Raw genomic sequence first — 54,176 nt, 5'->3', positions numbered from 1 at the left:
AAGGCCATTTGTCATGAAATGGGCTGTCATGAGAGGGAGTTCACTATCACAGAGGGTATGTAAGGGACTGCTGAAAGCCCCCAGTTAAAGCTGTGGAAAAGATGCCGATCCTGGGGGAAGTGGGTGAGGTTGGTGCCCTTTAGGTGCTCTCTAATTCCAAGTGCGTGCTAAATCAGACCTAGATGCTAGGCTTAAATGTTGGGAACAGGTATAGGAATTCATTTCTTTATATATTCATTCTTTTGACAAATACTGTATATATTAATACACCTCCTTTGTGCTGACCCTGCATTAATTAGGTACTGGGTGAAGCCCTGCCCTCGGGGTGCTTACAGTGGGGGGATGGGAGGTGGGCAGGTATGAATCAATCACAAATAAAGGTAAAATTACAGTTTGGTAAGAGCCAGGAATAGGGAGATTTGACCCAGAGGGAGGAGTCAGGGAAGACTTGCAGGAGGAAGTGACCTGTGGGTCAAAGCCCTGGGAGTGGGGAAAGGCATTGTGGGAAAATGTCAGTATGAGCAGAGGCCCTGGGGCCTGAGGTGCATTCTCCTAGAACTGAAAGTCCAGTCTGGAGTGGTGGGGGGCAAAGATGAGGCTGGTGAGGAGCAGACGAAGGCCTGGTGGCACAGGCCTGTTAAAGAAGTTATTATCTAGGGTTTAGAGTGGCAGAGGAGGGTGGCGGAAAGACAGCTGTGCTGGTGTGTGGAGGATGAGCCAGAGCAGAGGTGTGGAGCCCCAGAGCACCAAGGAAGCTGGACAGGAGTCCAGGAAGGACGGGATGTGGCAGCCAGGACTCGGGATGTGGCTGAGAGATGGGAGACAAGGTGGCAGGGGAATTCCCAAGCAAAGCAAGGACTGTTTTACCGATCAGGGAGAGGGCAGAGCCAATGAGCCCTGAGGCCTGGGATCCACTCCGCTGCTCCATGGTTCTCTCAGTACTGTGACCTCCCAGGGAGCATGTAGCTCCCACTCTGGAGACACATCATGGGGAGGGCGTCCACCATTCCTGCGGGTTTCTCCGCTTGGGCCTGACTCCTAGCTCAGTGCCCTATCACCGCATCTCTCTGTGATTTGGCCCTGCACTTTGTGTTAGAGTAACAAGAATAATAGCATTGCTATTTATTGAGCATTTACTAAGTGCCACACATCATGCCAAGCCTTCTGCATTTATTATCGTAGTTCATCCTCACAAAAGCCCAGTGAGGTGGGGTTGATTGTTATCCCCATTTTGCAGATGAGGAAACTGGAGCTCAGAGAGGTGGTCACCTGCCTAAGGCCACACAGCAAGTCAATGACCTATACAGAAGTTTTTCTTTCCTCTACAGCTGGGCCTGCCTGCAAGGATAATGAAGATAGTGAGCCTGTGTGTGCCTCCCAGCCCCCCAACTTGTTAGCTGAGATTTTGCCTAAACAAATAGGTAGTTCCTCTTTCTCCTCTGGCTTCTTCATGCAAAAGAGCCTCTGCTCTCCCCTCGCTCTCACGCTTAGGTGGACCTCCCAGAGTCCTGAGTCATCCCTCATGTGGAACCCCCAGCTTTCCCAACCCGAGGACACTGTAATCTTGTTTAAAAGACCCAGGCCAGGGGCCAGCCCGTGGCTCAATTGGGAGAGTACAGTGCTGATAACACCAAGGCCACGGGTTCAGATCCTATATAGGGATGGCTGGTTAGCTCATTGGCTGAGCGTGGTGCTAACAACACCAGGTCAAGGGTTAAGATCCCCTTACCGGTCATCTTTTAAAAAAAAAAAATAAATAAGTAAATAAAAGCCCCAGGCCAGGAGTCTGAAATTGCAGGTCCTCCTCCACCTTGACCTCTGACTTGACATGTGTGGCCTTGAGCCCCTGGGCCTCAGTCTCCCCATGTGCCCACTGGGGACTTGTTGCTGCAGGTGGCAGTCCAGCCATGGCGCTATGCTTGGAGAAGCCCCCTGTCTTCTCTGTCCTGTTGCAGCCTCTTCCTCTCTGACAGCCCCTTATCTCTGGGAGTGGTTGTTTATTGGACCCCTCCTTCCTCTGGCTCCCCAGGTGGGCCCCTCTTTCCCTGGAAGCCCTCTCTTCAGGCTGCTCTCACACCCGACCAGGGCCTCCAGGGGTGGGGCACAGAGATGATGGTCTCATAAAGATCTTAGTGATAACTTGGTTTTTAAATCAGGTTTATGGCCCTGGAAGAGAAAAGGTTCTGGGCTCAGCTTTCTGTTGGAAATGGTTTGCTTTAAGGAAGCTGGTGGGCACCAGGGCCAGCATTATGCCCACTGTGCCTCCACCTCTAGCCTCTTGAAGCTCTCTCTAGACTGTAGTTCATGGGCTTTTGACTGGGGGCCAGTCCCAGACAAGCCAAAACCTCACTGTGTGACCTTGGGCAAGTTAACCCCCCTCTCTGAATTCCTGCTTCCATCTCAGAAGCAGGGATGGTAATTCCTGCTCTGCTCACCTCCAGGAGGCAGATGCAAGGCCCACCAATAGGTGGTGGGGCTTCTGTGAGGCATCTTTGCCTTCAAGACCCCTCCCCAGTCCCAACACCTTTCCTCTTCTTCTCCTGCCCCCTCCAGCGGCTGGGGTCGCCACCTGCTGGCACTGTAGGGTACTACTGAAGGACTCACTGGCCTTTCCTGGTTGCCTAGTCTCAGCAATGTTAGGATGCCACTGATTCTCCTCCTGGGGAAACACAAGCGTGGGAAAGGGAGGCAGTCTCCCAGTGCACGGACACGTAGGGAGCAGAGGGGATGGTAGAACCAGAGGCCCGGGGCACAGAACCTCTTCATCAGAAGGGGTATTGTGTCTGACGCGTTGTGCAGAGAAAATACAGCGGCTAGGGAAGGAAAAAAGGTCACACCGTGAGTCAGTGGTTAAGCATGGACTGGGACCCAGAAGTCCCAACTCCCTGTCAGGATGCATTCCTTCAGCCTCTCAGATGGATAAAGAGTTGGGGGGCGGGGTGTCATTCAGTTCACGTTCCACCACAACAACTTCCACACTAGCCTCCTGGCTCGCTTCCCGCCGCCCTTTAGCCCACCTTCCACAATATACCACAGTGACCTGGTGCCCTGCTTAAAATCCTGCAGTGGTCTCTACTGACCCTCAGGATAAAAGCCAGACTCTCTTGAGCCCACAAGGCCTTGACATCTACTTCTCCTACCGTATACCCCACCCTGTCCCTCTCTGTGCCTCAAACATTCTTTTCTCTCTGTTCAAACACCAAGGTCTTTCTGGCCCCTAAGCTTTTGCATATTCTGTTCCCTTTGCCTCGAACACTGTTCCCACTCCTGCACTGTGTGTGGCTTCTCAACCTCAGGTCTCAGTTGAAATGTTTCTTCCCCAGAGAAGCCCCACTTTACCTGAACAGGAACCCCCATCTACTCCGCCCATTATTCTGCAGGTTTCTTTCATCACACTCATCACAAATTGATATTGTTCATTTGTGGTTTCCTTGGCGTTTGTTTATGAGCTCTATAAGGACAAGAGGACAGGGCACGTAGTAGGAGCTCAAGTTAACTTCTGTTGCACAGACAGATGGTTGGAGGAACAGGATGGCCTGAGAGTTAGAGTGAAAGGCCCTTGCAGACCTACTAAGTGCCCTCCAGCAGGTTCTGGCCCTCTCTGTTCAGTGAGGGTGAGATATGTGGCCTCTCAGGACCCTGCTGTTCTGGTGATCTTTGAGCCATCTGTGTGTACCAGAAGGACACACATCAGTTCCCTGTGGTTCCTGGGGCACTGAGACAGAAGCCAACAAGGAGGCCAGGGAGAGGCTGAGTGGGTAGGCCTCAGTGGCTACAGTCTGGTCCAGTAAGAGGAGTCCTAGGAATCGAGGGTGGAAATGTGGCCTGAGGTCCCCACTGGTTCCTCTGCTCACTCGGATGACCACTATGCTGAGAGTCTAGGAGGTGGGGGGCAGATCCCACTCTGTGCCTCTTGGCTCCCCAGCCACAGGCACAAGGATCTACTTGCTCTGTTCAGGGTGTGCATGGGTGGAAGGACATTGATCTGGAGGTCAAGAGTCCTGCATTCCAGTCGTACCCCCAACCCCTGTGGAACTCAGTTAAGTTCCCTCTGCTCTCTGGGCCTTAGTTTCGATGCTTGTACAAGGGACATACTCTTAGGGTCCTTTTGGCCCTGACATCCAAGATGACAGTGCTGATGCCTGGGACGTGTGTGCTGCTTCCTCACACACATACACACACACACACACACACACACATCCCACCCCCCCACCCCACCCCCCCGCCATGGCTCGGGGAGCCTGGGAGGAGGGCAGCGCCGGGAGCGTGGGAGAGCCAGATGTGGTGGCTGCACCGCCGGCCCTGCCTGAGTGCTGAGCAGGCCTACTGGGAATTCTCCCACTCAGACTCCCTTTCCGGCCCCCTCCCCCCACCCCCCTGAGAGCTGCTGCTTCCGGCTCTGACAAGTGTGGGTGAGGGTCTTAGGAGGGGTGTTCTGTTCAGCCTGGTTCCCTCCTTCAGGGAAGACCATGGGCCTAAGAGTCTAGACCGAAGCCTCGGTTCCAGTCCCAGTCTGTGGTTGACACACCACAAGGCCTTGCACAAGTTGCTTCCATCTCTGGCCTCAGTCATCCCATCTATAAAATGAGCAGGTTGGATGAGCTTCCCTCCAGTCCTGATGGTGGACTTCTACTGAGAGTCTTTTGAGGAGCTTTCTTGTTCTGCTCTAGGGCTTGTGCAGAATGCCGGTGTGCAGCAGTTATTCAGGCCTAACCACAGCTCTATGGGAATGCACATGTCCCCATTTTACGGTTGAAGGTACTGAGGCTCAGAGAGTTCAGATAATGTAATTGTTCAGGGTCACACAGCTAGCAAGTGGCAGAGATGGGTTGGAACCGCTGACCTCAGAGCTCAGGCTCTTAACCCTTGAGCATGCCACCGTGCTGTGGGGAGGAGAAGTGCTGAACCCCAAGGCCCAGAGCCCCACTCTCTCACTGCACCCATCCCAGGCCTCAGGCAGGGCTCCCCTCACTCCACGCTCTGCCCACCCACTCTCAGGCCAATCTTCCCGAAGACAGGATTGTCCGAGGCCAGACTGGGCTCCCAGTATTGGGGTAGGTAGGAGGTGCTCATGGCTTGTTCTGCCCATCGCAGGGCTGGTGGTCACCCCAGCATGATGGTGCTGCACTGTCCATGTGCCCTGTCCACTCTTTAAGAATCCACAAGGGGAAACTGAGGGCCAGAGAAAGGAGAGCTCAGCCCAGGGCTACACAGTGATGGAATGCTGCTGGGATGAGGGAAACTTTGTATCTCAATAACAACATTCCAGGCACTGTTCTAAGCCCTTGGAGTACATTGCACATCTCAACAGTCTTATGAATCAGTCCTTCAATTACCTCCTCTTTCCAGGAGGAGATGGAGGTTCAGGACTATGACTTGCCCAAGATCACACAGCTTGAACCTGGAGAAGCTGGGATGTGAACCCAGCTCTGTCTCTGCTCTGGATCCTGCCCTCTCAATCATGATACTTCCGCCTTCATTGTCCAGCCCAGGGTGAATGCCCTGTAGTGCTCTGTGTAGCTCTACATTGCCCACCCACATCTCACTTGAGAGGAAGAGTAGCAGCCTTGGTGCCCACCAAGGGTTAACGGTGGTAGGGTCTAAGTGATTCCAGATGGGCCAGCGGATGGCTGAGCTGGCCGGAAACTGGCGGCCGCCAGCTTCCCAGGGGAGCCACCACCAACTGCCCCCTCCCCTCTATGCTGCCTCTCTGGCCCCCAGCTATACCCCTGCCCTGGGGCCCGCCTCGTCTCCCTAGTCACAGTCCAGCTCAAGGGAAATTGTAGACAGAGCATCCCAAGGACCTTTCAGCATAATAAGTCCACCCCTGTTAGGCACAGATGGGGAAACTGAGACTCAGGCAGGACAAGGGACCAAACGAAGGTCTCCCATCATGTCTGTGGCTAGGTCTCCTGAATCCCAGACTTGCTTCTTTGGAGACTAGAGGATTGAAATGCCTTCTTGCTTCCCCTGAGCTGTCCTGATAGCAGCAGTTGAGCCAAGCAACAGGCTTCAGAGCTGGATGGCCAAGGCAAATATTAGGAGGAGAGTTGTAAATTTCTTTTTTTGTGTGTGTGTGACTGTTAAGGGGATCGCAACCCTCGCCTTGGGGTTGCCTGCACTGCGCCTAGCCAGTGAGCACACCGGCCATCCCTATATACGATCCGAACCCGCGGCCAAGCACCACTGCGCTCCGAGCGCCGCACTCTCCCGAGTGAGCGACGGGGTCAGCCCAAGAGTTGTAAATTTCTGATGGAGCCTTTGGGCACAAGAAATTCTTGTGTGGGCCTGATCTTGAGGTCTACAGGATCTTACCACATTCCCCTATGACCTGGCTGCCACCAAGCCCTGGGCCAGGCCCCCTCTCTTGGGAGATTCTCATGGCCCCTACCCTGTGGCCTGGAGCCAATCTGAGAGCCCTTCTCCATTCATGAAGATGCTCTGCTGGGCAATCCCTTTTGGGACAAGACCAGGAAATGATTGCAAGATACATTACTGGGGTTGGCATGCAGTCTCAACTGAAGCAAAAACCCCTGCTCTAAGAACAGGGGCCAGGGTGGGACTGGGGAGGAAAAGGGTTAGATAGAGGTACAGAGGGCAGAGCTCTACCTATGTGACCTGGGACACCTTTCTTCCTCTGGGACTCAGTTTCCCCATGTGTATAGTAGTGAAAGCAGGGGGTGGCCCAGCTCAACTCTCTAAGCCCTTTTAAAACAATGCCCTTTGGCATCTGAGGGCTAGGAGTCTACCACTAAAGACGTCTTCTGATCTGAGGAGGTAAGCGTGGAAGAAAAGATCCAGCAGGGGTCCAGGAGGAGCCTTGGCAGACCCTGGTGGGGAAGGAGGGCAGGAGGATGAAATTGAATATACAGACACTCAAAATATCTTGTTAAATGACTGGACGAAAGAGCAACAGGGGTAACCTAGGAAGAAGGCAGGGCAGGAGGGCCGGTCTACTCTGAAATGTGGGGTTTGGGTTGGGTCAGATGACCCATGTCCCTTCCATCACAAGACTCACGAGACCTTGTTCTGCCCCAGCTCTGCCATTGCTGTGTGAGCTCAAAGAGCTCATTTTGCTCCTCTGGACCTTAGTTTCCTCATGTAAAAATGGGAAAAACAATCCTTTCCTGATACCCCAGGGTCTTTGAGATGTTAAAAAAAAAAGAAAGTCTGGAAATCTGTAAAAGTGTGCTGAGTGACTTCGGGCAAATTGCTTTCCCTCTCTGCGCCCATTCACCCCTGGGCCTTGTTTTCTCCTCCTGAAAAGTGACTGATCATCTTGGAGGGCCTTTCCATCTCTTCCAAGTCACCTTCTCTGAGAAGTGCTCTCTGATTCCCTCAAGCCTCAGTTAGGTGTCCCTCTAAACGCACCTCCTGCCCAGTACCTGCTTGCCCATTGAATGTCTCTCCCACTAGTCTGGGTGCCTCTGAGGTCACAGACTGTCTTACTACTCTGTCCCCAGCACCCAGTAAAGTGTCTAGCACATACTAAGTACTCAATATGCTTTTCAATGGATCAACCATATTGATGATCAGAGCTCCCTTTACAGATGGGGAAACTGAGGCATAGAGAAAGGACACCCCCCCACCCAGGTGCCATGGCAAAGGGAGGCTGCCACCCGAGACAGGCATCAGGCAAGTGGGGCCAGGCCACTCTTTAATAAAAGTGACTCAGCGGCTGGCGTGGGCTGCGGAATTTCTAAACATCCCCTCACATCCTGAGAGAGCAGGCGATGGGAGGGAGCAAGCAGAGGGAAAAGAGGAAGAAAAACAAGAAACTTGAGGGAAAAGAAAGAGAGAAAGGAAAAAAATCTGAAATTGAAAACAGACGCACGCGTCCACCCTCCCGGCCCCACCGCCCTCCTTCTCCCAGCTGGGCCAATCAGAGGCCGCCCTGCAGCCTTTCCCCCAAAGGGGTGGGGGGGCAGACCACAGTGCTCCTGGGGCTGCCAGCAGCCGGCAGTCCCTGCCCGCCTTATCTGGGACCTGAGGTCGCTCTGTGAGCAACTTGCATCCAGAGAAGAGGAGATCAAGACCAAGGGAGAGCCGGGCTCTTCAAACCAGCTGAGGCGGCAGCAACCGTGCCCTGCCCGAACAGACAGCCAGACCCAGGGCGGCCCCTCCTGGCAGCTCTGCTCCTCCCGAAGGATGCTTTGGGAGTGAGGCGAAGCTGGGCCACTCCTCACGCCTGCAGCCGCCCCCTTCACTCTTCTGAGTCTCCGCAACAGTCCTGCCTGCCCTTCTACCCAGCTGTTGCTCATTTCAGGTCCAGCAAAGTCTTTCTGATTAACGGAGAGAGGGCAGTAAGGAGGACTTCCTGGAGGGGGTGACAGTCCAGAGCTTGAAACTGTGCCACACCAGAAGCCATTGGCAGCAAGGTAAGTGCTGGGAAAGGTGGGAGCCCCTGCCCTGTGCCCTGTCCCCTTGTTCCAGCCTGTGCCTCTTTGGGTAGGTAAAAAAATGGAAAATATTTTTAACAAAACCAGATGGGAGGAGGCTGGGAAGCTGTGGTGATGTCAGGGCTGTAGGAGCCAGTTCTCTCCTTTACCCTGCTTTGGGGTGAGTGGACTCTGTCTCCTCAACCTTGCTGCACCCTGCCCTCATCACACAACCCCCAGAGGTTTCTAGGTGCCGAATGGGGGCCTCCAAAGCACAGCACAGTCTATGGGGGGTGGGGAGAGCTAGGAAAGGGAGGGAAGGGGAACTGGAAGATGGCAAATGGGATACACAGAAAGGGGACCTAGCAGTGGCCTGGGAACCTCAGAACCATACCCCAAGCCTTGTTTCTAAGAATCTGGCTCTAGGCCAGTCGGCCGCCAGGCAACCTTTGGGGATTTAAATGGATCTGCAAATTTTCTAGATTCCTAAGATGTCCTTTCAAACCTCCAGGGGCTGGGAAAGTTCGAGAGTGAGGGAGCTGTGGCAATCCAGCCTAGTGGCTATGTGACTGGGGCTGGGGGGCTGGGACCCGGCTGTCAGATGTGGGGGCTCTTCTGTAAAGAGAGGGTCTGCCACTGGACCATTTCTTTCAGTCCCAGGCGGCTGCTCAGGTCTCCTTGCTGTCTCCCTTCTTCTGGACTCTGCCCCTTCTCCCCCCTAAAACATTTATCTGATCATACCATCTCCTGTTTAGAATCCTTCTGTGGCTCCCTAGTGCCTGCAGAAAGCCCCAACTCCTAACAGTGGCTACCACTGACCAACACTTACTGCATGCCAGGACTGTGCTGAATGCTTGATGGGAATGATCTTGCGTAATGCTCACCAGCAACCCCAGGGACAGGGACTGTTTTTACCTCCACTTTACACATGAAGAAACTGAGGCTCACAACAGCCTAATAATTGTAGCCACATAGCTATTAAGTGGCAGTTTGGAGAGGTTGTATGCTCCCCCTACCCCATTGCTCCAAACTTGGGCCTTTTGTTCTTGCCTGTCAGATTCCAGAATTCCCAAAAGGAATTTGCACCATCCTGCCTGTAGGCATTTGCCCTCCCCATCCCCTCCCCCTGGAATGCCCTTCCTCATCACTTTTTATCCAAGGACCCTCTCTACTCCACCTCTTCCAGGCAGCCTTCTGGTTCTTCCAGTCTTCCAAATGCTTGCCATACACTTCGTGCTGGAGCGTGTTGTTTGGTGCTCTTCTGTTTGTGTTCTGTTTGCACACTTGAGGTTATTCAGGCCCCAGGCTGACCCCTCTTGTGTTCAGCTCCCAGTGCCCAGCCCTGGGCAGGCAGTGAGGCTGAGAAAATGTGCTGGTGAAAGGGAGGAGGGACTCACTGAAGACCTTCTGTTCCCAAGCGTGAGACCTGACCCAGGCCTCCTGCCTTCCTTCAGGTGTCCTTCTAGGACATCATGTAGCTCCTCTAGGCTGCATTTTTCTGTTACAAGCAGAGAGGAGCATCTCTGCTTGCCTCTGTGCACCTGAGTGCACAGAGGCCTCTAACAAGATGTACTGAACTCATGCAGTTCTCCCCTGTCTCCAAGTGGTAGGCCCTAAATCCATACCCTTGAGGGGCATAGAGTCATGGTAGTCTGCATCGCTGAGCACCTACCCCATGCAGGCACAGAGCCTGGTACCTGACACACCTTGTAATCCTCATAAGCAAGTCTTTGAGACCAGTGTTGTTATTACCCCAATTCTGCAGACGAAGAAACTGAGGCTCAGAGAGGCTAAGTGACTTTCCCAGAGTCACACCATTAGTAGAGTTGGTACTGAGGCCTCCGTCTGCCTAAATCCAAAGGCTAAACCCCCACGCTACCCAGGGAGCTCCTGGTCAGAGGGGGGAGTCTCCATCCTCCTACAGAGCCTGCTTCTGGCTTCACCCCTTCCCCAGCAGGAAGTACAGCCTCAGGTCTGACGGCTCCAAGGTCCGCCCGGGCCCTGGCTTGGTCCTGAGAGAGGAAGGACACCATCTGGTCAGCACCCTCCTTCCCTGCTTTCAGATAGTAGTTATCAGGCAGCCCTCCCTCCTCCGTGGGAAGAAGAGCTGGGACTTGTGATTGCCCGCAGATGTGGGGCGGGGGGCAGAAAGCACCATGGATTCAGAGTCACAAGACCTGTTACTTGCCCTCGTTCAACTCAAATCCACTGTGTGGCTAACCTAAGACCCCCGTGTCCCTTCTCTGGGCTGCTTCCACATCTGGGAGGCAGTGGGCACCATGGACAAAGAACATGAGGCTTGGGCATCAGATGACCATGCATTAATCCGACTCAGCTTCTGGTAGACTGTGTGACCATGGGCAACCGCTTTGCCTCTTTGGGCCTCAGTCTCCTCTGTGGGCAGCAGGGCAGTATGTGGGTTCCATGAGATAACAGCATAGGTAAGGCACTCAGCATGGTTCCTACACTGCACCCAGCAGGCCTAAGGCCACTGACTAGGAGAGGGCCACTCTACCTGCCTCCTGCACAGGACCACTTAGCTATGAAATTGGCCTGTAACCCACAAAGGGCCATGCCCATGGACACCACGTGTATTCTAAAGGCCCACGCCCATCCTTCTAGGTCAGACTCTGAGACCAGCTGCCTTCTGGGCTGCAGGAGGTGACTCTGGGTGTTTTGCACAGGACAGGCTGCTGGGTGTGGTGGAGAGGGAGGAGGGAATGAGAGTGTCCCCAGACATCTCTGAAACAGCCACCCATTTCTTGCACATGGTTCAGAACCCAGTGGGCAGTGGGTCCTAGGAATGGGATTTTTTTCACAGTTGTCCCAACGTGGGGAGAGGGGAGGAAAGGGAAGTGGTGTTGGGGGCCTCCCCAAGGTCAGAGCTTGTAGCGTCTCAGCTAGGAAGCAGAGTGAGCAGGATGATACAACAGGAGCCAGCCCTTTCTGAGCGCTTTCCATGTGCACTTTTAACTGTGCTCTGCATCCATACCTTGCAGTTCACTGCTGTATTCCTCAGTGCTTAAACATGCCTGGCATTCCTGAAGTTCTTAATAAGTATTTGCTGGACTAATTTAATCATCGCAACAACCTTGAGGAGTAGCTATAAACTCTCCCCATTTTACAGATGAGGAAATGCCCAGAGAGATTAAGTCAGTTGCCCAAAGTCCCACAATCAGGATGTGGTGGAGCTGGGATTTGCACCCGAGTATTTCTGACTTCAGAGCCCCATGATGAGAGCCTGTGTGGGTCCCCTGACACCCTTGGGGATCCAGCCTAAGCTCTGATAGTCAGACCCTAGAACCCTATGTGACTGTGGGCAAGTCAGTCCCTCTCTGGGCATCCGTTTTCCCATCAGTCAAACAAGGAGGTTGACCTAGATGATCTCTAAGCTCCCTTCCAGCCCTAAAGCAATTCCAGGATTCCATACTGCACCAGCCCCCATTGGCAGCTGCACAAGCCCTGCTGTGTACTCAGGGATCATGCATATTTAACTTCACAATGAAAAGGTTTTTTCTTACCCTTTCTCTACACATTACAGAAAGAAGTCAGGATCGATGACCACTAATGGAAAACTTTAACCTCTAATAATAGGCAGGAACTTTCTAACAATTAGAGTGGCCTTTTAATGTGCTCAGTTTCTCGGCGAGCTCTGAGGGCATGTTCCCAAAGAGCCCACATGCCCATTTTTCTGGGATACTGAGCAAGGAGGGTTGAGCAAGTGGGCCTGTTAGGGGCTGTGTGTGGATGATGGGACACTTTAGGTCCCTTCCAATGCTCTGATTTCAAGAGGAAGCAAGGCTTTGGCCCAGATGAATGATGGGGTCCAGAGGCGAGGGGAGGAATGGACCTATGGTAGGAGTGAATGTGGAATGTACACACTTGTTGCTTCCAGTATAGAAGTCCACCTCATGTCCCTCCCAAGCCCTCAGGTCCAGAGCCTCAGGAAACAGAGCTTCCTGAAGCCCCTGGCCCTGGCCCTAGGGCCCCTCAGATGCTTTCTGGGGAACCCCGCCCCCAAAATCAAAGTGTATTGCTTTAACTGCATTAATACTTTCTCTTCTCACTTCAGATCAGGGCTATTTGATGTCTCAGGTGCTCGAAACCTTTCATCTGCCAGAGATACCGACTTCTCCACCCTCTGATGGAGAGGGCTGTCCCCTTGGGAGGGCCAGGGGATCAGAAAGTTTCTGAATGTCAGAGATGCAAAAACCTTTTGGGGCCACCTAGTTTGACTTACTTATTTTTGGAGGGACAACTGAGGGCCAGAGAGGGGAGGGATGCACCTATAGCCATCTTGATCACCAGTGATGTGCCGAGCCCTTGGCCCGGGCTTCCCTTTGTGGCAGCACAGGTACTGTATCTCCACCTCTCTCTAAAGGCCTGGAGGGGCTCAGCTCCACCTCTGCCCTCCAGGGCTCAGCCTCCAGGTCTCTCTGGGATGAGGCCAAGGGCAGAGTGTGGGCTGAAGAGGAGCACAGCCATCCCGACCAGAGATGGAACTCCCCTGGGTAGTTTTCTGGACCACGGAGCCTTTGGTCACAGCCGTTCTCCATTGTGGCCATAGTTTCCTCTTATGTAAAGTGGGGGGAGGCCAAGGGGGACACTCAGTGACCCCAGATGTCCATCCAGCTGTGCCCTTAGCCCATGAGAACCTTGTGGCTACTTTAGCACATCCTGTTGTTGCCTTGTTTACCTTCTCTTCCTGGGAAGTGGAACCCCAAGGGCTGTGACCTTGCCAGCTTCTCCACTCCTGAGGCTAAGCCAGGGCCTGGGGCACAGGCACAGTTGGGGTGGAGGGGACAGGACTCAGCTTTATAAATATGTCACAGAAGTCCTTGCCCCTCTTGACCACAGCACTGGGCTTGAAGGTAAGGGCTCAGGTTTGACCCAGTGGACTGTGGGCTTCTCTCATCTCACCTGTATTTGTGTCCTTATCAGCTCACAGCCTGGGCCCTGTCTGCTGAATGGATAGTGAAATGGTGAATAGAGAAATAAATGCATGGAGAGATGGATGAATGGATTAGTGGGTGATGGATGGATGGATGGGTGGATGGACAGATGGCTTCCCATTTAGTCCGGGGAGCAGGGGTGACTTCACAAGCATTCAACTTCATGAGGGCCCCATAATTAGAAGGACCTGTGCTTAGTTTACTGCTCTGCAGCCACCAACTTGAAATTCTCAATAATTTTTAATGAGGAGCCTGCATTTTCATTTTGCATTTGCCCTGCAAATCACGTAGTTGGTCCTGCGAGAGAATTCAGATTGGGTTTGGGATGGCTTCATCCCTGAAAGTGGCCTCACTGTCTTCACTGTCCCTATCTTAATGCACAGCTTCCCACAAAATGCCAGCCTGCTCACGTCGCTCTCCTGTGTGGAGACCCCCACTGAGTGCTTGGACTTACAGCATTATCACTGACCACCCACCATCACTATGAATGCCCTGAAAAGTTGGCTTTCTGGTGCCTCCAGGTCAAAGCTCAAATCCTTACCGAGCACCCCAACCTTTTCCACATCTACCTCTGCCCTCCTTCCTTGCCCATCACCTGCCTCTTGCTGAAGAGCCCTAATTTCTAGTCTATCAGCTTTCTCCCTGTCATCTCTTCAGATGCCTTGCCTCCTCCCACTCCCCAACTTTACTCACACAGAGCTCTGTGGAATACCCTTCCCTGCCATCCGCTGTCAAAGAATTCAACTAAACCCCAGAGACCTAGCTCAAGGCCACCTCCCTCAGGAAGTCCTGCTCCCCCTCCCTACTGGGATAATCATGTAATCATAGTAGTTTCTTTACTGAGCACCTATTATACAGCAAGTGCTTTTCATCATCATCTCTCACCCTCACAGCAATGGTAAAGGAAGTCTCATGCCACTTTCCAGGGAATTGACTCAGAGAAGTTATACTCAGCAAGGTCACACAGTTAACAAAATATTAGAGTTGGGGCTTGGACCAGGGATTAAGTGCCTTCAAGCTGGAATTGCTGCCTTGGTTGGCATCAGGCACAGCCTGCTGGCTTCAGAGTCCCACATGTCTGTTTTGTCCCCACCAGTCTGTCCCCATCATCTCTCTGGAAGGAAATGGTCACCATTGCCTGCCCATCCCAGTTCCCTAGGGGTCAGCTGAGGCCCCAGAGCTGAGAACCAGAAGAGCCAACCCTACCTAGCCATTTGATCTCTCATGCTGTGTAAGCATCTATTGAGCACCTACTGTAGGCCTAATCCCATGTTAGGAACTTGGAGAGATGCCAGATAATTGTTAAGGGGGTTTCCTCATTTATGGGACATCAAATTAGGGGATTAAGACAAAGGTAAGGGAAAGAAATAGTGTGCAAACAGTGGACTGGGAGTCATTAGACTTGCCTTCTGGCCCCAGGGTGAACACTAAATTCCTGAGATGCTGGGATGAGACCCTCCTCGCTGAGCCTCAGTGCCTAGGAAGGGTTGGTGCCACCGACAATACCAATAATAGCAGTAGCTACCCTTGCTGAGAAAATCTGTTGGGAGAGGCTTTCTCACACCATCTCACTTGTCACACGCATGCCTTTGCTGACCAGCCTAGTCCAGCGGGGTCTCAGCTATGCACTCAAGGCTGAGTGGGTGAATGACTTATCTCCCATGAGTAAGTGAATAACAATAATAACATGGCCTCTGACTTTGCAGAGGGCTGCATGCTGGCCCTGTTCTGATCATTTTGCTGTTATTAACTCCTTCAACAGCCTCAACAACTCAGTGACAAGCCTCCATGTACAGGTGAGGAAACTGAGGCACAGATGCTATGTAACAGCACATGGGAAAATCAGAGGGTGAATGACTGAAGGAAGGAGTGGGAGAACAAATGCTGGGAAAGTGAGAGGGTAAATGAAATGTGAGAGTTTTCTCCCCTCCTGATCTGCTGCCCAGGAGGGCTCTGAGGGGAATCTCAATGTCCTGTAATTGGCACCAATTAATGGCAGGTTTTCTTGTTAGCTAGCTACCCCTGCCTGATTTGCGGCTCTGGGCTGGTGAGGGAAGGCTGCGTGCTGATGGGTCAGTACGAACGGGCCCTGAGGACTGCCTGCCCCCTGCCCACTTGGCTCTGAGAACCCATTCTATCTGCGGCCCCCGCCCCAGCTCATGGCTATCCAGGCTGGCAGCAGCCCGGGGAACAGAAGGTTTGCTTGTCTGCGCCTGCCGCACCCCCCTCCCCAGCCTCAGCCTGGGACCCCTCTCAGGGGCTCCTTTGGCTGCCAGGGCCTGGCGCTCTCCGTTGCCATGGCACCGGCCGGAGATGAGGCTCTGGGGGGTGGGGGGTAGGGAGGGCAGCCGAGGGATGTTGGAGGCCTGGAACTCTGCAGCTGCAGAGGCCCCAGCCCTCTGTGAACAGTGGAAGGGTTTCTGGGGCCCCAGCAGGGGCAGGCCTGGACCCTAAGCACAGCAGGCCTGTGGCAGAGCTGGCCACACACCTAGTCTGACTGCCTGGACACTCGATCTCAGAGGCCCTTGGGACAGGCCTCAAGGCAGCCCAGAGACCCTGCTTAGGCACTGCCCCTGCCAGACCCAGGCTTTCCTCAACCTTATGCACTGACCCTCAGCCTCTGCAGTGAAGTGGCAGAAAGATCCTGAGTTCTGTCCCTATCTTGACTTTCAAGTTACTGGGTGACCCAGGGCAGGCCCTCTGCACACACTGCCCCACAGTGAGGGCAGGGGCAGGACTCTGACCTCTGAAGATCCTTCTGTCCCCAAGAGCCTGAGTTCTGTATGGACCCTAGTAGGGTGAGCCCCATGTGGAGGCATTTCTATGTGGACAGAGCTGTTTCTGGGCAGGAGACGGCAGTGTCATGGTGGTTAAGAATACAGGCTTTGGAGTCAGACTGGCCTGAGTCTGCATCTCAGCTCCTTTGCTTATTGCTTATTGTGTGACCTTGGGCAAGTTACCAAACTTCTTACAGACTCAGTTTCCTCCTCTGTGAAATGAGAATAATGAGTGTAACCTCTTCAAAGGTTGTTATTAGGGTGAAATAGAATCCCCAGATCACCTCATTTAGCAGAGTGCCTGGCTCCAAATTAGTAGGAGCTTTTGTTTGTTTTTCAGGTTGGGGGCATCAGAAAAATGAATGGGAAGAAAGATGTCCTGGGGTGGGGGCTTGGGAGGGGGGGCTGGCTGGTGGCTAGAAGCAGGACCAATAGTAGAGGACACAATGAGACAGATTGTGCTCACTGTCCTAAAGAAATTCTCTAATAGTCCAACTTCTGAAGGTCCTGAGCTGCCCAGGAATGGAATGGGCTGCAGATGAGGTGGTGAGACCCCTGTCACGGGAGGCGTGCAGTTGCAGAGAGACAAGGGGATATGTACATAGGAGTATGTGTGGCCCTCCCAGCCCTAAGAATGTAGGTCTCTGTGAAAAGTAGTGTGACTGTCTCCCCTTTAAACTGTCACATGGGTGTTGAGCCTGTGTACTCTGGAGCCAGTCTGCCAAGGATTGAACAATGGACCCACGCTTGGCAAGATCTCTGATCTTGGGCACAAGACGTCACTTCAGTATCCTCATCTGTAAAATGGGGAAGCAGCACTGGTGGCATGGGATTGTTCTGAGGACTGGGCAAGATCATTCACTAGAGAGCTCAGCCCTTAGTGGCTGATAAATACTAAATCAGAAGTAGCTATTATTATTCTTGTTGTTATTTTCAAGGCTATCTAAGTCCCTATTCCTTTTGAAAGGGCTTTTGGGGGCTCAGATGGTGTCTAAGGAACTCTGGGCCAGGGATTCACTGGGCCTGGGCAGAGCCAGGCCATATGGCCTGGAGGCTGTAGGGGCTGAGCAGAGGGCCTGAGAGGAGCCACAGGAGGCAGGATGTGCTTGTTCGGCAGGCAGCAGGCGGCATGCAGCGGGCCTCCTTCCCTCACTGACCTCCTTCTCAGGCTGGTTCCCAGCCTTCATGGGGACCCAGGGCCCCTCCCTTGGGCCCCCAGCGGCCGTGAGGCACACACTGAGTGCTTTCCCACGCACTGTTCCAAGTAGCTGAGCCCTTTCCCCCTCCCCCAAGCACACGCACACTCTGGTGAGTGAAGGGGTGCATGCTGCGGAGGGGGCTCAGGCTGGGGGATCAGTCCGTTCTTTATCAGCCTGGCTCCGTTCCAGACAGATGTTTCATTTTATTTTAGACTTCCAGAAAATAGGTCATTTCTTTCCACTGTGTCCCTGGGGAGGCCTCATGGGGAGAGGAGCCCAGAGTGAGTGACGAGTGTGGGGCCTGACTTGGGCCCTAGGGAGCTGGGAGGGCAGCAGCCTTCCTCCATCGGTCCTGATGGAGCCGTGCAGGGCCAGGGTGTGGGGGTTCTTAAAGGCTGGGCTGGGGAGCGGCCTTTACCTGGGGGTGATGGAGAGCCACAGATGGACCAGGGGAGGGACAGAGTCAGACAGAGTCATTTCAAAAAGGTTCCTCTGGCTGGGTGTGAGAACAGGTGAGAGGGGACAGATGGAAGTGAAGAGCCAGGAGAGGAGGAGCAGAGGGGGGCAGCCAGAGGCAACCAAGCTGTGCTGGCGGTATGGGGGTGAGAGATAGAATGGCAGTCCATGGAACTGGCACTGTTCTTCCATCCACTTGAACTTCCAGAACAGCTAGAGCCTGTGGGAGGCCCCAGCTTATCAGATCTCTGCTGCTTTGTTCAGGGGGACTTTATAGGTACCTGGAAAACATGAAGGCCCCCTGTGTATAGAAGCAGTCTGGCATAGAGAGCTGGGCCTGGTGATCAAGTTTCATCGCTGTGTGATTTGGGCCAGGTTGCTCACCCTCTCTAGCCCTCAGTGTGATCCTGAGGCTTGTGGGAGATTCATTGTTTAGGAGAGGGGTGGTGAGCCTTCTCCAACAGATAGAAGTGGGGCATAGGATTGAGGGGGGCAGGTGGGAGCCCCTTCCCAGATTTCTCCTCCCCCAACTAGTAACTGCCCTCCACCCTCTGGACCCTGCTCTCATCCCTGAGAACCCGGGCGGGTTCCCTGACCCATGCTGCAAGATCACACCTACATCTCAGTCCATGGGGAAGGCCACACAGGCCAGATTCTCTGCCTGGGCCAGGCTCTGCTGCTGTCCTTCTTGCACTCTCTAGCTGCTGGCGAAAGGACTCCATCTCTGGCTCCAGATGCCTCTTGCCCCCACACACTCCCAGGCCTGGAACTGGCTGCCTTCTCTGAGCTGAGTCATGACATCCCGGCAGGGCCCCTCCCCAGTGTCCCCACCCCCACCCCAGCATTCCAACTCAGCTCAGCTGCCTTCCAGAGCAGGGTCCTGAGAGCTGCAACATGTCAACTCTGCCCACCCCGTTGTACAGATGGGGAAACTGAGGCCCAGAGAGGAGCAGGACTGTTCAGTTGTCCCCTGCTTATCTGTGGTTTCGCTTTCCATGGTTTCAATTATCCGTGGCCTACTGTGGTCAAAAAATATCAAATGGAAAATTCCAGAAATAATTCATGAGTTTTAAATTGCAAGCCATTCTGAGTAACGTGATGAAATCTTGCACCGTCCTGCTCTGTGCCCCCTGGATGTAAATCATCCCTTTGTCCAGCATTTCTACGATGAATATGCTACTGGCCTGTTAGTCACTTAGTAGCCATCTCGGTTATCAGATGACTGTCAGACTGCTGCAGTGTCGCAGTGCTTATGTTCAAGTAACCCTTATTTTACTTAATAATGGCCCCAAAGTGCAAGAGTAGTGATGCTGGCATATTGTTATAATTGTTCTATTTTATTATTAGTTATTGTTCTTAATCTCTTACTGTGCCTAATTTATAAATTAAACTTTATCCTAAGTATGTATGTATAGGAAAAAACAGCGTATATAGGGTTCTGTACTCTCTCTATACACACACACACACACACACACACACACACATTTCTGGCATCCACTGAGGGGCTTGGAACATATCTCCCACGTATAAAGGGAAACTGCTGTACTACAAGTGGGGGACAGAGCTGGGACTAGAACTTGGGTCCCTTTACTCCCATTCTGAAGTCTGTCCCAGGGGTTTGAATTGCCCCTGGTGTGTAGGAGAGGACTAGCCTTGGTTAGGAGACTGGAATCTGTGTTCCACTTTCTCCAGCAACTTAGCGAGTCACCTCCTCTGAGTTTCAGTAGCCAATCCCTGCCTGGCTGGGACGGTGCAGGGAAAGTGACTGATACAAAGGCCATTGTATGGCAGGACAGGGAGTGCTGTGGAGAGTGAGGGGGCAGCAGCTGTAGTCATAACCATGGGTCCTGAGCCACCAGCCTCACATCCAAGCGAGGGCTGGAGGCAGGGAGCTGCCCAGTCAGGTGAGCTTTAGTGCCCTATTGACCACCGAGGCCCATCTTGCCTAGGCCAAAACAGTGGGACTGCTCACCTTCCTTCTCTAAGACTCAGTTTCCTCACCTGTACAATGGGGCACAGGAAGGTGGTTGGATCAGATAGTTGATCCCTGAGGTCTGTGGAGCTCTGACATTCCAAAATTCTGCCGCTGTGACCCCATGGCTGGGCCTCCTTCTCCCTCGGGCCATCCTGTTTATTTAGAGCATCCCTGCCTGAGATGGCCTACCCCAAGCACCCCCTCGTCCCTGCAGCAGGGCTTCTCCCATCCCATCTCGCTGCTGTTTCTGCCCATCCTGTTCCTCACCTCCAGACTGAGTGTCTCATTGCCCACTCAGTGCTGACAGGCACCTCCACTTCCTAAACCTGCTGAGAGGCAGCTCTCAATCCTGCTCTTTGGCCTCATCCTCGCCTAAGAAAATGGCATAATTCCCCAGCACACACACACGCATGCACCACCCCCACCCCCACCCCAGTATTCCAAGCTGGAAACGGGGGTGCAGGCTCATCTACAATACCTCCCTGTCCAGCTCCCCTAATATGCAATCACCAAGTCCTGTCGATTTGCAGCTAAATAAATCTCAATTTCAACTGTTTCTAGCAGTGCCACTGCCATCTCGCCAGGCCCAACCAAACACATACATGGATCAGAGAAGTGGGGGAGCCAGGTGGCATACGGCATGGGGTCACACTGCCGTGCTTCAATCTCTGCTGTACCTTGCCTGTCTCTGCGTTCCTAGGCAAGTTTCTTAAGTGCTGTCTGCCTCAGTTTCCCCACTTATAAAACGGGAATGATCATTGTATCTACCTCATAGAGATGAGATCAAGTGAGTCAATAGGTGTCCAGTGCTCAGAATGCAGTAAATGGTGCAGTAAATGCACCACACATGTCGCTGTCTGCCTTGTCTGTGCAGCATATGGATGTGTGTTCAGGTGAGTTTGGGATCCTGTGTGCACATGCTCTGTGCATATTGTATGTGCTGGGTACCCATGTGATCTATTGCATGGGAGAGCACCCAGGCAGCAGTCTGTGCTGTGTGCTGGGCATGGTGAGAGCTGCATGCATGTGTGTTCTGTGTGGGCGTGCGCACTTTTAGTGCCGGTGTGAGGGATGGGCACATACACAGCCTGTTGAACATGTATATGTTTCAGAGGAGCATGTGAGCAAGCATGTAGGCAGGCGTCTGTGCTGTGCACATGTGGTCACCGTGTACAGGCCTCCCCGCAACCCCTGCAGTGATGCAGGGCCCCCTCCCCAGCCTGCTTGTGTCGTGGGAGCCTCAGGACCCCGAGGGAGGGAAGCTGCTGCTGCTGGCGGATGTGGCCAAGATGGACTGGATTTATTTAGATTAAGGTGGTGGGAAAAGAGTGGAGAATTGTATGTACGGGGGGAGAGGAGAGAAGGCTGGGGCCCTGAGAATGACTCTCAAGCATGCACCGCTGGACTTGGGGCCCTCACTCCACTACCCCGGAATTGGGATACTAACTTTGCTCCCCTGGACTTGGGGTCCTCACTCCACCCCCCTAAAGCGTTTCTTTGATTCACCTTGAGGAGCTGGGCAATGACCCCATCTTTGGACCTGCCCCTCAAACCTGGCCAAAACAGGAGAAATCATGAGGGCTTCCTGGCATGCAGAACTCTCTTCAAGGGCTTGCCTCCCTCTCTCTGCTTCAGGGGCTTCCCTGGACAGGAGAGTATGGCAGGTGGGGAGGGTGCCTGCTCCCTGACTGTGACTCCCATGTCCTAGGTGGCTCCTCCCTGGAACACAGCCCTCCCCCTGAAGAAGAGAAGTTGTCACAGGCAAGGCCCCCCTGCCCCCTGGGGTTGGCTGGAAACACAGCAGCTTCTGGAAGCACAAGAAGGTCCATAAGGCACTGGGTGGACAACTGGGAGTGTCAGGGAGTCACCCAAGATGGCCCAGGAGGTCATATCTGGGTTCCCTAAACCCTTCCTGGTCCCCTAGACTGTTGTCCATGCCACCCTTCCCCTTGCCATATCCTAGGGGTTCCATAACACAGTTCATTTGGCTGGAAGTCACCTGAAAGACTGTTGCCTAATTCTTAATTGTATAGATTGGGAAACTGAGGCCCAGAGTGGGAAACAATTTGTCAAAGCCCACACAGCAAGTCTGCGATCGAGTGGTCAGGGGAATTCCATCCACGTAATCTCATGTGACTCTGTCCTCAGGAATGTAGCCCCTCCTTCTCATGAGCCCCTACCTCCCCAAACCACCCCAATGAGAATAACGGTGACTAGAACCTTCTCTGTGGCCAGTCACAAAGGATGGCTCTTTGAGATGATCCATCCAAACCTGTCCATGTATGGATGGGGAAACAGAGTCCCGGAGAGGTTTTGTGGTAAGTCTGAGAAACCTTGTGAGGGGAGCCAAAAGGATCATTTCATAAAGAGTGAAACCAGTCCAAGATCCCTGGAGCGTCTATACCCTCCCTAAGCATCTACACTCTCCCTGAAGTCCTTTGTCCAGCCTATCCTCTCCCCACAGCCTGAATCTGCCTTTTTGCTGTGTGACTGGGCATGATTATGTACCTCTCTGGGCCTCTGCTGCCCATTCAAGAAGGGTCCCTCTTTGCTCAGAGTCTCAGAGACTTTAAGCCATCCCAGCCCCAGGCCCAGCAGGAGAAGGCCTGGAAGGCAGAGGACCAAGTGCCACATTGGAGCAGGGTTGGGGGATTGCATGCCATGAGGGACCAGCCCACATGGCCAGTCCGCCTTCCAGAGCCAGGCCAGCCCCGCTGTTGTGACCTCCCCTCTCCTGGCCAGCCGGCCAAATTCCTCCTTTAGAATAATAAACAGTGTGGCCAGCCAGGGAGGCCAGGAGGGGAGGGGAAGGGAGACTGAAATGGCCCCCTCCCCCAGCCTTGCCACTAATGATTTTCTTTGGCTGAGATCTCTGGCAGGAAGGGGAGAGCCAGAGGGGCACCCACAGAGGGGCAGACGGGCCTCCATGGGGGCTGCTGGCTCCGCCTTGGCGCTGCTCCTGCCTGCCCGAGGAGGCCTGGCGTCCAGCTGGAGGGGCTGGGGCAGGAGGGACAGTAGTGGGGGATGCTGCAGAGGGGGCATCAGAGGGCTGGGCTTTGAGTCAGGAGCGATTTGGAGAGGGGAGAGGAAGAAACGGGACCCTCAGGCAGGCTGGCCTGAAGGGAGGGGAAAGACAGGGAGAAGAGGGGATTTGCTCAAATTGCTTCTGGGGGTGCTGGGCAGAGCTGGGACCTGGGGTCTACAGGCCAAGGTCTGTCCCACCCTGACGTGTGAATGCAGCCTGATAGGTGGGTCACTCACCATCATCCCACCTGAAGAGCTGGAGACCACGGCCACAGAGATAGTGATGGCACAAGAGGTAGCGTGCTGGGGCTCAAACCCGGACCCCCAGCCCAGGACTAGAAACTGAAAGGGGTGAGATAGGGAGAGGGGGGCAAGCTGGGCATGGTCTTTGGAGACAGGCCGGGCTGGGCAGCCACTCAGGGAAGCGCACAGCCCACAGCATCAGGAGGCTCCTTGTTGCCTCTTCAGTGGTCACTTCCCACATTTCTTGCTCGCGATCCCCATCCACCTCTGGCCTCCTTCCTGTCGATGCTGCAGGCAGACCCTTGGCATACCAGGCCACTGCTGGTTATTTGGGTCCTAGGGCAGGGACAGAGCAAAGGCCCACCCAGTCCAGTCTGTCTCTTGCAGTGTCCCTGCTTCTGCCTCTTTGTTCCTCTGGTGCTATGTGTTTCTATGCATCTCCTCTATCTCTCTGCATCTTTGCCTCTCTCTGCTTCTGTCAGTCCAGGTCTCTTTGTCTCCCTCTCAGACAAGCTCTGCTATGGAAACTTGGGCAAACTTCTTTCTCTCTCAGAGCCTCAGTTTCCCCATGGGGAAAAAGCTTGGGGGTGAGGAGCTTGGCTTCAGTGGTCTCCAAAAATCTTCAAAGCCTTGCTCTTCTGTGGGACCTCTCCCGGGCCCAGCCCCTGGACCCTCTCCCTTGGGCCCCCCGTGCTACTCCGGGCTGAGGAAAGGGGGTCAGGCCCACCCCCACATTCCACAGTTCTGACTCCCCCGCTTCCCTTCCCACAGTTGCCTCCATTTCCTGTTGTGCTTGTGAAGCTGCGGGAGTTCTCTGGGTTCTGGCTTACTCCCTCCCTCTCCCCCAGGCCTTTCATTGCACTTTCCCAAATATTTGTCCTGGCAGATAAGAGCCTGGTATTGGAACTGTCACCCGGAGGACGGGCTGTCAGAGCTGGCGGGCCCCTGGACATTATCCAGCCCAACACCCCATCCCCACTATACATACAAGGGAAGTAAGGCCCAGAGAGAGGCAGGGGCCTCAGCCAGGCCACATGAAAATTACTGCAGAGCCAAAGCAGGGTCTAGGCACCCTGAGGCTGAGCCCAGTACAGAGGGGAGAGGGTCCTTTGGTCATGAGTACCCTCTCAGCCTCAGGACACAGTGGCCTTTGACTTTAGCCCCATGAACACGGAGGCTGGGTGGCCCAAGCTGAGGCTTACTCTGCAGGAGCCAGGTGCTAAGATGGGCCCTGACACTGCATCGGCCCACCCTGGGCCCTGACCCCTGTTTAATTCTGCAGGATACCATGAAGCTTCCGGGTGTGATGCCAACTCTGGTCCTCAAAGGTAGGTGGACTGGGAGCAGGGGTAGGGGCCCTGGGGAGGCACTAAGCAGGACCGTGGAGCTGGCAGGAGTGGTGCATGCTAGCACAAAGGCATGAGAGTCCAGCAACACTGCTGTGTTCTGGAGCCTCAATGTCTTGTGTTTCCAGTGAGTCTCTGTGGATGCCTCCTTTGACTGCCCACCCATCATCTCAGAAACCTTCAGTGGATACCTGCTTGTCCAGAACCATGAGCTCAAATCCTTTGCTTGGCCCTCCATACCCCGCCCCACCCTCTAGCAGTCATCCCTGGCTTCCCCTCTTTCCTCACTCTGGCCGTCTGGCCTGGTCCCAGCCTGTGGCTCCCCTCTTCTGCCCAGCCCTCTCATTGGCTGAGAGCCCCCAGGTCCTCAGTGGGTTTCTCTTAGCACACTCCTCCCTTCACTCCTGCCATTACCTGCCTTTCGTACATACCTTCGGCTCTCCAGGGCCTGGGTGGCTGACCAAGCAATCAGTGACTAGCCTACAGCCTGCCTAACAGACTATTGTCATACAGACTGGCTGACTGACCACCCACCTGTCTAGATCCCTCCTGATTTTCATCACCAGGGAATATGGAGGGTGTGGTTTACAAAATCCTTTCCCAGGGGATGTCATGGGGGAACCAATCACTTGACACACACACCCCATCCCCAGTCCCCTCCACCCTCCAGAGGCCTCAGTGGCTCTCCTGCCCCAGTCTGCCCCAACTCTGAGCTATCTGAGCCCCTATCTCCCACACCCCTCCCATGCAGAACCACCTCTGAGCTTTGGAAGAATTTGGGCAGCTGAGGGCAGCTGCAGGAAAGAGGCTCAGAAAGTGACCTGGGAAGTAATGCAGGAACTGGAATCCTGGGAATTGCTTCCCGAGGATTTCCTGACTCCTTCTCGTGCCTGCAGCTGTAGCACAGCACTGCTGAAGGACTCAGAGGCTGGGGGTCTAAAGGGATGAGACAGGAGGCCAGAAGGTGTCCCTAGAGGCCTGGCAGTGAGTGAGCAGGTCCCAGAATCACAGGTGGAGGGTTCCAGTCTATGTTGGATAAAGGAGGTGTGTTCTTCAACGATTCGGGGGCTGTGCATCCATGACATCCCCCAGGGGCAGCTCTGGGAGGGGTGCTGAGGCCCCTGTGCCTTGACATCTGCTACTTCCTCTGCCAAAGGCCAGTTGCTGTTGCTGCCCCTGCTGTTGCTGCTGGGACCACAAGCCTCTCAGGGACTGGTCATCATACCCCCGGAGCCAGAGCTTGTCCTCAATATCTCCAGCACCTTGGTTCTGACCTGCTTGGGTTCAGCTCCTGTGGTGTGGGAACGGATATCCCAGGAATCCCTGCAGGAAATGGCTGAAACACAGAACGGCACCTTCTACAGCATACTGACACTGGCCAATGTCACTGGGCTGGACACAGGGGAATACGTTTGCACCTATAATGGCTCCCATGGGCTAGAGCTCAGTGAGCAGAAACGGATCTACATCTTTGTGCCAGGTAAGGGCCCCCAACCTGTGAGCCCACTCCCTTACCCCTCTTCTTGACTGAGGGCACTGGGGGAAGCTCAGGGAGTGCTTTAGAGACGTTGTGAAATGTAGCCATCTTAGAGACACAGACAAGTCATGGAATCCAGCTTGGCTCAGTCCAGGAGTGTTTTCATTCCCATCCCTTGGTCTGGATATCTATCTGCTCCCTGCCAGCCCACCCCATTCCTGCCTCCCAAGAACTCTGTATTCTCAGCCAGTTCCAATCTGCTCCCTCTCGGCCCCCACGTCCCATCTTCCCTATTCTCCAAGCTCCAAGTACCAGCTGTGCGTCAACTTGTGGTTTGTCTTCTTTCTCACCATGGCACTGTCAATGTCAAATGTTAGAGCTGGAAGGACCTCTGAGAGCATCTGTCTTAGTCCGTTTTTGCTGCTATACCAGAATATCTGAGACTGGGTAATATACAATGAACAAAAATTTATTGGCTCACAGTTCTGGAGGCTGGGAAATCTAAGATCAAGGAACTGGTGTCTGGCCTGGGACTTCTTGCTGCATAATTCCATTATGCAGAAAGGCAAGAGAGCAAGGGAGGGCAAGAGGGGGCTGAACTTACCCTTCTGAAGACTATACTTTCAGGGATCATTTCTATAGTTTGAACTTACCCTTCTGCAATGGCACCAATCTCACCCAGGAGGGTGGAATTCTCAGGGCCTAACACCTCTTAAAGGTCCTCCCTTGTCATACTGTTACAATGACAATTAAATTTCAATGTGAGTTTTGGAGGGAACATTCAAACCACAGGAGCATCCTTATTCTGTAATAAGGAGATTGAGGACCAGAGGGAGGAAGAGACTTGCTCAAAGTTACATGGCAATTCAAGGGATAGCCAGAAACCCAGTTCCCCTGATTCTCATTCTTGGTTTCCTGTCCCCCTCTGCCCCCGACAGATCCCACCATGGGCTTCCTCCCTAATGAACCTGAGGATCTATTCATCTTTCTCACGGAAGTAAGTGAGATCACAATTCCATGCCGAGTGACAGACCCACAACTGGTGGTGACACTGCACGAGAAGAAAGACGATGCCCCCCTGCCTATTCCCTATGACCACCAACGTGGCTTCTCTGGTACCTTGGAGGACAAGTCCTACATCTGCAAAACCACCATCGGGGACAGGGAGGTGGATTCCGATGTCTACTATGTCTACAGCCTCCAGGGTGAGCCCCCTTTCTGGCCTGATGCTCAGCAGAGGCAAGTATAACCCTTTACAGAGGCATAGCCCTATACAGTTTACATAATGTACAACTCCATTTATCATTGGATTTTTACTATAGCCTTGGAAAGGACATAGTGTTTTCCCTGTTTAACAGATGAGGAAACAGATTCAGAGAGAGAATGGAGTTTGCCATGGTCATGGAGTATGTTAGTGGCAGAGCTAGGCTGTATAATGCAGTAGGCAAAGGCACAGGCTTTGGAGCTAGTTGGATTTGAATCCCAGCTCTACCACTTCCATTCGGAATGACTTTGCACACGGCACAGAATCTCTCTGATCCTACTTGTTCCTCCATAAGAGAGAATAATAATGACTGTCTTCCTCATGGGATTATTGAGAAGATTAAATAAAACAAAAGATGGAAGGTACCTAGCACATAGTATGTGCTCAAAAAGTTTCTCCTGTACTTAGGCCCCCAAATAGTACTTTGATTTCCAGACTCATCTCTTCTAGAATTTCAGTTCCAGGAGGACAGAGACTTTGTCTGTCATATTCATTGCTATAGTTTTACCTAGAATGGTGCTTGGCATATAGTAGGTATTCAATAAATATTTGTCAAATGAATGCATCTTCCACACCAGTCATCCCTTTCCTCTCTGGACTACTATCCCATCCCCAAGTTAAAGAGCTGGTGGCTAGTGGTGACTTCCCCAGCCCTAAGCCAATCTTTCTTCACCAGTGTCATCCATGAATATCTCAGTGAACGCAGTGCAGACTGTGGTCCGCCAGGGCGAGAACATCACCATCATGTGCATTGTGATCGGGAACGAGGTGGTCAAGTTTGAATGGACGTACCCCCGCATGGAGGTAATGCTGAGCCAGGGGTTGGAGGCGGGACTGAGCAGGGATGGAATATCTTGGCTTACAGATTGATTTCCATGGACCCTTCCTGATTTGGGGGATCTGCCCTACCTCTACCTGCAGAGTGGGCGGCTGGTGCAGCCAGTGACCGACTTCCCCTTAGATGTTCCCTACCACATTCGCTCCAGCCTGCACATCCCCAATGCTGAGCTGGGCGACTCAGGGACCTACATCTGCAATGTGTCAGAGAGTGTGTACGACCGTCAAGATGAAAAGGCCATCAATGTCACTGTGGTCGGTGCGTGTCTTGGGCTCAACCTCAACCCCCAATCCGAGCTGGACCCAGACTCTGTCACAGCCATGGGGTACAGCCAGCTACAGTCCAGTCTACTCCTAGCCTCTGTGCCAACCAAAGCCCCATTCTGGGATAAACCCAAACCAAAGTGCAATGTCAGCCCCAAATCCAACCTTAACCCTAACCTAGACTTTCCACCTAGCCAGAACCCCAAGCCCCTACCTGATTTCTAATCCCAACGGCCACCTCAGGCCTAGGCAGCCCCATCCCCAAATTCAACCTCAGCGTTATCCCCAGTCTCCAATTTACTTCAGCCACCATATTGAGCCAGAATAGAGAATTACAACTCTAGCCCCAACCTCAGAGCCGGCCCCAACATCAACATCAGCCCCTTGCTCCAGTCCTGGTCCCAACTTCAACCCCAGGTCCCAAAACTCCACCGCTGGTTGGGTTCCTAAAGCCTACAGCCCCGCGCCCAGAAGACTGGGCACCTTTAGCATTCAGTTGATGCCCCGCCCCTAGGAGCCCTGGCCCAGGGAGGCACAGCCCCATTGGTGGCTGGGCATAGTCCCGCCCCCAGGGCCCCGCCCCTGACGGCCACCCCTCGCAGAAAGCGGATACGTGCGGCTGCTGGGAGAAGTGGATGCTCTACAATTCGCTGAGTTGCACAGGAGCAGGACACTGCAGGTGATGTTCGAGGCTTACCCACCACCCACCGTCCTGTGGTTCAAGGACAACCGCACCTTGGGCGACAGCAGTGCCGGCGAGATCGCCTTGTCCACACGCAATGTGTCGGAGACCTGGTGAGCAGCCATTCGCCCACTCCATTTTTGAAGCTACTGGTCTTTGCAGCCCCTAGGCAGCCCATGGCTTTCAGCTACTCGGCAAACCTAGGCCCATCTTTCCTGAGAGCCTACTATGTGCCAGGCACCATGCCAGGTGCTGGGGATGCTGCAGCGACCACAACAGAGAGTTCCATTGCTCCTAGAGCTTGTGGTCTAATGGGGAAACATGATCACCCAGATGTTTAGTTATCCTTGTGATGGGTCGAGCCAGCAGGCAGGTGCCAAGAAGAAAAAGGCCAGATGATTGAGGAAGAGGGTGCCAGGCAGTCCGCTCATTGCCACCTGTGATAGTTCTGAGGCTAGAGATTAGCAGACAGAGCTTGTGATATGTTCCGATAAAGCAGTGTCAGGCCTTTGTGCAGGGGATGAGAAGTGGAGGGTGAAGTAAAAAGGGCTCCCCCCTCCCTTGACAATCCCTCCCAAGCCTCCCACTTGGCTCAGTGGAACTGCCTATGGGTGGGGATTCAGGAGACTGAGTTTGAGTCCTGGCTCTGCTACTGACACCTTGTGACCTTGGCAAGCCCCTTATCCTCCCTGGGCCTTGTTTTTCCTGTCCATACAGGGAGGGTGGGGACGGCTGTGAGTTCTTCCAGCTCTGACAGCTGGGTCTCCTGGCCTGTCTTACTCCCCAGGTACGTGTCAGAGCTGACATTGGTGCGGGTGAAGGTGGCAGAGGCTGGCCGTTACACCATGCGGGCCTTCCATGAGGACGCTGAGGCCCAGCTCTCCTTTCAGCTGCAGGTCAATGGTGAGGATCCCAACCCTGTCCCTATTTCCCTTCTCCTTCCCCTTCCACCTGTAGGAGGAGCTGGAGAAAGAGCCTGGAACTCAGGAAGCTGGGTTCTAGGCCACTGATACAATGCCTTGTGAATCTGGCATGTCCCCTCTCTGGGCCTCAGTTTCCCCAGCTGTACAAGAAGGCTATTGGGTTAGATTGATGTTTCCAAAACCTTAGACATTCATGTACCAATGCCATGACTTTTCCTTTTCACATACCACTTATACTGCACTATTAATTCAATAGATATTTACTGAGCAACTACAATATGCCAGTCTGTTCAGGATTCTTAAGGCCCTGCCTTTGTGCACCTTGCATCCTAGTGAGGGAAGACAAACATTAAACAGTAGGAGGAGAAACTCCAGCAAATTACATAGGTTAGAAGGTAACAAGCACTGTGGGAGAAAAAAAAGGCACGGTAGGTAGGATTGAGAGTGCTGGGTGCGTGGGGCAGTGAGGGTTGCACTTTTAAAAATGATGATCAGGGTTGGCCTCCATTGAGGAGTTGACATTTGCATGAAGACTTGAAGTAGGTGAGGGCATTAGCCAAGTAGATGTTTGGGGAAAGGACACCCCATGCAATGCAAGGGCCAGAGTTATGGCAGAAAGGCCTGCATGGCCAGAGGGAGAAGAGTGGTGGGAGATGGGGTCAGAGAAGAGACGAGGTAGAGAGGGGTGGGGAGGTAGTGTAGGTCCCTGTGGGCCTGGTAGAGGCTTTGGCTTTTACCTGGTATTTACCATGACTGAAATGAAGAGCCACTGCAGACTTTTGAGCAGAGTAATGACATGATAATGACTTAATGTTTTGTCAGTTGACTTTCTAAAAATAAATTTATTTTGAAAGACAAAATTTAACCTCTCAGTTGTAGATGGAAAATCAACGTCACATGTCATAAATATAAAGCGACCACTAAAATAAACTCAGATAAAACAAAACAATACTATTAAATTCTAACTTCATGAGCTTGGCTGCCCAGGGTTTTGAGTTTGAGGCATGCTCTCTCTTTGTTAAAAGGGAAGATTAGCACGTCTCAGAGAGGTGTTAAAGACAGAATAGCACCCTACTGAGGCTCTCCCTTTGAAGTACTCAGAAGGGGAATCCATCAGTTTTCACACTTTGAGTGCTGGTATTTAGTGTTCACCTGCAGTCTGTAGTCCTGCACCCCGCAAGGGAGACTGTGGGACAGGTCCTCCCTTGAGGGCCTTTCCTGTTGACTGTCTGTCTGACCTCCCCATCTCCTGATCCTCTCCATGTAGTCCCTGTCCGTGTGCTGGAGCTGAGTGAGAGCCACCCTGCCAGCGGAGAGCAGACAGTGCGCTGTCGTGGCCGGGGCATGCCCCAGCCAAACATCACCTGGTCTACCTGCAAAGACCTCAAAAGGTGAGCAGATCCCAGGCCTCAGTTTTCCAGGGGTCCCACAGCTGCCTAGAAGGACCCAGTGAAGGTTATCTAGTCTAGCCCCTTCCTCTGGGCACGTTGTTCCAGGCTAGAGCTACATCCACCACCTCCTTGGAAATGCTCTGCATGACCTAAATTGTCCCTTTTCCTTATCTTGATCCCTGGGCTGTTCTTGGCTCAGCACAATGCAGGGTCTGTGCTCCAGAGACCCCATCCACCCGGTAGATCTGTTCTGCACCCTTGGTCAGGGTTGATTCTAGTGTAGTGGACAGATGCAGAATTGAGTTCAGGTTCTGCCTCTACCCCTGACACAGTGTGACCCTGGGGGTCAAATGAGAAGAATGGATTTTGCAATACAGGGCTCTCAGTTCTGGGATAGGAGCGCCCTCTGCCGGTCAGTCTATGGACCACAGGAGGAACATGCTCAGACCAGGCAGTAGGAGGCAGCAGGGATTTGACACGTCCTACCTCCTTCTACCACCACTCCACGGCGCTGCCTGCTTTTGGCCTCAGTTTCCCTGTCTGAATAGGAAAGGGGCTGAAAACTGACCCCACTGGCTCTTCCAGCAGGTGTCCACGCCAGCTGCCACCCACACCCCTGGGGAACAGTTCTGAGGAGGAGAGCCAGCTAGAAACTAACGTGACATATTGGGCAGAGGAGCAGGAGTTCGAGGTGGTGAGCACGCTGCGCCTGCGCCATGTGGATCAGCCACTGTCGGTGCGTTGCACTCTGCGCAATCTGCTGGGCCAGGATGCTCAGGAGGTCACCGTGGTGCCACATTGTGAGTCCCCCAGCCTCAGCGGTCCCCTGACAACCCCAACCGTACTTGGGACTGTACCCCTGTGCTCACAGTAGGCCAAGAGAGTCAGCATGCTTGTGGGTACACAGGAGCACTATGAAACCCAACAGCATGAGTTCCTGTGCACATACACAAAACACAATATGAGCACACATGTACAAACACAAGTCTATAAACCATGGCTATGAATAGCACTTATGTGTAGTGTATGTAAACTGTATGTATATCATGAGCCCTGTACATAAGCATGCCTGATCCTTGCACACAGATGCAAACCCTCCATCTGTAGATTTGTAAACTATGTACTGAAAAGTGCCCAATCCCCATATACGCCAGTAAAGCCAGCGTGTGTCTGTAAGCATGTACTCTGTAAGAGTATGTCTGCAAGCATATACTCAAGCATGCACAATGCCTGTCCATGTGTGTAAGCCCACTGAGTGTATGTTGGTAAGCTATGTATGTGAACATACCCAGCCTCAGACGTGTATAAACCTACAGAGTATGTATGTCTGTATGTATGTGCATGTGGGTGCAGAATCCCCATACTTGTACAAACAATCCACGTACAATTCCTGTGTATGTGTGCAAACTGGCATAGTGCATGTCTGTAAACATGTAATTGCACACCTTTCTGGAAAAGCATGCAAGCACAATCCCCATACACATATGCCTGCTGTATAATGTATGTCTTTTAGCAGGTACATATACTTGTGTAATTCTTGTACATGTGAGCAATGCCTACCAGTGCCTGAATACTTTTGCACATCCCTGTGCGTGTATGTACTGTATGCATGTATTTCATTTATTCACCTGTTTCCTCACTCAATAAATAGTCATAGGGACCCAGCTTCTCACTGGAGGTATAGAGGCCAAAGGGCCCAGCCCTGCCTGCCTTCCTATTCCCCGCAGTCCAGTCCAGAGAGGAAGCAGCCAGGAACTAGGCAGTTCCACTGGGGATCATCACTTTGGGGGGAGAGACTGGAGGGAGAAGGGGTCGCAGTCCCAGCTGTGAGATTCAGGAAAATGTCCTGGAAAAAGGATCCTTTAGGTCAGAACCTGAAAGATAACTAGGAGTTAAGCCAGTAAGGAATGGTGTTCTAGTCAGAGGGAATGCCCTGTGCAAAAGCCCAGATGCAAAGTAGACTTCAAGAATTTAAAGGCATTCAACCTGACTGGAGCATAGAGTGTGTGTCTATTTAGGGGTTGGGGGTGGGGGATAAAGCGGAAGGAAGTGGTAAAGGATGGGACTACAGGGGTTGGCAGAAGCCAGAGCAAGCAGGGCTCCAAAGACCAGCAAGGTGTTTGGGACACACCTGTGTGTACACCCAAGCAGATCCGTGGGCTTGGACATGCACATGCAGGTCGGGACACAGACCTGCCTCCTGTCCCTTGGCTTGTGGTAGATGGGCAGTTTTTTAAAATAGCCTTATCGCACCCATACTCCCACACGTGCACACATGTCCCTGAGCAAGTGGGTATCTGGGCAGACAGTGTGGGCAGCCTGACCTGCAGCCCAGCTCTGAGCAAGGCCAAAGTAAGCTTTTCTTGTGACCCCTGAGGGAGAAGCCAGGCACTAGCTGGGATGACTACATGAGACTCCTCTTTTCACTCAGAGATGGCTCCCTAGAAAATGCAGGCTTCTGGGAAATTCCTCCCTGGGACTGGGATGTGTGGCTGGGGGGCAGAGGGAGAAGAGAGTGATGTTGGTCTGGGACCCAAAGGAGGAGGCGGGATAAGGCTCCCTGGAGAGCAGAGAAGGGCAGGTGGGGGACAGGAGGAGGGACCAAGTTCCCAGGGTGGCCGGTGGGGCAGGGCAGGGGAGATGAGGGCCTGGTCAGAGGTGAATAGGGAGGGAGTGGGAAGGAATAGGAAGCTGTGCAGAGAAGAGGCTGGGCCCTTGGGGTAGAGGAGACTCAGGTCTTGGGGGCCCCCGTTTTAGCCCTGCTCACTTAACCCAGTGCCCTGGTGGATGCACTTTATAACTACCGTCACTACCCCAACCCCTGCTGGGCCCTTGGGTGAAACTGTGGAGGAAGCAGGCTCCTTTTTGCAGTCCGGATTCATCAGGCTATGGGAGCTCAGTCTACTGCTCCGTTGGTGGTCACTCACTTAGTCCATTGGCCACTCGGTCGGCCATGGAACTTAGAGCTCTGACCTAGCTGTGACAGCCCCAACAAGGTCATGAGGAGAGGTGAGCCACAGCCCTGCCTGAGAGGTTCATGGTCTGATGGGAGGTCCAGGCAATGGGCAGGAGCCCAGAGAAGGATCTTGCATCCAGTCTAGAGCAATGACAGAAAGGCCAGACTGGCAAGAAGAGCTGAATGGATGTGGAGGCTGGCAGTGATCTGAGCTGGGGGAGTTACTGAGGGGCAGGGGTGTTTATAGGAGAGGCTGAAAGTGTAACTCAGAGGAAGAGGCTTAGGATCTGACATCATAGGCTGTTGGGGAGGTGGAGGGGTTTCCATTCGGGGCAGGACGGGTCCGGAGGATTTGTGATGCCAGAGGTGGGGTGAGGAGAGGGTGGCTGCCAAGCACCCTATTTGCTTATGGCCTGCTCTTGTCTCTGCCTCCAGCCCTGCCCTTCAAGGTGGTGGTCATCTCAGCCATTCTGGCCTTGGTGGTCCTCACCATCATCTCCCTCATCATCCTCATCATGCTTTGGCAGAAGGTAAGCCTCACCCTGGCCTCATGGGTGCACTTTGGCATATATTTTTTTGCATGGACCCCCCTGCCCTCCTTGAATACTGCATGATCTGGCCACATGCAGGGCCCAGCATGGAGCTCAGGTAGGAGATTACGTAGAGTGACACTGGGTGTCTGAACTGCCTCCATCCCCTGCAGCGTGGGCTGACACGGGTCCAAGCTATCTAGGGTTCCCTGACTCCGCTGTGTCCCTCAATCATGGTTCCTGCTCAGGCATCCTCCCTGCTCATCCCAGGCACAGGGCATGGCACCTTTGGGGTAGACTGCATGGGCTCCAGGATACTTGCAACTCTAACCCGTGGAGACTCCTGTGCTTCTTCTGAAATGCATTCTGAGTCTATTAATCTGTAATTTCAAAGTCAAAGTTCAAATTTTCTGAGATTTCACCATTCTGTAATTCCAACATGTTAAGATTCCTGAATTAGGATTACAGCACCCCATGATTCTATCATCCTAAAATTCCAGTCCTGTGATTCCAGCATCCTATGATTCCAACATGCTAAGGTTACATCTTTCTGAGATTCCCTCTGTGACTGACCCGGCATGGGGAGGGGCCGCCCACATCCAGCGGAGTACCCCTACCTTGTGTCAGTTTCCAGGGCTGCCTGATCCTCTACTTCCATCTGAGGAGCAGGTGAGGCTCTGAGAGAAGCTGATGAACCAGGCTCTTGCCATCAACTATTCCTCAGCCTGCCAAATCCTGAAGGCTCTCCTGCCACCCTCCAGCTGGGGCCCCTTGGTTCCTGTTCCCTCTGAGCCCATGAAGGCCTTGGCTCAGTTGATCACTTGCTGTGTGACTTCAGATATGCCCCATCTCTGGGCCTCAGGGTCTCCAGCCCCATCTGTCTTAGAAGGGGCTGGACCTAGTGGACCTCAAGGCCAAAGACCCCCCTGATGATTCATTGCTGGTGTTGGTCCTACAGAAGCCACGCTACGAGATCCGGTGGAAGGTGATCGAGTCCGTGAGCTCTGATGGCCATGAGTACATCTACGTGGACCCCATGCAGCTGCCCTATGACTCCACGTGGGAGCTTCCGCGGGACCAGCTTGTGCTTGGTCAGTCCCGGGAGGCCTCACATGGCAGTGTGGGGACTCAAGGCAGGTGGGAAGACCATCTGAGGTCTGGTCCCAGCCTTGCCATGGCTAGCTATGAGACCTAGGGCTGGTGTCTTGTCTTCTCTGGCCCTCAGTCTCCCACTCTGTATAGTGAGGACAAGATGACCCCTGGGGGACTGCCCAACCTTGAGGTCCTATGATCCTGTGACTATGAGATGGACCCCTTTGTGGCAAAAGAGGAAGTATTAAGGGTAGGCTGAGTGCAAGGCCTGAGCTTAGTCTAGCTTGGGAGGCCCAAGGGGTACAGAGTTGCTGTGCTCCCCTGGGTAGGGAGGAAGGCTTCCAGAGACTAAAGATGTGGCAGAAAGCAGGCAGGACTTAGATGAGATGCCAGGAAGGACCAGGAAGCATTGTGGTTTTAAGAGCCCCCTTGAGGAGAACACCTTAAGTCTGAGGTGGTTTGAGGGATGTCTAAGTTGACCTAAGAGAATGGCTCTTCCCCACCCTTGGGTGGGGGATGCAGCCTCCTGGTGAGCCAAGAGCTGAGGGATCATCTCTACCCCAGGACGCACCCTCGGCTCCGGGGCCTTTGGGCAGGTGGTGGAGGCCACGGCTCATGGCCTGAGCCATTCGCAGGCCACAATGAAAGTGGCTGTCAAGATGCTGAAATGTGAGTCCTCCCTCACATCTGGGCCCCTCCTCTCCCCTGCACTTCCCCCTGCATTCAGCCTCTCCCAGAGCAGCCTGATTCTCACTCGCTGGGCAAAGAAGTGCGGTCACGCTGCAACCAGCACAGCTCCTGATTCTGGTTTGGGAAAGAGGGTTCCTTGGCCCTGCCTGCTCCCTCCCCCTTCCTCCGCCTCCCCCTTCCTCCTTCCTCCTTCTCTTCCCCCGAGTGTGGGTTCTCTCCACCCTAGGCCACCCGGGTCTCACAGCACAGGGTGGGCAGAAGAGCCAGAACAGGCTCCGATGGGGCCTCCCTAGAGGCTCAGTGGCCAGGCCTGGCCTGAGGATCCCCCTTCCTCAGCCACAGCCCGCAGCAGTGAGAAGCAAGCCCTCATGTCAGAGCTGAAGATCATGAGTCACCTCGGGCCCCACCTGAATGTGGTCAACCTGCTGGGGGCCTGCACCAAAGGAGGTACCAAATCTCCTCGCCCCGAGGACTCTGGGACAGATGGCCAAGGCCCAGCCCCTCCCTGCCCCTCTCGGTCCACAGACAACAGGACACTCCAGCTGTAGGGTGCATGCCCCCACTTCACAGTCCTAGATGGGTTTGGAATTTAGAAACTCACAAAATCACAGCACCTTCACAGCCAAAGCATTCTTCAGGTCACCAGTCCCAGCGGTTTCCAAATCAAGGTGTCCTCTGACGGTTTTAAATTTTCTCAATACATTTTGAAAACTAATAACAGCTCACATGACACTGAGATGAGTTATATACCCACCATCGGAGACCACCCACGTGCTAACTGGGAGCTACTCTCATTCAGATCACAGAAAAAGGCTCTTTGGCAAACTGTGTTTATTTGAAGTTCCGATTGCAAGTTAGGCTGCAAAAAACAACAACAGTGACAACAAAACATTATGGCCATTTGCAGCTCCTTGTTGTGAGATTTGGGATTTTCCTCAATATTGCACAACCAAAACAGAATACGGAACTATGTTGCATGCATAGACCAATTTGTGCCTGTAGTGACCACTCATTACTCCTTTCAAAATTTTTGTTTTCATTGATATCTTCAAGTTCCCACTAGCTTGACTTTAAGTAAATGCACTAAGCTGACAATAATAAACAGTTGCTTTTATCTGCTTTATATATTAGGCTCCAAGATAAGCTTTAGTTTGAAAACGTATCAATAACAGCTAACACTGGGCACTTGCTATGTGCCAGGCACTGAGCTGAGCCCACAAAGACATTATGTCATTAATCCTCATGATATCCCTTTGAGATGGGTATTATTAGCCCCACTTCACAGATGGGAAGGCTCAGGGAGACTAAGACCCTGATCACAGTCACAGAGGCAGAAAAAGAACCCAGGTTTAAAAGGCGCCAAAGCCTCTCAGCCATCATGACAAACTGCCTCTCCCACATCCAGTCTGTTATTAGCCTTGTGGCCCTGATGGGAAGCCCAAGGCCTCCCAGGACTGTCCCTGAGCCTGTGCCTCCACAGGACCCATCTACATCATCACCGAGTACTGCCGCTACGGTGACCTGGTGGACTACCTGCACCGCAACAAGCACACCTTCCTGCAGCACCACTGTGACAAACGCCACCTGCCCAGTGCCGAGCTCTACAGCAACGCCCTGCCCGCCGGGCTCCCCCTGCCCAGGTATCCGGGGGAAGGTGGGGACTGAATCCTTGGGGCACCTGAAGAGCACCTGCTCACTGCCTCCTTATCTAGGAGAGGACGCTGAGGCCATGCAGACAGGGGGGCAGTCGTTCCTGGAACTAGGGCTGTTTCACAAGTCAGTCCGCCCCAGACAAGGGAGTAACAATAATGATGATAATAGTGGTGGGGTCGGCTGCCACCTACCATCTGTCCCACTGTACCAGGTTCTGTGCTAAGCTCTCTGCAGACTTGACTCCCTGGAGCCTCACAACACCCCTGTGCCGTGGGTGTCTTGGCCTCCCGTCCCAGGGTACACAGGGGTCAGAGTCGGCGGTGAGACGAGAGCCAGGTCTCTCGACTCGCACTGTGCTGCTCCAAGCCTTGCTTCTCACCACAGCCTCCCCAGTGCCCCTCAGACAACTCAGCTCCTGTCCTTTCTTTTCCAAAAAGAGCATTTCTTAGTTCTTTTGCTGATTACAAAAGCAAAGACAAGAGTAACTTCAGAAAAGCATGCAAAAGACATTCAAACTCTCTCTTGTTCTCCCCAGCAGTTTGGTCAATTTCCTTCCCTGTCTTTCCTCCCTGTAGAGACACATATGTGTATAGTCCCACAGCTCTTTAAGGAGCTGATGCTGCAGGCAGAAGTATTAAGGCTATTTTATTCCCTTCTGCCCTCCCAGGGTTGTGGCCAGGCACTCGCAGGGCATCAGGGCTGGGTGGTTCTGGAGAGGCCACAGAAAGGCACCTTTGTACACACCCATCTTGTGGCCCTTGTCCTGGGGTGCTGTAATTGCCTTGGGTGTGAGCTCTCTGAGGACATACACTGGGCCTTAGGTCATCTTGGCAGCCTCAGTGCCCAGCTCGGGGCCAGGGTGGTTGAAAGGGCTTGAAACATGGTCATTCACATTGTGACAGAGTGAATGAGGATGAGTGAGTGAGTGAGAGAAACAATCCATGGGTGACAGGGGCTGTGGGTCCCCGGGGTGAGCAAGGGGCAGGAGAGGGTAGGGGAAGGAAAGTCTGTGTGGCCCTTCCTATAATGCTCTTCTACCCCCAGCCATGTGTCCCTGACTGGGGAGAGTGATGGTGGCTACATGGACATGAGCAAGGATGAGTCGGTAGACTACGTGCCTATGCTGGACATGAAAGGAGACGTCAAGTATGCAGACATCGAGTCCTCCAACTACATGGGCCCGTATGATAACTACGTCCCCTCTGGTGGGTGGACACAGTCCTCACACCTGCATGGGCTCACACCCGTGCAGTGATGCGTTCCTTTCAAAGCCTTTCATATGCTGGCTGTGCAACAACCTTGGGAGGAAGATGGTCTTTGCCCATTTCATAGAAGTGGAAACTGAGGCTAACCACTTGCCCAAAGCTGCTATGTAGTGAAATCCTGATATGAACCCCTGTTTATGGGTCCAGAGGTGTCCACAGGGAGGGGAAGAGCTGGGGTGGGGAGCACCTGGCCTCCTGGGACCTGAGGGAAAAGGGTCATCTCAGAGGTGGCCCAGGCTGATCTGCCTCTGAGAAGCAGGCAAGCCAGGCTAAGCAAAGGTGACCCAAGGACTAATGCCAAAAGTTTTATGGCCAATGAGGGCACTGATAAAATATGAGAAGTTTAAGTTAGATATTAAGAATCGTTCTCCTTTTGGGGAGACCTAGAGAATCAGTAGCCACTTGTCTTGAATATTCAGTCTCCCACGAGCCAAAGGGCAGGGTTCCTGTGGGCCATGGGGAGACACAGGTGGCAGGTGACCCTCTGCTCTCCCCTAGCTCCTGAGAGGACCTATCGGGCAACTTTGATCAACGAGTCCCCAGTGCTTAGCTACACGGACCTTGTGGGCTTCAGCTACCAGGTGGCCAATGGCATGGAGTTCCTGGCCTCCAAGAACGTATGTGTGGTCGTGGTGGAACAGGGTGGGGGCTGTGGGGAGATGGGTCACCCTGCCAGCCAGAGTCCTGCAAGTACGCGGCCCCTCGGGTGGATGGGGACAGTGAGTTTCCTCACACGTGGGTGGCCCCTCACACCTGGGCAGTCATGCGTTTTCCCCAAAGCCCTTGACAGGGAGGGTCTTTCCCCACAATTGCCCCCAAGGCCTCACCTCCCCTCTCCCCACCAGTGTGTCCACCGAGACCTGGCAGCCAGGAACGTGCTCATCTGCGAGGGCAAGCTGGTCAAGATCTGTGACTTCGGCCTGGCTCGAGACATCATGCGGGACTCGAACTACATCTCCAAAGGCAGTGTGAGCACCTTCCCTGGCCCCTGTAGGGTTGGCACCATGTATGTCTGACCCCAGGAACAGATTCCCTCCTGATCAGCCACACTCATAGCTCATGGCTCATAGCAGATCAGCACAGAGCTTCTCACGGCCTGCCCTGCCATGTGTGCAGGGACAGGAAAGGGGGCCACCCCACTGTGCACGGAGTGGGAGGAGGCAGGCCCTGGCAGGAAGCAGGAGTGAGAGGAGCTGGCGGCAGGAGCTGCCGGGCCTCCTCCTCCTGCCCCAGGTACGGAGTGTGGCCTGGTTCCCGGCCACTTGGCCCCCCTTGTACCCAGCACCCATCCTGACCTCCCTGCAGACCTTCCTGCCTCTGAAGTGGATGGCCCCCGAGAGCATCTTCAACAGCCTCTACACCACGCTGAGTGACGTGTGGTCCTTTGGGATCCTACTCTGGGAAATCTTCACCCTGGGTATGAGCGCTTCTTCTCACAGCCTCAGCAGCACGGCATGGTGTCCACTCTGACCACTCACACCTCCGTGCCTCTCCCAGTCCTGCAGAAGAGGGTACTCTGATGCTTTTCCACCCCCCAGGCATGTGTCTCCCCATCTCTGCTCCCCAACAGGTGGCACCCCTTACCCGGAGCTGCCCATGAACGAGCAGTTCTACAATGCCATCAAGCGGGGTTACCGCATGGCCCAGCCTCCCCACGCCTCTGACGAGATGTGAGTACAGACTCGTGCATTCAGGAGGATTTTGTGGGGGCAAACAATACCTATCCAATTCTACCTGCTTAAACCAAAGATAGATTTTATTAGCTCAGAGATCTAGAAAAATCTAGGTATAACTGGATTTAGGTGTTCAAATGATGTCATCAGGTATCTCTTGTTCTGCCCCAGCCTCTGCCTTCCTCTGTGCTGGCCTCATTTCCAGGCTGGCACTGCCCAGATGGCTGCCAGTAGTGCCAGCCTTACATCCTAGCTGCTTGCACCATAATTCCAGCGAAAGTCCCAGAGCTGACCCTCAAGGGCTCTGCTGGAGCCACCTGCAATCCAGCACTGGCCACCGAGCTGAGGGGATGAAAACTCCTATTGGCCAAACCTGGGTCTTGTGCTCACCAAGGCATGGTCAACCCCACAGGACCGAGTGGACTGGGGGTGCTGGGAGGGCTTCCCAAGGGAATATCTAGAGGCAATAATGGGAAAACAACACTCATCCACCACTCCTCCCCAACTCCTTTCTGTTGCTCACCTTGTTCTAAGGACAGCAACCTCCAGCTCCCCCACCCCAGCCCTGCCCCCTGCACCCACCCCTTGCACCTTGAGCCAGGGACTCTGACCCCCTCTGCCCCTCTTCCCAGCTACGAGATCATGCAGAAGTGCTGGGAAGAGAAGTTTGAGATTCGGCCCCCATTCTCCCAGCTGGTGTTGCTTCTCGAGAGACTGCTGGGCGAGGGTTACAAAAAGGTATGTTGAGGCAGGGTGGGGGTGGGGAATAGAAAGTTCTGGTCCAGAAGTCAGACACTGGGTGCAAGATTCTGTGTGATGTGCTGATATTTGGGGGACCACCCTTCACCCTCTCTGGGCCTCAGTTTCTCTTCTGGTACTAACTAGGAAGGGATGGCCAGAGCTATGAGTTTAATTTAGCAGCACAGAGTTTTGTGAAATGGAATCCTACATGGATGTGATTGATTTGACTCAGGGAAGGGGCCTATAGCCCTGTGTGTCCTGTAGCCTTCCCCAGGCCTTTGCACCCATGCCAAATCCTAGGGCTCCTTCAGAAGTGTGAATAACCCCAGGCTACATGACCACTAATGGCCTGACCACTTGGACCCTGTTGCAGGCTTGTCCTAGGGCAATGGAGCCAGTAGAGCCCTAAAACCTTGTCCTGTCAACAACAGGGCTCAGAGTGAGGAGGAGATGCACATCCCCTTAGGCACAGACACACCCCTCTTCTTAGGTCCATCTCTCACCCCTACTCCCATCCCTAGGGGCAGTCCCAGGGACCAGTCAGATGGAATGGAGTCATCATCATTTCAAACCAAGGGAAACTGAGGCCCTGCCAAAGGAGGTTGAGACAGAATGAGAGCCTGTACCTGTCTACTCTGAAGTAGGGGGAAGAGTTAGGGTCTTAGGTGCTGGTCAGCTTCCTGGGTGATCCTGAGCTCTTGTCTTAGGAGATGCCAGGTGGGAGCACAGCTCAGCCGTGCAGCTTTTGGTCAAATCCCCTTCCTCTCAAGCACCAGTTGCCTTATTTATACAAGGGGGAGCAGCTGGGTAAGATGATCCCTAAAGGGACTTCTGGTCTGACTGTCTGTTCTCTGGTTCTCCCTGCCCTGTGGAGCAGAAGTACCAGCAAGTGGATGAGGAGTTTCTGAGGAGCGACCATCCAGCCATCCTTCGGTCCCAAGCCCGCTTGCCTGGATTCCACGGCCTCCGATCTCCCCTGGACACCAGCTCTGTCCTCTATACTGCTGTGCAGCCCAATGAGGCTGACAACGACTATATCATCCCCCTGCCTGACCCCAAACCCGAGGCTGCTGATGAGGGTCCACTGGAGGGCTCCCCCAGCCTCGCCAGGTAGCCACTCTGGCCCAGGCCCCAGGCAGTAGTGTGCATAGTGAGTGCCCTGTGTGGTGTCAGGCTCCTTACCTGGGGTGGGTCCTTATTCCTGCAAGCGAACAGAAAAGAGAGTTGAGCTTTGATGACCTCAGGTGGAAAGGATAGGCTGGTAAGAAAATGGATGGGCTGGGACGTATTTGCAAGGTAGCTATTTCCTTTAAGGGAGTCCCCACAGGTCATCTATACTCTGTAGGTCCTGTTCTAGCCCCAAGGAGAAGAAAACCTACTCAGTGTTCCCAGCATCCCACTTGTTACCATGGGACCACAGCCAGCCTAAAGCCTGTGGTCTGTCTTGCAGCACCATGCCTGAGGGTCCCAGGAGGCTGGCATGGTTGTAGGACACAGAGGTGCCTACAGGATCAGGCCAGAATTCAAACTGGAAAGGAGACTTGTGATTTTCTTTTGCTTTGGGATGTGGTGATGCTGTGGTATGGGAAAGGCTTTAGAGGAAGGCCCAGCTGTTGCTGGGACTTGACGTTCAGACAGGATCCCCCCTTGACTGGAGAGAAGGGCTCCCCATGAAGCCAGACCCACCCCCAAAACAAGATCCAGCCCAAGGCAAAGTGGCAGGAGCCCCAGGCTGGTTATAATCCCAGCTCTGTCACTAAGCTGCTATGAGATGTGGGCAGGCTTCTCCTCTGTGAGCCTCAGTTTCTCTGTATGTACCAGGAGAACACACAGGCCACAGAAGGCCCCTGAAGGCCCTCTTTGCTGTGACTCTTGAAGAGGCTAGCATTCCGAGGCTCAGATAGGCAGTGCAGGGGAGTGAAGCGCAGAGTTCAGACAGGTTGGGGTGTGAATGTTGGCCATGTGTTATGCCCTCAGCCAAGCTTATTCATCTGTCTGAATCTCAGTTTCCTCTTCTGTAAAATGAAAACAGTAAAAGTACTTCTATCGGGGTGGTTGTGAGGATTAAATGAGATCATGTATGCCTTTAGGAGTGCAGAGGACAACGGCGCTGGGGGGTGAGAAATGAACTCTGGAGCCAGCTGGACCTGCTCTGAAGTCCCGGCTCCTACACTTACCCACTATGTGAAGTGGGGCAATGTCATAACCTGTCTGAGCTGCACTCTCCTCACAGTGTGGGCCCTGCATGTCTTCACAAGGATTAAATGAGCCACAGTGTATAAAGTCCGTGGTGCAGGTTGGGACACATAGAAAGCTCCTAGTTCATGCTGTTATTTTACTGTGGTTCTCTCCCAGCGCCTCACTCACTTGCCTCCTTCCTCCAGCTCTACCCTGAATGAAGTCAACACCTCCTCCACCATCTCCTGTGATAGCCCCCTGGAGCCCCAAGAAGAACCAGAGCCAGAGTCTCAGCCCGAGCCCCAGGTGGAGCCTGAGCCGGAGCTGGAGCAGCCACTGGATTCAGGCTGCCCTGGGCATAGGGCTGAAGTGGAGGACAGCTTCCTGTAGGGGCTGGTTCCCACGCTGTCCTGCCCGAAGCTCTCCCTTTGCCTCCCAGCACCCAGCACCTCCTGGCCTGGCCTGGCCTGGCTGGGCCTCCTACTGGCCAGGCTGCCCCCATGAGAGCTGTCCCCTCTGGAAGGCTTCTGCCCAGGACACGTTGTGCCCCAAACCCTGGGGCTGGCTTAGGAAGCAAGAGAACTGCAGGAGCCATGACCAGCCCTCTGCCTCTGGGGAGGCCATGTGGCTCTGAGCCAGGGTACCCCTGAGGGGACTCAGTTTCCCCATATGTAAGATGGGAAAGTTGGGCTTGATGATACACAATCTGGGATTCTCCCCCTGGCTGACAGGTGGGGAGGTTGGAATCCCTGAGTTAATGAAGTGGTAAATTAATTTCTTTCTGTTCAACCCTCAAGGAGCCACAACTCTCTCACACACTTTTATCTGCCCAGGAGCTGGGGAACAGACTCTAGCATTCCTGGCTCCTGGCTGAGCTGGGACCTGGCCATGAACAGTGTTGCTTCCTGCAGAAGCCACCCCCCACGATGCCAGTCTCTGCTTTCCTGGGCCCGAGCTGGTCTGGGGCCATCTGTGCTTACTTAATTGTGTTAATTAATGCTGGGGTCTGAGCCAAGTCCAAGACTTCCGGCCTGTATTCCTGCCCAGGGTCCTCAGGGCACACCTAGACATAGAAAGTGCCTTTATCCAGGACTTCCAGGCCCATCAGTCCCAGGGTATTTTCCTCATCACCAGAGTCTGCAGGGCCCCACAGGCCCCACGTCTGTGATGAGTGTGATGTGCCGGCATGAAGTGTCCACATATGCGCACCAACATGTGGCCCTGAATCTGCATTGGACCTGTTATGAGACTTTAAAGGAATCCCTCACCCTATCTGGGCTTCAGTTTTCCCCTTTGAAAAATGAGCATGTTGGACTCAGTAACTCCGAGTGCCCTGTCAGCACCAACATTCTAGAATATTCCAGGGGGTTGCACACTTGTCTAGATGAAGCAAGGCCAATACCCCAAACTGCCATCCTGGGGGTCAGCAGGACTCTGGGGAGATTCCAGACCACACATCACACTCCGGGGATTCAGAAACTGTGCCTCTTCTCCAGACCCCCAGCAAGTCCCAAGAATGCAGCTGTCCAAGCCTTGACTTGGAGTGACAGCTAGTGTCCTGGAAAGCCCCCAGCAGCTGCCCCAGGGCCATGGGAAGACCATGGGAGCCCTTTCAGCACCCACAATGACCTCTGGAGCTACCCTGGGCAGAGAGAACAAGTCAATTCACCTTGTGCATCCCACTACTCCAGCACCTGCCATCAAGGTCTGTTCTGCAGACATGATAGACAGTTAGGACAATTATGTCCTACAAAGGACAAGTTTCACATGATAGAGGGGTGGAGAGGCAGGCATTTGGGGGTTGCCTTCTCACCTGCCAGCTGCCCCATCCCTGAGGCATGGGAACCCCATGGGGGAATGGTCCCCAGCCCAGTGGGCATTGGAAGTGCCAGAGGAGTGAGGGCTGTGGCCACGACCACTGGCAGGAGAAGGGCTGGAAAGAAGGGTAGCTCAACCCTTCTGGGTGCCAGCCCCTATGCTGGTTGGCACCTCCCTGCCCTGGGATGCCCAAAAGCCTGGTCCAAGGAGGGGGGGAGTGGGTTCTCACTACGGTACCAAAGATGTAATCACCTAGGTTTACAAGTATTTTTAGGACTCACGTTAACTCACATTTATACAATAGAAGTGCTATTTTGTATGCTGTTAAGTTTTCCTATCTGTGTACTTTTTTTAAGAAAAAGATTTTAATATTAAACCTGGTGCTTCTCAGTCATGGACTTTGTGGTCTCTTGTGGGTTGGGGTCCAGATCCCCAGACAGTGACTCTCATTTCCTTCCTCTGTAAAATGGGGATGTTCACACTCCCACCCTTACTAGTAGCTGGGTGACCTAGACTTTGGGCTTGGTTTCCCAAAGTGTGAGGTGATAAGGCTTTTCTGGTTCTGCAGTGCCTGGCCCTGGGTTGGGAAGGAGAGTGTGGGGCTGGTAGGACTGTTCAGAGGCTCTGGGGCTCAGGAGCCAGAGCCCCTCCTGCTACCCTACCCCCCACCCCCTCCCATCCCCACCATGTGCTTTGGCTTTGGCTACTAAACTGGGACAGTCTCCCTGCACTCTGCCCACGGGCCCAGATGAGGCTGGTATGGCTTGTGAGAGGCATCCGCTAGAGCCCAGCTTCCAGGTCCAGGTGAGCCCATGGTGGGGTCCCAGGTAGGAGTAGGGCAGACAAAGCCCCCAAGGGGGCAGAGAGCAAGGAGAAGTGAGGGAGAGGGTGGAAGAGAGAGAAGAGGAAGAGGAACAGAGGAAAGGGAGGGCAGTATGGCCAGGGTGAGGCCAGGGGAGGGCAGAGTCTAGCCAGGCTGAGCAGAGGGGTGCAGACCTGGCAGGTCCCAGACCCTTCACAGCTGCAGCAGTTCAGTTCTTGTGGGGCTGGCATGAGCCGGGCATCCTGGCACCTGCTGGCCAGCTGAGTACTGGCCATGGTCTCCCTTGCTGAGCCCAGGCCTGTGGGACCCAGGCAGCAGCACAGGGCCAAGGGCAATAGAGCTACTAGGGGCAGGGGGCATAGTACAAGGGTCCCAGACACAGGCTAGGGCTTCCTGGCCCTCCCACCTGCCCCTTTGGGAGGGGTCACTTGAGGTGGAACCAGGTTGCAGCCTGAAATCTATCACCTAATCGCCATGTGTCTTTGGGCCATCCTTGTGCTCTCTGAGCGGGGGAGGGGCACCTCATTTTGGAGCCTCAAGCCTTCCTGGACTGTCTCCAGGAGTTTGGGGCTGTGGCTGCAAGTGGGGAGAGGAACGGAACCCTGGGGCAGCTCTGACTCACAGGTCCAGCTGCCAACTCAGGGGCAGCTGAGCCATTCCAGGGGAAAACCTCAATGGCTGTCAGGCCTGGCCCACCTTCCCGGGGGTCCTGGCTTCAGAAAATACCCAGAGCTTGTGACCTCTTCTCTCCTGGCTGTGGCAAGAGTTGACTAAGGCAATACCCAGATCTGCCCTGTGAAGAGAATAAACCCACATTCCAGACGAGGATTATCTTTGCCCATGGGAAAGCTTCGATCAGCAAGGCAGGACGCCTGGGCTCCCTCCATCTCAGGCCTGCTCCTTATGGGACCCTAAGTGGATTATGCATCAGATTTCAATTTCCTCGGGGGTACATGGAGCTAAAAATGCCACAAAGATAAAGGATGATCACACTCTGGCTAACAATTCTCCAACAGTTACTACTAGCCAGGGCTGTCTGGTTGCTTCACACACATTTTCTTGTGTTACCCTCACATCAGTCCTGTGAACTATCCTACCACTATCACCACAGATTACAGGTGAGATTCCAGTTCAGGGAGGTTTTGAAATGACTTGCCCAAGATCATCTGATTGGTGTGGCTGGGATGGGACAGGAGCCAGGCCTGGCTGACTCCCCCAGGTCAGCACTCAGAGATGTAAAGTGCCCACCCAAGGTCACAGCCAAGGAGTGGGAAAGCCTGGGAGCCAACTACTGTCTCCTGACTTCAGACCTTTCTGGTGCGGTGCATTCCTGAAAGAAAGAATAGGAAAGTGCTGGATGTGAGGGAAGAGCTAAGTGAATCTGAAGGCTAGGAAAAAGTAATCAAAAACCATTTGGGGGAGGGCTTGGACCTCTCAGGCCTCTGTGCAGCAGGGGTGTGGGGGTCTGGGGTAACTATAGGTCAGCCCCTGCTGGGCTTCTAGCTCCCAACCTCTCCACTCAGGATGGCCCAGGGAAAATGGGTGAGCTGGAATTTTCCTCCAGACAGATGAGCCACTTGTACTACACAATTCTTCCGTCACCCCACTCACAGCCAGCGTCCTAGTTCCTGGAAAAAAGAAGGAAAAACCTAAAGGAGCTATTCCTGCTGGGGCCCTGACCTTCAGCTGATGAGGGGCCTCACAGCCCCCATTAATGTCCCTTCTTTGAATTAGGACGCTGTCTCTAGAAGGCCTCTTTTATATGAGTTTATTGCTCAGTTTTACAACAATTAAAAATTAACTTTACTGGGCATCAGGATATTTCCTTACAGTTTTGAACACACTGTTTATTTCTTATTTGTGTAACTATAAGTTCATATGACCCCATGGATTTTGTATTAGGTAAGTAGCTTCTACGTTATTAGCAGTGACTTCATCAAAATTCCTGTGATCTGAAAAAAAATAATTTTATAAAAGTATTTATGTAATACATGTCTGTGTTTTTAAATCCATTACCAAAATATATAATACAGAAAGAGAAGACTGTATTTTTGTGTTTTAGACTCCGATAACATTTTAAATGCTTCCTCTTGTTATTCAGCAACTCTCCGTGTAGGAATTTATCTTGTGGAAATTCTGTCTCTTCAGGTTGTATTCTTCAAGATTTTTCTCCCCTTTATATCCATATTAAGATTTGCATTTTGTATCTGTACCTGTCCGTAACATATAACTATAATGTTAAGCAAAGCTATAACTACCATTTGCAACCTTCTGTTTTTCACTTAACAATATATCATGGGCATACTCACAGGTCATTGGTACATGCAGATATTAGTTCATTTATTTTGAGAGCTGCACATAATTTAAAAGCATGCCTGTGTCATGAATATTTAACCAATCTGTTATTGAGGGGCATTTAGGTTGTTTCCAATTTTTCAGTTACAAATTCTGCTGCAATGACCACTGTTTGTAAAATATATTTACTTTTGCACATTTATTTAAATTTTCATTTCCATAGGATAAATCCCTAGACACAGAGTTGCCTAGTGAAGAGATGACATTTAAAATGTTACAGGAATCTGGGCTGGCTGGTTAGCTCAGCTGGTTAGAGCAAAGTGTTGTAACACCAAGGTCAAGGGTTTGGATCCGCGTTCTGGCCAGCCACCAGACAACAAGGCAAGAACTTTCCCACGGTGAAATTTAATGGTACTGCAGGTTGGGTCTGAGCCCCACTGAACCATCCACCCCATGTCCAGAGGGAGCATCCCACTCACCCCACTGGGAAACCACCTCCCCTCGCTATCCTGGCTCTGCCCCAGTCCCTCACAGTTTAGAGAGTGTGTTCCTGTCAGTCATCCCATCTGGTCCTCACAATAAACCTATGAGACGAGCCAAGAGAAGATCAGACCAGATGAGAAAGCTGAGACTCAGAGCCTTTACCCAAGGTCACACACAGGGAGGCTCTTGCCTGCCAGCCTGGTGTCCTTGCTACTCAGGGAGCATCTAAGTCCAGTTCCTGGACTCAGAGGGGGCAGCAGGCTGAGCTCTGGGGTCAGGTGCCGGCTGCCTGCGCAGGGTGTGGCTCCTAGAATTCCCTAAATGGGCTCCTCCTGGGGGTGGGGTTCTGGGGCCATACAGGGCCATGGCAAATTCCCACAGCTCAGAATAAAATCTGCCATGGCTGCTTCAGAGGCCTGATGACGGTGCCCTGGCCTGGGATAGGGACTCAGGGACACCACAGAAGCCAGACTGTCTCCCTATGACCATACCACCCTCCAGTTGGCTGGCTCCCAGCCTCCTCTCTGTGCCCCATGGGGATAAATGCCTGCCCTCTCCAAGAGGTACCTACAGCCCACCCCCTGGGGCTCCTACTTCTCCTGACGGGCCTCAGAGCAGGCTGCCCCTTGCCCGGCTCCCCTGACTTTGTGTTCCATAGTGTCTGGTTTTAGGTTTTGTGGGTAATCACCACAAGGAACTAGGAAAGTCACAAACATGGGGAAGTACCAAAGCTTCTGGGAAATCATAGTCTTCTCAGAGTCCTTGTTTCTTCCTCCGAAAGGACAAGATGGAAGTTTCCATGTTTGAAAATTTCTCTTCCTGAAGCATAGTGATGACCTAGGTTCTCCCTTGCTCAAACACCTTCAATGGCTCCCTATGGCCCAACAAACAAAGTCCAGACTCCCTCGTGTGGTGTTCAAGGCCCTCCCTGATCTAATTCCAACCTCTCCTACTGTCTCTCCCACATTTGCCCTCCAAGGCCCACCTACCCATGTGGGCTACAAGCTCTCCGACCTCTGCACCTTTGCTGGTGCTGTCCTCACCTCCTATAGCACTCAGCTTTCTATGGCTGAAGGTCAAAGTCTTCCTCAAGCTATCAGCCCAAAACAAGCTGTCTCCTCCATGAAGGCTCCCTGATTCCTCAGCTGGAAGTGATTTCTCCTCCCAGTCCTTTGTGCCTCCTGTGGGCCCTCAATTTTTCTCAGCAGCCTTAGCCTTTGATGCCCTGTACACTCTCTTTCCTCTAGGCCTTTACTATGCTGTTTCTCCTTCCTGGAACATTCTCTACTCCTCCCTGCACCTCACCCCCAACTCCTTCTCATCCTTCTCAGCTCAGGTAGAGCCTTCCTCGACTCTCCTCTTCGGTGCTCCCAAGACCTGCAATTCTCCCAGTGGCCTGGCTTCTTCCTGGCTCTGTCACGAGGCTGTGAGCTCCAGAAGGGAAGGATTATACGTGCGCTGTTCACCACAGTGTCCCCAGGGCTGGGCAGAGTAAATGCTAGATAAATACTTGTTGAATGCACTTCAGCTGCATTATCGTCTCAGTGGATCTCAGTCAATAACTCCTTCCCCATTTTATAGATGAAGAAAAGAGGTTAGAGAGGCCAGGGACCTGGCTGTGGTCACACAGCTAGGAGTGGGGAATGCAATTCCTGGCCTGTCTGGCTCCAAAGCCCAGACTGTTCTCCTCCACCCTCAACCTTCCTGAGAGCCCTGGCCACTGATAAAGGTCAGTGAATGAACATGTGGCATCTGGAGCTGGGTTCCTGGGTTCAAAACCCAGCTCTGCCATTTATCAGCTGTGTGACTCTGAGCAGGTTACTTACCATGTCTGAACCTGTCTTTCCTCATCTATAACATAGGATAATTATGGCTATCTCCTAAGGTGGCTGTGAGGATCAATGAGATGATCTGTGCAAAGAGCTCAGTCCAGAGAGTGGCTCAAGGACTGATCCAGTGGACAAGGTGACTCAAAACAGTCCCTCTTCCTGCCCCTGCATTAGTGTGTTATTAATAGCACCCCTTTCAGCCTCAAAGGTACCCATTTGGCAGGCTAGGTGGTTAGTTCAGTTGGTTAGAGCATGGAGCTGATAACACCAAAATCTAAAGTTTGATCCCTGTAACAGCCAGCTACCAAAAAAAAAAAGAAAGAAAGAAAGAAAGAGAATCAAAGGTCCCCACGTGGATGATAATAGATGTCTGGTGTTAGCTACACTAGTGCTGCTACTTAACTACTCATCTTACTTTCCTCCAGCGTGGTGAGGGCCCTGCATGCAAGGAAGAGCTCTGAGCCTCGGCCTTCCTGGGCCTTGAACATAAAGCATTCACCAGATGAATTGGTTTCTGAGAGCAGAGAACTCCTACTCTCTCTTCATGTATTCATCCGTTATGCATCTACTTGCATCCCGCATTGTCTGAGCTCCCATCTGCCAGGCATGGCCATGTGCGGAGGGTGAAGAAGACGAGGAGGGAGGCAGGCCCTGCCAGGGAGCCCTGCTGGGGGTCAAGGGGGTCAGAGGGACATTATGCCAATAACCTCCTCATAACTGTGCTTGTGCCAGCAGTGAGAAATACCCTGAAGCCCAGGGGGCCACAAGAGAGTGTAGGACAGGGATGCAGTCAGGCAAGGAGAGGAGGTGTAAGCTCAGTGCAGATGGAGGCAGGGCATGTGGAACAGGAAGCAAGAGCAGGGTGCATTTACTGAAACAGGGAGGCAGGTGGAGGGAGGAGAGAAGGCAGAGACCCATGGTGGCTTGATTGCAAAGGCTCCTGCAAGCCCTGCTGCAGACTGTGGGCTTGATCTACACCACTGGGCTAGAATAGGAGATGGCAGCAAACACCCCATAGCACTCTGATTCAGATACTAGAATCTATTTGATTCTCAACCCTAGAGGCTGGTGCGCTCGAACCTCTCTGGCCTGATATTGAAGCAGGGCCCGCTGCCAAACTGCCATAATGCTGGGTCCCTGGTTCCTGGCTTGAGCCCCCTCTACTCCCTGGGTGGGAATCCCCTGGGCCCCAGGGCATGGGCTGCAGCTGGTGTTGAGTAGGCAGGACGTGGGGGCCAAGCTGTCTCTGACATGGAGTCTGGAGTTTTTCAGTGGCCAGGTAGGGAAATGAGGACAGGCTGTCCGTGTGTGCAGAAGCATGACATGGCCCACATACTCGCTTCAGGATTTCCTAATCCTTGGACTGACAGGCAAACCTTTCTCTAAGTTCCTTTGCTGCAGGAAGGGATGATGTCAATCTGGAATTCCTGCTCGTTACCCTCTGGGCAGCATCACTATAGCTTCCTTGGCCAGTAGTCACCCCACTGAGCTCCAGGGCACCTCTGCCCCACGTCCACCAGCAGTCAGCATTCTCACTGCTGGGAAAAACCCAGGGGTCACCCTGTGCAGCGTGGTGGTAATTAGCACAGGCTCTGCAGCCAGGCTGCCTGGTTCCCATCTCAGCTCTATCACCCCTGGCTCTCAAGAAACCTAACCTCTCTGAGCCTTGGTTTCCTCATCTGCAAAATGGAGATAATTAATAGAATCATCCTCGTGGGTTGAGAGGATTAAGTGAGACACATATGCAAAGAGCCTGACACGGTGCCTGGCACATAAACAACACTCAGAAAATGTTAGGCCTTCAAATGCCATATTTCCAGGAGGGCAGAGCACCTTCCTGCTCACAGAGCTTTGGGATACAGCATTCATTCATTGACTCATTCTTTATACATCTAAAGTCAATGGATAAGAATGGTTAGGTATAGCACAGTCACAGGAGGCAGAAATACCCTCACCAGATGTGTGACCTTGGAAGAATGACTTAACTTCTTTGAGCCTTGGTTTCCTCTTCAGTGAAACAGGAATAATAACCACATCTACCTCTAGGGTTGAGGATTCTATGAGAAAACTCCCAAGCACTTGGCCGACTGCCTGATGCATAGTGAGTACCTGATAAACCTTTGAAGCCTGCAGAGCAAGGAAAGTGCTGGAATGCTATGAGCCCAGGAGGCCTGGGATGCATAGGAAGGATGCCTGCCCCATCTGGCAGGGACAGAGAGGCTTCCTGGTAGTGGAGAGTCTGAAGGAGCTACAGGAGTTAGCTGAGTGGACAGAAATGACAGGATGAGCGGCATCCTCTGATCTTGGGGATAGAGATAGGTCCTGCCAAAGTGGCCTAGACTACCCCTCAGGGCCACTGTGGCCTCCACCCCCCTTGCTGGCCACATCCCTCCTCCACCTAAACACACTCCACCAGAGAGGGGTCTCTGCCAGCCGAGGTTAAGGACTTTGTTTAGAGAATTGCATGAAAGCTAGGCATCTTATCCCAAGACCAAACACCAACTTCGCGTACATGTTAGGAGTTCTTGGGTTTCCTCGAGGCCATCCTGGCACCTTCAAGGGCAGTGGCCTCAGCCATGAGTGAGCGTGAGAATGTCCTAAATGGCTTGTTACCTGTGCAGGTTCCCACCTCCCACCCCTAATTCAGCAGGCCTGGGATGGTCCAGGAACCTGCACTTGAACAGGTACCTTTGTGATTCTGAGGCTGGGGTCTCTGAACTGCACTTGGGGGTACATTCTTGTACAGGCCTCCAGACCATTAAGAACCCATGGCTTATGGGATCAAGCCCAAGCACCCAGCCAGGTGGTCAGGGTCCCTTTGCAGTTGGACCTTACCTGCTTCCTGCTGCACCTCCACTCTACTTCTTCACACTTTGATTGGCCTCAGGGAGCCCTGACTTCTCACCCTCTCTGCCCCCATGCTAGTCCCTCTCCCAGAATTTTCTTTCTGCCTGGAGGACTC

General features: G+C 53.2%; 1 protein-coding gene and 1 pseudogene across 3 annotated transcripts; both read left to right on the top strand.

Annotated features, from left to right (window-relative positions):
* The first annotated feature begins 8,009 nt into the window (after nt 1-8,009).
* On the top strand, nt 8,010-46,121 carry PDGFRB (platelet derived growth factor receptor beta). 3 transcript variants are annotated; one of them, XM_063085727.1, is made up of 23 exons: nt 8,010-8,378; nt 24,287-24,332; nt 25,507-25,830; nt 26,766-27,032; nt 27,768-27,895; nt 28,013-28,187; nt 28,795-28,987; nt 29,662-29,777; nt 31,065-31,188; nt 31,777-31,988; nt 34,580-34,674; nt 35,633-35,765; nt 36,331-36,435; nt 36,793-36,903; nt 37,937-38,096; nt 39,154-39,314; nt 39,873-39,991; nt 40,220-40,342; nt 40,680-40,791; nt 40,945-41,044; nt 41,680-41,785; nt 42,666-42,898; nt 44,173-46,121. In XM_063085727.1, exons 2-23 carry the CDS (start codon nt 24,293-24,295, stop codon nt 44,354-44,356), a joined length of 3,321 nt encoding a protein of 1,106 aa, XP_062941797.1. In that variant the 5' UTR covers nt 8,010-8,378; nt 24,287-24,292; the 3' UTR covers nt 44,357-46,121. The 3 variants fall into 3 exon arrangements, with proteins under 3 accessions (XP_062941797.1, XP_062941796.1, XP_062941798.1); XM_063085726.1 differs by having other exon boundaries at nt 31,774-31,988; XM_063085728.1 differs by lacking the exons at nt 8,010-8,378; nt 24,287-24,332; nt 25,507-25,830 and having other exon boundaries at nt 26,919-27,066.
* Nucleotides 26,439-26,528, top strand: LOC134371263 (small nucleolar RNA U3; annotated as a pseudogene).
* Nucleotides 46,122-54,176: the final 8,055 nt, after the last annotated feature.

Source organism: Cynocephalus volans, chromosome 2, assembly GCF_027409185.1.
Source record: "Cynocephalus volans isolate mCynVol1 chromosome 2, mCynVol1.pri, whole genome shotgun sequence".
Classification (NCBI taxonomy): domain Eukaryota; kingdom Metazoa; phylum Chordata; class Mammalia; order Dermoptera; family Cynocephalidae; genus Cynocephalus; species Cynocephalus volans.
This window is presented reverse-complemented; position numbering and strand designations above follow the sequence as displayed.

Coding starts and splice junctions, on each gene's coding strand:
- PDGFRB (XM_063085726.1), top strand. CDS start 24,293: ATGAAGCTTCCGGGTGTGATGCCAACTCTGGTCCTCAAAG. Junction 38,097..39,153: donor GCCGGGCTCCCCCTGCCCAG/GTATCCGGGGGA, acceptor TTCTACCCCCAG/CCATGTGTCCCTGACTGGGG. Junction 39,992..40,219: donor AGTTCCTGGCCTCCAAGAAC/GTATGTGTGGTC, acceptor TCTCCCCACCAG/TGTGTCCACCGAGACCTGGC.